Below are 72,089 nucleotides of genomic sequence, written 5' to 3'. Positions count from 1 at the left end.
ACATACTTGAAGATGGAGAGCTACTTTTTACCTCACATGAATCTCGCTGCATCTTTTTCAAGGCATCGTCCTTTGCTTGCAGTTGTTGTAGCAAACTTTGTTTTTCCTCTTTCTCTTCATGTAGACGCATCCTCAATTCATTTTTCTCTATTTGAAGATTATGTTTGTTTTGCTTCAGTTCTTCCATGGCCTCTTCTGTGGTTTTCAACTGATGTTGTAATCGCTCCTTTTCTTTTGTCTCTTTTGGCAGAGTTTCATACATGATTTCCACCTTCTTAGAAATGTTGAGAATGGTCTCGTGCATTACTCTTTCATCCTCTGTCATTGTTCACACTGCAATTCACATCAACACAAAGACCGCTCTGATACCACTTGATCCAGGTCTGGGTGTGAAGAAGGACCCTTCCAAGACCTTTTAATTTTGTGATGTGTTAAAATTGCTTTTAAAAGAAAATTAATGAATACATCTGCATGCTATAAAGAAGAGGAACATATCAATCATCAACACATGAAAACAAAAGATGTTGATAACGGAGTTCATCCAGGAGGTACTACGTCTCTGGGCCCTGGTGTCAAGATGGTGTAGGCCACTGCATTAAGTGCTGTCAATAATGATGATGTACACAAGAGATGATGTCTCGATCATACAAGGAAAATCACCCTCATGCACGGGTGGCTCTAAGAGATGTTCCACAACTAGAACTCTCAATCAAAAGACTCTTATCAGTATGATACAAAAACATGCATGGTGCGCATCCCACCAACATGGAATAAAAGGGATATCAAAGCAAAACACGTGCATGATGACAACAAGAGTATCTCAGCAACATACAACAAGGGATCTCAAAACATAACATGAGGAGTTATGATAGCAAGTACATCACATAGAAGATTCTGCAAAAATCAAGCAAGGAATCATGACAACATATAATAAACAATATCCTGCATCAACATCAATCAAGGATCTATGCAACATAATGCAGAAAGAAGAAATATATGAACACAACATATACCTCACAACCAAGGGCCATCCGAAGAAGTGGATGTCACACTGCTGAAGTTGCTCGAACCATCGATCTCAAGGCATCGATGAAAGAAGATAGCTTCTCACACAAGAATGTGGACATCTGACACATAGCTGTCAATAAAAAACTGAAGCTTGCTGACACATCGATTGCAAGAAGAAGAATTGATCAAACAAGAATCGATCACAGAGAATAATCGATCAAAAGAAACAGAACCGATCATAAAGAGAAGAATCGATCATAAAAGAATAATTGCTCTAGACTTCTCGCTCTGTAGCTCTATGGCTATCTAGCCCTATAGCACTCTGGCTTATCACTGCAGCTCTACGAACTTTCATAATTTCAAGCTTTGTGACTCTATGGCTATCTGCACTCTGGATTGATAAGCCCTGTGGCACTATGGGGTTCAAGCGTTGCTCTGGCTTCTCTGCTTAATTCACAACACAGTCTAGCTATCTCTGAATAGCCTGGCCCTCTCATTTTGCGACTATTCTTCGGGTTCAACCTCTTCATTTTCTCTCCAGCATTTCAAGCTCTCGCACACACTCTAGCATGCAGACTCTTGGGCTCTCTCTGGCACGCCAGCTCTCACGCACTGTCTCTCTGGCCCTCCTCCTCGGCTCTCTGCACCCAGCATGTTTTATAACACATCCGGGGACAAGGCCACTTAGAAATTAGAGTCTTTTTGTTCAGAATAGAATCCATTTGCATATAAGCATCGGTGGTGCAACAAAATCCTCCAACATGGCCTTTTTTCTGTTAAAACACAAATACACAAAAATACTAAAAACATTGGAAATTCTGACCAAAATCATAAAAGACTGGACTTCGAAATATTTTAAATTGGCCCTACAAACCCTATTGGGTATGCTTTAGTCTCTTATCGCATCGCATAACGGATTTGGCCGAAACCAAAAATATATGGGAATACACTAAAAAGTATGAATTCCTGGATCTCAAATTTTATCAAATCAGATCTATTATTCCATCGGGTCCACGTTATATCGTAAGTCGGAATAGAGGATTGCCGATCACTGACGTCGATCATTCCGATCGCTGATATCAGTGATCACTAATCACATTCACTATACCTAGGGGTCCTGGTCCTCGGCCTTTGGGTTTCGTCGACCCAATCCACCGATGTTGACATTCCATCGCTGATTTACAAGTGCCGATATCGCTGATTTAACTTCTCTAACCCCATATATTTGCAATCACTAATCCGGGGTCTTAAAGTCCACCTTTACATGACTCTCAATGTGATTTGCCTTATAAAGGTTTTAACTCCGTTTATGAGAAAAACCTCCTTTTTTCAAAGGAACCAAGGCAACTCTGTTCACGATAACTTCACCATCCAAACTCGGATTGATGAACTGTTCACACCTCCACGATCAAGAAGACGAGATCTACGATATGGTCCTAGTTCGACATCATTCTGAGCACTTTGATTATTGAGCATTCATAAACCCTCTTATCTTGTGTGTCTTTCTAGAGCCATCTGGATCAGTTGAAGACACCATCTTTTCTTTATAGAAACTTTCTTCCAACTAAAGTCATCATAGATACATTTTATAAATAATGCTTTATTGGTGGTCTCGAGGAATAAATCACTGCATAGGTCTTAATGGCTCAAGATACCACTTGTGTTGAATCCACATAATGAATTTGGTAAAAGAAATAAGCTATCAATGCTCAAGTAAGAAAAAAATCATTTATATCCTATCCCCATCCGACTAATCCCTCTCCTCTCCCTCCTCTTGTCATATCCACAAATTAACTTGGTTGGACCCTCAAGTTATGTTGGTTCACAACAACTTGGATATTCAAGAGATAATTAGTCGAAGGATAAAGTAAAAACAGACAATCAATCAAATGTTGACTAGTAGAACAATCGCCTACATAGTTAATTGAGTGGTCAAATGAATATACTAGATTGTTAATTATACTTAGGTAGTCAATTAGTCTATGAGAATTGAGTTGAGTATAACAGTTGACTAGCTAATGAGACAATGTGGATTTAAAAAAAATAGTTGAAAGTAATGACACTTGTTCGTAGACCAAATGTTCCATAATTCCAACAAGTTTCTTAGATTTGAAAACTATAAATAAATAAACATATGAGAAGAATATCACATAGTGAAAAAAATGTGATTGTTATTCATATCATACATTATCATGTTCTGGTCATAATTCTCTATGCTTACATGTTGTAATAATGTCTTTAAACACCACTCATTATCTTGGAGGATAATAAATATTCAATTTATTTCTTTATATTTCTTCTATTCTTTGTTCTCAAGTTCCCTCACTCCCCAACATGGTATCAAAGATACTGGCTTTTCGCTAGCCCTATTGTTTCCAAATCAATTTGAATTAGATATTTCGATAATTGAATCTAGGTTGATTTGTCGACTAGAACATGATCTACAATAGATTAGTTCTTTTATAAATTTGAAGGTGTCTTCAATATTGATGCTATCATTTTATATGGATATACGTATGTTTTCTAAGCCCTAGATATGGAAGCCATACTAAATAGAAAAGGACTCTACCAATATGAAAAGATCATTATTTGAGATTAGAAGGATGACTGAATTGTTAACTTGGAAGTTCAGTGACAAATTCCAAACATGGACTAGATTCCTCTTTCAGAGAGGTCAAAATTTGACTATTGAAGTGCTCAATTTGGACAAAGGAATGCATATTTTTGAATAAAATCCCACATGTGCACTAAGGGATAGGTCGACCATAATAGGAAAATGGACACACTTGTAAGCCTATAAATACAAGTGAGATCAAGGTCATTTGGACCTCACCAAGCATATTCTTCTTCTCTTCTTCATTAATTGGTTCACATAGGTCTGAGGCTGGGTCACGTAGATTGGTCTGTATAGGTCCAAAATTGCAAGGTTTGAAGCTCACATGTGTCTTTAGGGTTTTCGTTTACAACCACAGGATTGACACAAGAAAATTTTAGTTACAACCATAGACATGTAGGCTCATCCATCCGGTTGGAATATACCAACCACACACATATCTCTTCCTCCATGGAGTTGGGATCTAATGTTACAATTTGACATTTGACAGCAGTTGACAACGGGTAGGAAAAAATTGTCCCTCATAAATATTGATGTTGGAAACATATTTCTCAATGTTGTTGGGTTAATTTTGATGAATGATTTTGTATTACCTCGCTGACCTCTCTACTGAACATTTTATGACAATCTAATAGAAGAATAATTTGAAAGGGCTTTCCCCATAGTGGGTTTTTCCCTAGTCATTGACCAGAAATCTGGTGTCTCTTGTTGATGTGTTGATTTTCTCCTTTGTCATTATATTTACTGTTCTATATTCAATTACTATTGATGATTAGAAATATTAATTATTGTTGAAATATTACTAATTGAAGAATTGAATTGGGCTAAAGTAATTGAATCAACATAGAGTAGTGTGAAATTTAACATAGTATCGAAGCTAAGGTGAAGGACAAGCCCAAAAGGAGACAAGAATTGAAGAAATCATATTTGGAAAATTGAAGGAGCCTATCTAGTCAAGTCAATATGTTTTCTTGTTTCTTCAACTAAATTGAGAATTCATGTGACTCATCTATGTTTTTCACTTGGAATATCACATTGGAGATCATAGATAATAACAATGTTGTTTTGGAATACATTCGAGGAAAGGAACTTGAGCCTCCAGAGAATGATTTCACTATTTCAAAGAAAAAGTACAAGAAAGGCGAGTTAAAAGAATATAAAATTATAGTTGACGGTTTACAAGATAATTTACTTGCTTTTGTTGGGAATTTGAAGAATTCTAAGGACATGTATGATAAGCTAGCTAACATGTATGAAGTCAACAATTAGAATGAAATCCTCTCCTTGAAATACCAATAAAGGAGAATCTGTGCAATCCTACATTATGAGGATATCACATCTTAAATATCAATTGCAAATAGTTATGAAAACTGTGTCTAGCAGGGAATTAGTGATTGTAACCCTTAGAGGTCTCCCTCCTATTTAGGAAACCTTCATTATTTCTGTGAGAAACAACAATAGTTTCCCTTCATTTGATGAAATTGTTGGAAGGATCAATAAAGAATAATCAAGGATGATATTAAGAGGCAGGATACAAAAGCATGACAAAGGAGAGCCTGCTTCATTTGTCACTGATAAGAAGAAGAATAAAGGAAAATGAGGTCCATAAAATTCAAGGAAGTCTCCTCCTAAAAATTCAAAAAGAAGGAATGAAAGAGAATAATTGCACATTGAATGCTACAATTGTCACAAGAAAGGTCACTATGCTCATGATTTCCCTAAGAAGAACAATTTTCCACTCTACAACACTAGAAGAAATAATAACAAGTTCAATGAAAAAATACGAAGAGATGACTGAAGTAATTATCATAATGGAAGAGATGAAACAAGATGTAAATATTCTCCAAGCGATCATGAAGAAGATCATCATCCTCAAAAGAAGTCAAGATATTCTAGGTATGAAAGTAATGTTGCTAATTGATCTGAATATATCCTTATTTATTCTCTCATTAGCTCCTCTCATTTGGATTTGTGGGATAGTTGGTTGGTTGATAGTGGGGTCACTCATCATTTCTCTGGTTATAAGGAAGTTCTCTCTAATATGGTAGAGAGGGACTCAAATTTAAAAATTATTCTTGGAGACAACTCCAATCATCTCGTTAAAGGTTTTGGCCTGTAAAATTTCATTTTGATTATGGAGAATATATTTTGCTCCATGATGTAATGTATGTGGCGAGGTTGAAGAATAATTTGGTATCAATATCTTCTTTGGAAGGAAAAGGGATGAGGGTTGCGTTCATCAAGGGAAATGTTCTTACTTGGCCTGTTGGATCCTTTATGAGAGCTGAAATCACATTGGGATTGAGATTTGAAGAACTCTATAGAGCATTTGGTAGACCTCTTTTAGCATTGGTCCATGATACTAATAATCTAAGTGAGTTATGGCACCAAATATTGGCCCATCTTCATTACTATGCTATCCTGAAATTGAAGAAATTGGTCTCTGGAATTCTTGATGTTCAAGCCCATCATGATGGAGTAAGCCCAAGTTGTGATAGTGGAAATAAGACAAGGGGACCATTCCCCTCTAGCAAGAATAAGATGAACAACATCATCCAACTCATTCATTCTAACATATGTGGATCGATGCCTATACATTATATTGGTGACCATATGTACTACATCACATTCATTGATTCCTTCTCAAGAAAGACATGGACATATTATTTGAAGCATAATTATGACGCCTTCGAAATGTTAATGGGGTTAAAATCTTTGGTCATAGATCAAATAGGGAAGAAAATTAAGATCTTCGAGTTTAAAAAAAGTCTAGAGTACATTTCAAATGAATTCATTGATTTTTTCAAGAAGGAAGGTATGAAGAAAGAGGCGGTTGTTCCATATAATTTCGAACAAAATGGAGTGGCTAAAACCAAGAACAGGTCTATTGTAGAAGCCACTTATGCCATGCTCCATGATCAAAATTTGTCAAAGTTACTTTTGGGAGAAGCAACGAATGTTATCGTATATGTAAAATAGTGTGCCTAATCAAGCATTGGACAACAAGACCCATGAAAAAGTATTCACAAGTGTCAATCTCGATTTTCTCCATCCCCATATCATTGGTTTCCCCAGATATTTCCATGTGTTGAAGGAAAAAGAAACAAGCAGGAATCCACAGGAAGAAAATGTATGTTTGTTGGATATTGTGAAGGTTATAAATCATTTATAATATATATTCCTAGTCAAAGGAAGATTGAAATTAGAGGGGATGTAATGTTTGACAAAGATGATTCCCTTGGGAAAGAAAGGGACCTTCTTCTACCTCCTCCTCCTAAGGAGAAGAATCATGATATAGATACTTTAGATGGTCCTTATGTGCCTGAATTCAAGTGAGAAATTGTTGATGATCCCTTTGAGCCCATGGACCCTTTATATTCTCCTCCATGTGATCCTCCTGCCAAGAAGAGTCCACTTTGGATTCATGACACATTACAGTATGATGAGAGATGTGTTCTCGTTAGAAGATTATTTATAGAAATCAAGAAGCCATCCAGATACTAGGTATATGTTGCATCTATGAGCGTTATGATTCAAGTCAAACCTCCCACCTTTGAATAAGTCGTGAAAGAATTTTTTTTTAAGGATGCTATGGCCAAATAATATGAATCAATTATGAAGAATGACATATGGTATGTTGTGCCGAGACCTAAGGGGAAATATGTGGTGAATTCAAAATGGGTATTCAAGATCAAATATGGAGTTGATGGAAGCATTGGGAAATATAAGGCAAGGTTTGTGGCTCAAGGATTCTCCCAGAAAGAGGGAGAATATTATGACGATATATTTGTACCTATGGCTCGATATACAACCATTTTTTTGATAATTTATCTTGTTACAAGTCAAATATGGAATCTTCATCAAATGGATGTGAAGACAACATTCCTTCATGGCATGTTACAGGAAGAAGTATACGTTGAGTAGCCACAGGGATTCGAAGTATAGGACTGAAAGACACACGTTTGTAGGTTGAAGAGGGAATTGTATGGTTTGAAGAAAGCCCCCAGAGCATGCTACACATTCATAGACAGTTACTTGGTGAAATTAGGACTCACAATAAGTAATGTCGATCCCAACCTCTACTTCAAGGTAGTGCAAGGTATGCCATTGATTTTTGTTTTATATGTTGACAATATTTTCTTAAGAAGTAGTGATCCCCTGATGATAAAGTATAGGAGGAAGTTAGCCTTTGAATTTGAGATGAAGGCCTTGGACTCATGCACTACTTTCTAGGTCTCAAGGTGTGGCAAATGCCTGGTAATATTTTCCTTTCACAAGGAAATTATGTCGTGAAACTGTTAGAGATATTTGGAATGAAATAATGTAAGTCCCTACCCACACCAATGGAAATGAATTTCAAGAGGCTACATAGAGAAGTTGCAGGACTTGATTTGGCGAATCCATCTAAATATAGACAGTTGATTAGGGAACTAATGTTCCTAGTGAATATTCATTCAAACATATTCTATGCAATGAACCCGTTGATTCAATTCATAATCAAGCCTCTCCATTCACATTGGGTTGCTGCCAAACACATTTTGAGATATTTTCATGGGATAATCACCCTTGGTTTGAGATATTCTGCTGGAGATGTTTGACTTCATGGATACACCGATGATGACTACGCAAGAAATTTTGTTAATAGGAAGATTGCATCTGGATTTTTTTCTAGCCTTGGATTTTCCATGATATTTTGGTTGAGCAAGAAGCAGTAGTCCATAGCTATGAGTATCATTGAGGTAGAGTACATTGTCACTAACATGGCTAGATGTGAATCTGTTTGGTTGGGGAGGCTCTTTGGAGAGCTATTTGAGTAGGTTATAAACACTGCAATGATATATTGTGACAGAAAGAGTGGTATCTAATTAACATAGAATGTTTGGATATTTGGGTTGCCTAGATAATTAGTGGGAGCAAGTGTGATGGCATTTATTTCAATAGCCATGGGGGAGATGTGTTGGACAGTAGGAATTATCTGATTGTTGGCAAGTGTGTTGGCACTAATGTCAACTAGAATAGAAAGGATGTTCACTACGGTAGCTATGATGGAAACAAGGCTAACATTTATGTGCATGGTGTGTCAATCTCAGGGGGAGTCCCATGGCTGCTTCAATATTTTGTAGAGAATCATCATAATAGTAGGCTTATTGTAAAATCTATAATACTAGGACTATGATGGTTGGGGGTCCCATGATTTGAAGGAATTTTTGCCTCAAGAGATCAACTCAAATGCTCATGGAAGTCACATAGTTGGATAGTTCTTAGAAACAACTTTCCAATAACATGTTAATGTTTGCAAATGGCCTCCTGGATCAAAAATTATTGATAGTCTAAGTGAGGATATCCACAGTCAAAGTTGCAGTTCCTAGAAACCGAAAACTTTATTTCAAAAGTGATAAGGGATAATATGGAGCCAGGCTAGAGGGAAAAAATCCCTTAAGGTCAGAAGCCTGGAAACCCAAAAGCTTAGAAATTATTGTCGCTATGACCAAAACCCTTCAAAATTTATGTTACACTTGAATTTTTGAGCCTACTGTTCATCTTGCGATCATTCATTCCATATTCACTTCTTGGTCAGGGGATGCTTTTAGGATCCCTTCTTGGATTGGAATTGTCAAGGTCACTTGCTCATAGATGCTAATCCCATAACAAGTGGATGAGAGCATTATTTTACACAACCTTGAATGAGCATAGCACGGTCCATCAAGATTATGCCTCTGTGATGTCCAATCCAGGTCGAAAGTCAGTGCACACTAACATTGACAGTTTCTCACATCTAGTTGAATTTGTACTTCCATTTTGGTGACTTTTGCAAACTATAACTTCCGCTCACCTTCGTTTTTTCAAGTGTCTTTTTCATGTTTTCGGTTGTCTCTTTCACTTTATTTCACTATAATTAGTTTCATTTTCATGTAATATTTTCTCTTGCATGTGTTACTTTCATTGTCGTTCACATATCACAAGTGTCATTCACATTGTAACAAACATCGTATTTTCACATGTTGAATGTTGCACGATGTACATAAGATTGTTTTGGTGGTTTCAAGAGGTTATAATTGTGAAATTGAGTTTATCTTAGCATGTAGACATCTGTCACACTCATGTCCAAATTTTTAAGCATTGTCTTACAAGTGTTTTCATTGTCATCGCAAAGTGTTCTTTTAGTGTCGAACTTGTCGTAAGTTTTTGCAAAGGTTTTCACACTAAGGGAAGTATGCTTTCATGTTTTTTGGATAATTTATTTTATTTCTTAAAGTTTCAAGTATGCCATCCTAGTCAAGTCCTATCACTATTCACACCAGTGTCACTGATCCCACACTTGGCCAACTTTTTAAAAATTACCAACAACTTAGCCTCATCCAACCTTCCTAAATTGCCCATTGTGCAATCCTAGCTGTTAGCCCCCTAATTTTCTCTCTTTTTGCCATTTTACCCTTCCTAAATCATAACCATTTACCACTATTTTACCTCTCTTATACACCCTCATCTTGCACCAGTAAAAGAATGGTGACATATTTCGTATAAACTTTATTTTTCATATTTTTAACTTAACTTAGCATTAATTAATCATCTATTACATGATTTCTTACTTTTAATCACTCTTTATAACTTATCGATATCTCCAATGTTTATTTGGTAGTTATATTACTTACCATGACCGCTGATCCTAGTGCAGGATTGGATCTTGTAGCATTTCCAGCACAACAAATCCTTGCAGCAGATCCGAACCTCCTTGATCATCGCCTCATTTTGAGCAACGTCAATCATGACAGCAAGATCGATCCAAAGGCAGCCGAAATCGAATCGCCCCATTTTTTGTAGCTTCAACGATGACAACAAGATTGATCCAAAGGAAACTAAGATCAAAACTGTGAAGAATGAAAGCTGGAGATTGGCTAGGGCTAGTTTTGTTAATTGTCTAAGTTTAAAGGCTGAGAAGCTAAATTCTATGGTTGGTTATGTAATCGGTTGAAAGATCTATTTTGGCCCTTGGCCAAAGATCTATATAATGTAGAATGTAAATAGGACTAAGGGGTTTTTTTGATAGAACAGAAACACAGCCAGAGAGGCGGTAACAGGTTGCTGTATTTTGTTATCGCCCGAATTTAGGTTGGACGATGTATTAACGCATGTACTTGCCTCAGTGAATTAATAAAAAGGGAGCTCTACCTCATGTTTTACAAATTGCATTTCTGTATTTGAGTTGATGAATTGATTAAAGTACTAAGCAATGTTTTTATTTAAAGGGGAAATGTGCTGGTTGGCTAGGGCCCAACCAACCTAGCACGTTTACCCCATTTTATTTTTCCTATAAGTGTTGTTTATATTATCAAGTGTGATTTAATTTTAAGCACATGCATTCTTGTCTGAGTGGAAGAGGATCCATTGTGTGAAGTAGATAAATTTCCTTTCCTACACTTGATTTCAAATTGGTTTCCTTCGCCTGGTCCAAGCAGGAGAAATAAACCTGCACCAGTGCACGTTGGTGTGACATTTCCTTTTCGGCACTTGATTTCATATTGGTTTCCTCCACCTAGTCCAAGAAGGAGAAATAAACCTGCACTAGTGCACGTTGGTGTGATATTCCCCTTTTCTGCAATTCTGTTTGGTTGGTTTTCCCCCACCTGGTCCAAGCAGGAGAAATGATCCTACACCAGTGCACATTGGTGTGATGCAAGAAGCCTTCTTAGTCTACTTCTCGCAATCTTCTTTCTTTCATTAAATGCTTATGATAGGATAAATGTATATGGATTGTTTCTTTATTCCTGCATTCTGTCAAGATTAGAAACATTCATTTTTATGTGTGCAATTTGATAGCACTTGCAATAACTAAACATTCATTTTAAGAATTAAATGCTAAGTGTAAGAAGCTCTGATCTGGTGCAAGAACTATTTTCTTGCCACAGGATCCGAGTGCTTTGAACTTGGAAAAGTTCAAGCCCTTGTAGGAAGTAAAAAGCCTTTAGTAAAGACACAATTTATACCTTCTGCATAAATCTCTATTCCTGCACTAATGCAAGTAGATTGTGATATTACAGGAGAGATTAGTGTAAGAAGGAAATCTATAAAAGAGCAAGTTTAAGGGCCCATCTGATGAGACTGCTAAGTGTCTCTGCTAAAGAAAAACACACACTTAGTAGTTAAACAATAATTAGCTAGAGTGATTTCCATTTATCTTTAATTCCCTCTTGTAAATGCATTCTTTCTTGTCCCAGTCTTAGATTATTTTGATGGTTCAAGTTGCCTTTCTCTCCTTTTAATTTGATTCTGCACTCTTTCATTTAAATAAAGTAGGGATTTATATTAGAAATATTCATACCATCTCTAGCATTGCCTGTGCTTCATCTCTAAGTTTACAGATACCCTGAGTTGAAAAATTAAGTGTTGAGGAGTTTGCTTAAGTGTAATTCCTGCACCCAACATTTTGGCGCTGTTGCCGGGAAGGCAATTTTATTTGGTAAGAATTTTCTGATTATACAATAGAGGTAAATTTTCCTTTATTTTTGCAGTATTGTTTGAAAAAGCTTCTTTGAAGGAATTTTATTGGCGATAATTGATTTCTGACAACATTTTCTATTAGAATTTGTTTGTTATGTTTCTTTCCTTTTTTGAAATGAATGCCTAGAAAAGGTAAGGGTTTGAAGCCCACTAAGGGCCGAAATAATTCCGAAAACAATTCTCATACTGGGTCTCCTTCTATGAGCAGGAAGCCCAATCCAATTCAAACCCGTCACACAGGAATATTCCACCTGGATTCTAGTGACAATAGCTCAGGTGTGGTTCAGCCTGTTGAGGGCAGTTCAAGTAAAAGGGAAACAATGGCGGACCATAAAGATCATGTGGAAGGGACTGGTGAAAATTAGGTAAGTAGCGAACAATCCACTTTTGTGTTTCCAATTGTGGATCCTGATACTGTGGCACAAATGAAGAATATTCCACCATCATATATTCCTCATTTCCATGGTGAAGTTCATGAAGATCTTGACTCTTTCCTATTCAAGTTTGATATTCTGTGTAGAAGTTATGATTATTCAACTGATGCTCAGAAGTTAAGATTATTTCCTGTTACTCTCAAGGACTTAGCTCTACGCTGGTTTATGGGGTTAGGAGGAAACACTATAGCCTCTTGGGATCAAATGAAGAGATTGTTTTTGTCTAAATGTCAAGAATATTTCAAAACTCGGGACATGCAGGATGAGATTTTTACAATCATACAGGATGATGATGAAACTCTCGAAGATTACCTAGAAATATTTCTGTATATTTTACAAAGGTCGAAACTTAAGCTTGATCCTAGTACTATTAGAACCTTGTTCTTAAGAGCAATTATTAATAATGATAGAAATAATTTAAATATGTTAGGACAAGGTGATATTTCTCAGCAAACTTTTAAACAAATTTGTGAATTATGCAGTAAATTTTCAAGAAATCTGTATAGATCTGGTAGAGGAACTCGAAATAGAAATAGAAAAAATGAATCTATTGATGTTATGATTATTGGACTAGAAAATAAAATGGAAAATATGAAAATTGACATAATGAATATCGTTACCAAATATTTAGACTCTTTCAAATTTCAGCAAAACTCATGAAGGAACAAGTGTCATTATGTACTTTCTGTGGTAAATGTAGAGACAAACATCCTCCTAAAGAGTGTCCTCTTAATTTGAAAGAAACTAATAAGTATGTTATTTGTGCAGAAAACCATGTCACAGAAAAATGTCCCTCTATACCAGGACTTAAAGCTGTATTTACAAGGGGACAACCTAAAGCTGAATACTTGTATGCTATGGGAGCAAGAAGGAATTGGCCTTAGGCAAGTGCAGGTGTGGCTCCTGAATTTTCTCCACACTATTTTGGTTATAATTCACATGCATATTCTTATCTTAACACTAATCAGCAGTGGCAGTATGCAAATCAATATCAACATGGGCAACCTTCTCAACCATGGAAACAAGGTTGGAGAGGACAAACTCATTCTCCATATTCCTACCAACCACCCATGTAGTCATATCCATCTACGCATACACCTTATTCAGTGCCTCAACTTCCGAGTCAGTCTACTCCACCGTTGCCTTTACCTCCACCTTTTCGACCTCCTTAGTTGCCTGCTCAACCTATTCCAAATCCTAACAATAATAAAGTAGTGCAAATGATCTATGTAACAAACCCACCTTTACCATTCGAGTACCATTCTATTCTAGTTAGGGTTCATGATATTCAATTAAGATCGGGAAGGACTGTAACATCAGAAAATTAGAAGCAACCTAGAGTGATTGTTGAAGAGAAAGGAGAGGAGGAAACTCTTAACCATTCTGTGAAAGCTATCACTAAACAACCCTTACCCTCTGAACCCTTGCTATCTTCTTCCAACTAGCTGCCCTTCCTAGAGAGGTTAGTAATGGAAAGAAGTGAGCCTATTTCTGACACTAGCTTGGCATCAGAGCTTCAGAATCTTTTCATTAAGATACCTTTGCTTCAAGCCATCAAAGAGATCCCCATTTGTACCAAGATTATTAAGGAACTCTATCTCAAGAAACCCGGGAGGAAGAGATTGGAATCCCAAACCATTCAATTTGTTGTTAGGGCAGCAGAGTTAATGACGGGATGTGTGTCTATGGAGAAATATATTGATCTCAGAAACCCTGTTGTCTTAGTTTAGATTGGTAATGTCCTTGTCTCTAATGTTCTTATAGACCTGGGGGCAGCCATTAATGTCATGACTAAGCAAACCATGGATCAACTTCGGTTATCTCATCTTCGCCCTACTCCCACTGTGCTTGAATTAGAAGATAGATCTAAAATTAAGCCAGAAGGAGTATTGGATGATGTGATCATCTCATTAGATTCTTGGGAATATCTTGTTGATTTCATTGTGCTTCAGCCATAGAACCAAATAGGAGGACATCCCTTGATCTTGGGTTGACCATGGCTTGCTACGACTGATGCATATATTGGATGTCGTTCCGGTGATATGTATATTTCACATGGAGATTCTAGGAAGAAAGCTACCTTATACCCCCCTGCCAGATCAATTTAGGACCTTCAAGATAATTTATGGTTAGATCAAAGTAGAGATGAGGAGACTCAGCCCATTTCCCTTATCCATCATTATACTGGGTCTTCACAAGAAGATGAGATTCAAGATTTCTTGAATAATCTAGGCACTATGCCTAATTTTGAGCCGTTGAGCTAGATTTTCAGCCTAGATTTTCAAGATAATCATGATTCTCGTTCTTCTTTACCACTACATTTTACCACTCCCTTGAGTACTCCTGAGCTTGATACTACTCTTGTTGAGATTAGCCCTGCTAAATCCTTACATATTAGTTCAGATTTGTACTCATCTCAACAAGAGTGGCTTGTGAATTTGTTGCAAAACCATCTTAGTGCCTTTGCTTGGGGCTATGAAGATATGAAGGGTATTCCTCCTGAAACTTGTACACATCATATCTATATTCAAGAAGGAACCTGACCTCTCCGATAACCCCAAAGGTGAATGAATCCTATTCTAAGAGATATTGTGAAGGAAGAAGTACAGAAACTCTTGGATGCCGGTTTTATCTATCCTATTTTCGACAGTTAGTGGGCCTCTCCATTAGTGCTAGTACCTAAGAAAGATGGAAGATGGTGTATTTGTATTTATTATCAAGAATTAAACAAGGCCACTCTCAAATATTATTTCCCTCTCCCTTTCATTGACCAGGTGCTTGATAACCTTGCAGGAAAGAAATATTTTTCCTTTTTGGATGGCTTCAGTGGTTATAACCAGATAAAAATTGCACCCGAAGATCAAGATAAAACTAATTTTACATCTCCATGGGGAAAATTTGTTTATAAAGTGCTTCCCTTTGGTTTATGTAATTCCCTAGCTACCTTTCAAAGGGCAGTCTTGGCCATTTTTGCTGATCTAGAATTTGTAGAAATTTATATGGATGACTTTTCTGTGTTTGGTGATTCTTTTCAGGAAGCTCTCAAAAATCTGGAGAAAGTACTTTTTCGTTGTCAGGAAGCCCATCTCGCTTTGAGTGACAAGAAATGTAGATTAATATGCAAAGTGGGAGTGGCACTTTGCCATTTGATTTCTAGTAAGGGTATCCAGGTTGATCCAGCAAAGATTGAAATCATTCTGCATCTTCCTGCACCCAAAACTCAAAGGGAAGTAAGAGGTTTTTTAGGACATGTTGGTTACTATAGAAGATTCATTGAATTTTTTTCTAAGATAGCTGCCCCACTTTTCCGACTTCTATCTAAGGATAGTGAATTTTCTTGGACCATAGCATGCCAATAGTATTTTGAAACATTGAAGGAAAAGTTAGTACATGCACCAATTTTGAGAGGTCCTAATTGGTCCCTGCCTTTTCACATTTCCTCTGATGCTTCAGATTTGGCTATTGGCATAGCTTTAGGACAAGAGGAAAATAAGCAATCCTATGCTATTTATTATATTAGTAAGAATTTGTCTTCCGCTAAATTAAATTATACAGTTACAGAGAAAGAGTTTTTAGCTGTAATTTTTGCAATTAATAAGTTCAGGCACTATATTACAGGATATGAAGTATTTGTACATACTGATCATTCCGCGATTAAATATTTGATGAACAAGCCATTGACTAGTAGTAGAGTGACTAGGTGGTTACTATTGTTGCAGGAATTTAATATTACTATTGTTGATAGACCAAGAAAATCTAATGTTGTAGCAGATTTTCTTTCTAGATTAGATAATCCTGGTGAAGCAACTCCTGTTAATGATGATTTTCCGGATGAACATATTTTTGCTATGTCAACAGATTCTCCATGGTTTGCTGACATTGCTAATTACTTGGTTACTGGGAAAACACCACCCCACTTGTCTGCTCGTGAAAAGCAGAATATTATTCAGAAAAGTGTTGCATACTCCTGGATTCAAGGAGATCTCTTTTACACTGGTCTAGATTTGATTATCCGTAGGTGTGTAAGAGAGGAGGAAGTGTTTGACATATTGAAATCTGCTCATGATGAACCTTGTGGAGGCCACTTTGCTAATAAGCAGACTGCATATAAAATATTGAGTGCTAGTTACTTTTGGCCTTCCTTGTTTAAGGATGCCAAATAGTATGTTAGGCGATCTGATAGTTGTCAACAAATGGGCCAGCCTAATCAAACCAATCAAATGCCTTTATGCCCCCAAGTTATGATTGAGCCGCTTGAGAAATGGGCTATTGATTTTATAGGGCCAATAAATCCAACGTCATTAAGTAGAAAGCATATCTTGGTTTGTACAGATTTTGTTACGAAATGGGTAGATGCTAAAGTTGTTTCCTTTGCTACAGAAAAAGTTGTTGTTGATTTTCTTTTTACTGAAATATTTACTAGATTTGGTGTGCCTAGAGAAATTGTTTCTGACAATGGTCTACAGTTTATTTCTAATCTGGTACAGGGTGCGATGGAGCAATATAAGATCCGACACAGGAAATCTACGCCGTATCACCCACAAGAAAATGGTCAGGTGGAATCCAAAAACAACGTTATTGAGTCCATTCTTACAAAGACAGTAAATATGCATTGGAAAGACTGGGCTGGAAGATTACCAGAAGCTTTGTGGGCATACAGAACCACTTGGATAAATAGCACGGGACATACACCTATACGAGCTGGTATATGGCAAACAGGTTCTATTACCAATTGAATTCTAGATCAAAACATTCAGAACTATAGTTCAATTAGGACTATATCTCTTTGAGGCACAACAACAGTGTCTTCTCCAATTAAATGAGTTAGATGAATTTCGTAGGGATTTTGTTCAGCAGAACATACTAATTCAGCAGCAACGCAAAGGTGGCATGACAAGTCTATTAAGAAAAAGAAATTCCAACCAGATGATTGGGTGCTCCTTTATGATTCTAGATTTAAAATTTTTAAAGGGAAATTCTATACACGTTGGATGGGACCTTATGAAGTGATCCGAGTATTCGAAAATGGAGCAGTAGAAGTTAAAACTATTGATGTATAGAATTCAATATTCTTGGTAAATGTACACATATTAAAGAAGTATTTTTAGCCACTTACCAGGAAAGATTTTACACAACAAGTCCAATAGCAATTCGGGATGGTAGTGGTGAATGGTAATACCAACCTTTTGAAAACACGAATTCTTCTTCTTCTTAAAAAAAAATAAAAAATAATAATAATAAAAAAAGAAAAGTAAAGAAAAAACATTTTCCTGTAATTATGAAAATCAGTTCGCTGACATGATTGCAGAAGGATCAACCTGAAAATCGGCTTGTTGGCAGGAAGATCAAAAATTTCTAATAAAAAGAAAATGTTGCTTGATCTTTAGATATGCTATCAACCACCAAGTAAAAGCAGGTTCAGCAGAACCAACCTTTATACAATTGGGGTAATTAGCATGGATATTTTTATTCAAGTAACGCTTAATTTTCGCTGCAGTTATTTTTTCTTGCACCAGTGTAGGCAGACCTTCCAGAAAATTTTCTGCCTTTCTTCATATTCCACTTTCATAATATTGCCTCAGTCTTCTTCTTCAATCCCAGAAAGATTAACCTTCCCATATTTTTCTGAATTTACCCTTTTTGTTTTGAAAAAAATCCCACTTTACCCTTGCATTTTTTTCCCTATCCCACTTTTGTTTATCCTCTCTTGTGGTACTATTCTTGGAATCCCTGTAACAAAATTCCTTCCCATTTTGAAATTTCCCTTTTCCCACTTCTTTTTTCCCTCATGAATTCATTACAGGATCTCTCGTACAAAGAGCAAAAGGATATGCTCTAAAGCATCAAGAAAGGGCGAAGAAAATTTCCAGTATAAGTTGAAGAAGCCATGTTGGAAGTCCAACCCATATTTTATTTAAATTTTCTATTTTTTTTATATTATACTTGCACTAGTAGCATGTTGTCCTATATGATAATGCAAGTAGAATGGAACTAGCGGAATAGCATAATTTAAGCAGTGCAAGTAGACCGGTGCAAGCATGCACCCTGTTAGAAACATAGTACAATTTGTTCTTTTCATAGTATACGTCATGGGAAAGTGGTCATCATGAAAATTTATAAGAAGTCCTTTCACTTAATCGATGAGTACTTGTGTTATCATATTAACTAGGAGAAAATTATTTAAAGTACAAGGTGTTTTTAAGTTAAGAATCATGATCATTTTTTAATGAATGCTAAGTTTTTTGAATTATGAAGGAATGTGGAAGTGTTTAATCATTGCTTGGACATAATTTCCCCTTTCTGCCATAATCCTAGATGTCCTTCACTCATAATGATTACCTCACCTAGTCGTTAAAACGTCGCCGCAAGTACCAATCTGACCTGATTTCAAAGATGTCGTGCATCCACGGCTATTTTAGTGGAATGAATGGGTGATAAGATGGAAAGGATGGTGGAAAGTTGGATCCATATCTATAAGAACCAATTTTCCGGTGTTGCATGCAAATTCTCTAACTGTTCATAGCTGTTAAGCAGTGATGCCACCTGTTTGAAGCGAACCCTCGTCTCTCAATAGGGTAGAACAGACTGCTGAGTATCGCAATAGTCTTGCACTATTGCGAGACTCAGGCTTTTTTCAGTTCTTGCAAAATTTTGATGGGCACGACAGAGAAGTGGCCTTACAGTTTACCAAAAGTTTCAAAAACGGCCGAGTAAAAACTGAACCTCTAAAATTTGAAGTTACATAAGAGTTTGTAGCAGTAGTGACAGATTTGGAAAATACTGGTGAGCAGTCGTTTAAAAATAAGAAACTAGAAAGGAAGGGACGACATCGTTTCGTTGTCGACAAGAAGATGCAGGTAGATTGTAAGGAAGGAGTTTCTTGCAATGCCCTGCTGGGACAGCAGCAGGACCTCCTTTTCATCCTACAGAAATTTGTAACCTGTGAGGGAAGGTACTCTCGCACTTTTGTGTACCATTTTAGGATGTTACAGTATTTCGAGGCTACTCGGCACATCCGATGGAGGATGAATTTCCCCTATTTTTTGTTTAAGAGCTTGGAAAAAAATGGCCAAAGGTGTGTGGGACGAATGGGCAGACCAGGTCGACAAGAAGTTATATCACAATGGCTTGATAAATATTTTGGTATAGAAACAATTAGAAGTTAAGGGCATGACCTAGGAGGTGCTGCTAAAATAGCTACATAAAAATACAACTACTGGAAAGGAGATAGAGGACCTCGCCAGCACAAGCAAGGGTCCGAGTAAGAATGAAAAAGGGAGTCCTTCTTGCACCAATGCAAAAAGGAAATGACTTGAAAAATCAAAAGAAGAAAGGGCCCCATCTCCACATAAGAAAATAGCTAGTGCACCTGTTGAAGAGACTCCTTCTGCGGCACTAGTATAGGCACAAACCCTCGAAGAAGACAACCTGTCAGTCCTTGCAGGTGTAGTAAAATTTGTAGAGGTCGAAGATGACACTCTGTTGGCATATTTCATTAAAAAGCCCTAGAAAAAGAATAAAGAATCTGATGCAGGCAAAGAACCACAGTCCCCACAGGATGTTGAATCCCCTCCTGCACAAGTACAAGAAGAAGAACCAATGCAAGAATAAGAAGAAGAAGAAAAATAAGAAGAACCTAAAGACGAAGAAGCAGAAGAAGAAGTAGAAGAAGAACAAACAGAAGAAGAAGAAGCAGAAGAAGAAGAATTTCTTGATGTAACCATGAGGGATACTGAGGTCCCTGAGGAAGACATAGCCCCTATTGAGACAGAAAAAGAAAAATATTTGGTAACTCCTACTGCTCGGGTAGTTGAACTAGAGCTTCAAGTGCAGAACTTAGAACAACTCATAGCTAAAGCACAGGAGGATAAAGAACAGAGTAAAGAAGAATTAACTGTGGAGATCTAGAAAAAGAAAAGAGAAGTTAAAGTCTGGAAGTACCAAGCTACTCAATGTTTCAAGAAACTTAGAAAGGTGACAAAGAAACTAAAGGACATCAGAAAGAAGAAGTCTGAAACATTGCAGGCTGATGTCAGTATGCCAAAGCAGGATTGAGTTGGAACACTCAACGTTTTGAATTTTTTTTGCAAAGGTAAAGAGTTGTGTGAGGACGAACAACTGTTTAGGGATGGGAGGATGTTAGCCCCCTAATTTGCTCTCTTTTTGCCATTTTCCCCTTCCTAAATCATAACCATTTACCGATGTTTTACCTCTCTTATACACTCTCATCTTGCACCAGTACAAGCACGGTGACATATTTCGTATAAACTTTATTTTTCATATTTTAAACTTAACTTAGAATTAATTAATCATCTATTACATGATTTCTTACTTTTAATCACTATTTGTAACTTATCAATATCTCCAATGTTTATTTTGTAGTTATAGTACTTACTGTGACCACTAATCCTACTATGGAATCGAATCTTCCACCGTTTCCAGCACAACAAATCCTTGTAGCAGATCCAAACCTCCTTGATCACCGCCTCATTTTGAGAAGCTTAAACCACGACAGAAAGATCGATCCAAAGGAAGCTGAGATCAAATCACCCCATTTTGAGCAGCTTCAACCACGACATCAAGATCAATCCAAAGGTAATCGAGATCAAAACTGTGAAGAACAAAAGCTGGAGATTGGCTAGGGCCAGTTTTGTTAACTGTCTAAGTTTAAAGGCTGAGAAGCTAAATTTTGTGGTTGGTTATGTAATCGGTTGAAAGATCTATTTTGGCCCTTGGCCAAAGATCTATATAATGTAGAATGTAAATAGGACTAAGGGAGTTTTCTGATAGAACAGAGACACAGACAGAGAGGCGGTAACAGGTTGTTGTATTTTGTTATCGCCCGAATCTCGGCTGGACGATGTATTAACGCATGTACTTGCCTCAGTGAATTAATAAAAATGGATCTCTAGCTCATGTTTTACAAATTGCATTTCTATATTTGAGCTGATGAATTGATTAAAGTACTAAGCAACATTTTTATTTAAAGGGGAAACGTGCTAGTTGGCTAGGGCCTAGCTAACCCAGCACATTTACCCCATTTTCCTTTTCCTGTAATTGTTGTTTATATTATCAAGTGTGATTTAATTTTAAGCACATGTATTCCTGTCTGAGTGGAAGCATATATGTTGTTTGAAGTAGATAAATTTCCTTTCCTGCACTTGATTTCATATTGATTTCCTCCGCCTAGTCCAAGCAGGAGAAATAAAATTGCACCAGTGGATGTTGGTGTGACATTTCCTTTCCTGCACTTGATTTCAGATTGGTTTCCTTCACCTGGTCCAAGCAGGAGAAATAAGCCTGCACCAGTGCACGTTGGTGTGATATTCCCCTTTTCTGCAATTCTATTTGGTTGGTTTTCCCTCGCCTAGTCCAAGCAGGAGAAATGATCATGCACCATTGCACGTTGATATGATGTAACAAGCCTTCTTAGTCTACTTCTTGCAATCTTCTTTCTTTCATTAAATGCTTATGAAAGGATAAATGTATATGGATTGTTTCTTTATTCCTGCATTCTTCCAAGATTAGAAACATTCATTTTTATGTGTGCAATTTGATAGCACTTGCAATAACTAAACATTCATTTTAAGAATTAAATGCTAAGTGTAATGAGCTCTGATCTGGTGTAAGAACTAGTTTCTTGCCACGAGATCTGAGTGCTTTGAACCTAGAAAAATTCAAGCCCTTGCAGGAAGTAAAAATCCTTTAGTAAAGACACCATTTATACGTTCTACGTAAATCACTATTCTTGCACTAGTGCAAGCAGACTGCGATAGTACAGAACGGATTAGTGCAAAAAGGAAATCTATAAAAGGGCAGGTTTAAGGGCCCAGCTGATGAGACTGTTAAGTGTCTCTACTAAGGAAAAACACATAATCAATAGCTAAACAATAATTAGCTAGAGTGGTTGCCCTTTATCTTTAATTCACTCTTGAAAATGCATTCTTTCTTGTCCCAGTCTTAGATTATTTTGATGGTTCAAGTTGCCTTTGTCTCTTTTTAATTTGATTCTGCAATCTTTCCTTTAAAGAAAGTAGGGATTTATATTAGAAATATTCATACCATCTCTCGCATTTCCTGTGTTTCATTTCTAAGTTTACAGATCCCCCAGGTTGACAAATTAAGTGTTGAGGACTTTGCTTAAGTGTAATTCCTACACCCAACACCAACCCTTAAGCTACAACATTTCCTCTTAAAACTAAGAAATGGGTTGTTCCTCTCTCCAAGGATTGAACACTATGCAGTTCTAGTGCTCATGCCCAGACCTTGGCCTCCAGAATTGCATAATCCATCCATCCAGCCTGGCCCCAACTGCACATTGTGTAGTCTTTGAGCTCAAGCCCCAATCCTGAGCTCTTGGACTACACAAGTGTGTAATCACCAGGTCTAATTTGCCTCCTTGAACTGTGAATTTGACCGAAACAGTGCAAAACCCTACAATCTGACTCACTAAGCCTCAAAACTGTGCAATATGCCTGCATAGTCCAAAATGAGATGTGCATTGCGTAGTCTCAAGGCTCAATCCTCAACCCCGAGCTCTTGAACTGCGCAATTGCACAATCACCTGGGCTCCTCTACCTTTCGAAACTATGCAATGGGTAAAATCAGTGTTCAAGCCCTTAGCCTGGATCTTTGAGCTCCCCAATTGCACAATAGTTTTGCTTAGTCCAAGCTTGAACTATGCATTTCATAGTCTCAAGGCTCAAGCCTGATCCTTGACAGCCTAAACTGCGCAATTATGCATTCACTAAGCCTCTCCCTCAGCCTGCCACCCAGTTCTAGCTTAGGTAGTGGATCATCATGCAACATCTTAGATAGGGGTTTATCAGATTGATTTCTTCTTTTCATGAGTGGATTACAGATGCATGAAATCTATCATGAAATTGAAATATGATGAAGAAGGAGATGGATAAGGAGGACATGTTAGAAGACACCTAAGGAGCTGAAGAGATAAGATGGTCATTAGAAAAGAAGATGAAGGAACACTGGATTACAATAGAAGACCAAAGATCAAGATTGCATGAAGACTCCATATGATTCATAACCATTTGGAGGGTAGATATGAGGAACAAAGCATATCTCTCATGAAGATGAAACATTGGATACATCTCTTACAGAAGATAGAAAGAAAGAAGTAGAAAGAATGAAAGCTTGGTGTTGCCACATCATCATGCATTCCATGTTATCAATGTCGTGTCATGTCCAGTCACGAGTCATCATATGCCACATCATTATTGTGGATTATGTAATTATCTATTCAAAATGAATTGTAAAGTCGAAGTCCAAAGGACACATTTAGAATATGAAGAGTCATGTAAAATTTGAAAAGTCATAGGAAGTCAAACAGTCATGAGGGTATTCAAAGAGTCACAAGGAAGGTGAACCATCACCTCATTGGTTATACATACACCCTCATTGTATGAGTAAATGACTTTTGACCTTAGCCCCTCCCGCAAGGCATTAGAGAGACAAATTAGTTTTTTTGAGGAGCAAGGAGTGGCTCCAATGCTCCACTACTAGAGGTAGTGGTGTTCATTGCATATATGTGTATTGGAAATTTTTCTTGATATCAGAAGCCTTATGGCCAACACGTTCTTCATGCATGGATCATGTATATTTGTCAAATTATTCTGTGAATGTTTGTAATTCCTATTTTCTTTCATCTATGCTAAAGTAGTTGAACTATTTCATTTATTTTGGTACTTATCATATTGAGAACGTGTTGTAGTGGTTATTATCATTGTCACATCCTCGTGGACTATTCTACTGGATATTAGACAAATATTCCTTTTTTTATTGGCTGTAATGATCGTCGCATATTTGTGGACTATCCCACTTGATGTTGAAAATTTTATTATTATTTCTATGTGTCTCTACTAGGGTGGTACTATTACCTATCTATTAGAGGTTCACTTCTCTTCCCCTTCAATTGTAAAATAAATTTGACACACATACAATCGAGTACTCACCAGGCACACCCCCTTGCTTTTAGAAGGCAAATTTACACTCCTCTCTCTTGCTAATAGTTAGAGCCAAGAAAAATCTGTAAGGATACATGCAAACCGGGACAATACTATCGATGGGGCTCTTATTAAAAATGTTGTGAGGTCTAATTGAGACTTCAAAATGAGGATACCCCTTGGTTGACTGATCTGTTATGCAAACTTGAAGGTGATCGAAAAATTGCAAGTAAATTTTTTATGTATTTTAGGAAATTGATCACTTTGTAAAACACATAAAATAATGGTTTTTAAAACTTAGTTAGCATAAAATAGATAAATAAAACCATATCAAAAACACATGACAACAAAAATGATAAAGGAGTTCACCCCTCTCCTGGGCTACATTTACTGGTCCAACTTCCAATGTTGGGCCTCTTTCATTAAGTGCTCAAATTTATGTTTACATGTATTTAAAATGCTTAGAATGTAAAAATTATGTCTTCAATGGCTTTAGAATAGTAAAAAACCCCTAACTGGTTGGGTCTTGTTGGGCTCAATTTGGCCAAAAACTAAAGAAGTTATGCGCCCTAAAAGTTTTCCTTACTAACTTCTCTACAAACTGGACTGAACTACTAATGGTTCCATGAATTTTGCCTTTGTAGGGTGCACCAAGTGAAAATTTTTCCCTGCATCAACGAGATTCATGCCAAATTGGGTGAAAAATTTCGCTTCGTTTGAATGACCAATAAGTCTTGTAGCGGAAAACGGGGCCACATGGGGCCATGTGCTCGGGGGCTGGGGCTATCCAACTGGCCCCGTCGGCATAGACCCTAGGCACATTATTAAGTGGTTCCATGTGCTACCATAAAACCCAGGATTATCCCCAAAACTTCATGCTCATTGTTAAACACCCCACGTTGTTGGCATGTGGTTGCATGGTCGCCATGTGATCCATGGATGCTCCCCAAGCTCCACCTCCTCAACCGTTCCGTGCTCCAGGGTACTGTTGTGGTCCGATGGCTATTAACTTTTGGTGCTGAAACCTTAGGCTAGGGCTAAGACCGAACCCTCGGCTCCTGAAACCTATTTTCATGTGGGTGGTGAGTTGATCGGCGGCCAAGGCTTAGCCTCGACCCTGTCCCCCAACAACAATATGCGTAAAGTTTATATACATGTTGGTCACTATACATAACAAGTAACACCATGCATCCTAGTAGTATGGTGCTGCAATGTTGGTTCAAAGGTCTTTTCTTTGACTCTCCTGGGGGCAGTTTAGCCATAAAAAAAAAATTATTTGACCATTGGGAGGCCACGTGGCTGCCCACCATTGGCCCATGCGGCTCCCGCTCATTCGGCCAACAAACCACTAATTCAACCAATAAAAACATAGCAAATTTAAATCAATATAATGAGGTCAAGTGGAAGCCTGCCATTGGCCCAAGAAACACAGTCAACCTATCCAGTCACCCTACCCTGTCAGCATACAAATTTCCCAATCAGTAGTCCTGCATCCAACTTGCAAATGTTTTTATATGTTTGGGATAACGATCAGAACGCAATATCAGTTTTGATCGATTCAAGTTGCATTGGATTCAAGTCATCAATATCTATGATCTAGTGTAGGTTTCAAGAACTTTTGAAAACTTTTAAGTTTTCACACTTTACTAATCCCTTGGATCACTCCTCCCAACCAGAACCTTTTGGACCTCCAAAAGACTATTTTCAGTCAACAAACATATGAGGGTACAATTCCCTCACCCTTCCATTTTCAATCCATTTAGATTTGCTCAGTTTGTACCTTTGAGCCTCATATGAAGGTGCTTCATGTTCCCTCTTCTTGAATTTCTTATTTTTCTATCAAGGATAAGATCTTACTGCAATTCTTCAAGATTTTTAGGAGGGAAGATTTCTATTGAAAGAATCTGAACTTTCTCTCCCGAATCTTCAATTAAAGGAGGCTTATCCAATTTCAAGTTCTTTTCACCTTGAAGCTTTCTTTGCTGATACAGAGCCTTACTTCATCTCCAACCTGAAAATTATGGTAAAAAAAATGCTTATCATGTCTAGCCTTGTATTTGGCTTGAATCTTCACCAAATGTGATCGCCATCACTGTGCACCATCCTTCCTTAAAGCCAAAACATTAGGAGACCTAGAAGAATATTTATTAGAACTAATGTTCCCTTTTTCAAGTAGCTCTTGCATCTACTTCTTGATTCCTGCATTCTCTAACACTGGCATCTTGTTCATACCAATGTTCAAAAGTGAAGCATCCTGCTGCAATTGAACTTCTTGTTATTTTCCTCTTTCAAGAGGAAACACATTAGATTCCTGAAGCATCTTATCACATGTGTTAACAACTTCAACTAAAACAGACCTTAATATTGCATCACATTCTTGGAAGGCTTCAGATTCATCAAAATATTTATGTTTAATCATCAAAAATGCAAAATTATGACTAGCATTAATGAACCTCTTCATTTGTCCAACATTCACAAGAGACAAATTCAAGTTCTTTCGATGTGATCTAAGAATAAACTCAATCCCATTTTTAAACAAATGGTACCTGTTATGTTAAGTCCCTATAATACTAGTGATTCCCCCATTACTATTGTCATTGTATACCTTATTGTTATTGTTGTGCCCCTATTGTCCCCATATTGTTATTATTGTGCCCCATAGAAGCCCACTATTGTTATTTTTGTGCCCTTATATTATTATTGTTAGGTCGACTTTGGTTATATTGTGACCACTTAGACTCCTATATATAGAAAGGAGGTTTTGTCATTTGTATCATCCAAGAATTGTTCATTTGTGTAATGTAAAGGAGGTTTCCCCCTCGAAGAGGCTGAATTCTAAGGCATTTATCTCTATTTTCTATCTTTTTGTGAGCTGGTTTCATAACATTTGGTATCAGAGCTTTGGATTCTAGGGTTTCACTGCTCCAAACAGGTCATCATGGAATTTTCACTATAACGTTTTCGTTACGAAGTTTCAGAAGCTAAAAAAATAACCATTCGAGAAGAAATTGGTTTGAATCTTGAGTTTGAATTTCATATCTTGTCTCGCAATATTTTCAGAGCTATGATCTAAGGAAGTTAGGGTTTTTGCAAGCTCCATAATTTCATCTCAAACAAGCCATCGTGGAAGGTTCACTATATTTTTTTTTCTACAAAGTTTCAGACTTTGAAATTAAAACCCATTTGAGCCGCAATCATGGTGAAGCTCGGGTCCGAATTTCTGATCTTGTCTCACTATATTTTCGGAGATATAATCTGAGGAAGTTATGGTTTTTGTAGACTCTGGAGTTACATTCTGAACAGGTGACCTTGGGAAAATAGTCATAACTTTCTCTCTAAGCATTAGATTGAAATTTCGTAAGAAGCTACAGAAAGAGGACAGACTATAATTTTTTGTTTCTTGTTTTTAGATCTGAAGGTCGCAATAGTTACACGTGGCACTTCATACAAGTTTGCTCTACCAAACAAGTATATAAGTAGGTCATCTTGGGAGGTGGGCCATAACTCTTTCTTGGGAATCCAATTTCAATTAGACTGGTGGCATTATAAAGAGGGCATAGAGGGATAATGTAGGTCGCAATTTCATACCTTGGAGATATGAAATTACAGAGTTATAGTCATTCAATATCGAGCTCCTACAAAGTGAAAAAAGATGTGTAGTTTTTTTTAAATTTTTGCATGTTTGGTTTGAAAAATTAGTTTGAAGGAATTCAAAGGGCATAGTGAAGCATTATTATCAGTAATTGATGCCCTGAAGAAAGAAAATGGAAACACCTAGTAAACAAAATGAAAGCTCTAGCATGACTCATGAAGGAAAGGAAGAAATGCAACATGATATATTAAACCTATGAGAACAAGTGCAACAAATTTCACTCACACAAAAGTGACAGAAGCTAAGATGGATGGTTTAAATAATGACATAGAAGCTAAGATGTGTGGTGTGGAAGCTAAGATGGATGGTTTAAAGAAAGGCATAGAAGCTAAGATGGATGGTTTAAAGAAAAGTGCAGAAGCTAAGATGAATGACATGGAAAATATGGATGGCATGGAAGCTAAGATAGATGGCATGGAAGCTAAGATGGATGGCATGGAAGCTGATATGGATGATTTAAAGAAAGGCGTGGAAGCTAAGATGGATGGCATGGAAGCTAAGATGGATGATTTAAAGAAAGGCGTGGAAGCTAAGATGGAAGATTTGACAAAAATTATACAAGAAATGCTTACTAGTTACGAAACAGTAGTAAAGGGAACTCATGATGAGAACAAAATAATTTTTAATCATGATTTCATAGACTCTAACATTGGATCAAAGAACCACCATGTTCCAAATATCGATATAAGGAAGTTTGATGGCAGGGATCCTGCAACATGGATACTACAGATGGAGCAGTTTTTCGATCTCCATAATGTCCAAAACACACAAAAGGTATGCATTGCAACTTTATATTTGGAACCAAATCAGTTTGTATGGTATCGATGGCTTTGCTCTTGTAAACAAATTGTCACTTGGGCTATTTTTATGGATGAAATGATAGCACATTATGAGGAAAAAGAAACACTTTTTTTAGCCAATTGATAAATCTCAAACAAAAGGGTTCAATGATGGAGCACATTGATGACTTCCAAAAATTGAATATAAGGGTAAAAGATATTCCTGAGGAGCATAGGAGTGATGTGTTCATAGGGACTTTAAAGGATAACATCCAACATGAGGTCTGCCTTTGGGAACCTGATTCATTGGAGAAGGCGTTCAGGTTGGAAAGAAAAATGGAAAGAAAAATTATGGCAACAAGGAAGCCTACCACTCACAATCATCAAGATGGAAATGCTTTTTCCCCTAGCCATCCACAACCTACAAGGTTGACACCACAACAATTGGAAGAAAAAAGCGAAAAAGGGCTTTGTTATAGTTATGATAGAAAATACACTAAAGGTCATAAGTGTGTTGAGAAGAAATTATTTTACATAGATTGTGAAGAGGAGGAATAAAAGGAACAAGAAACATCAAAAGAAGAGGATATACACCAGGAACAAACCCTAGAGAAGGAAGAAATGAATCATACCATATCTTGTAATGCATTGGTTGGAATTACCACTCCTCAAACTATCAAGATCAAAGGGCATATCAAGAAGAAAAAGGTAACAATGTTGATTTATTAGGGAAGTATCCATAATTTTATTCATTGTAAGAAAGCCAATGAATTGAATTTCTTCCTATATCCAGCACCAGAGTTTCAAGTGATGGTTGCAAGTGGAGGAACCATACCTTTCTCAGGAAAGTGCCATAATATGAAGCTATCCATGGGAGAATATGTATTGAATAGCCTAATGATTTCCATTCGAATGGGTGGTACTGATGTTGTACTAGGAGTCCAATGTCTACAATCCTTGGGTGCAATAGATTTTAATTTTCAAGAACTTTTCATGAAATTTTAGTTAGAAGGAAAGGAAGTTGAATTAAGGGGTATTGCAGGGAAACTGGGAAGGATAATCATCTCTAACAGAATGAAAAAGCTTCTAAAGAGAGAACAACAAGGCATACTTTCACAATTATGTTCACTAGAGGTTCCCACATCGAAATCATCTATTTTTCTAGATCTCCAAAAAGTCTTCGACAATCATTCCAAGGTATTTGAGACTCCAAAAGGCCTCCCACCTATTCGTGATCATGATCATGCTATTCATTTGATTCCAGGAAGTGTTCCTCCAAACATTAGGCCTTACAGATATCCCTATGCCCAAAAGAGTGAAATTGAACGTATGGTTGCAGAAATGATAGAGGCTATTATAATTCAACCTAGTCAAATTTCTTTCTCTTCTCCAGTAGTATTGGTTCACAAGAAGGATGGATCATGGTGCATATGTCCAGATTATAGGGAGCTCAAAAAGCTCACTATTAAAGATAAATTTTCCATTCCTATCATTGACGAATTATTGGATGAATTACATGGATCAATTTACTTCACCAAGTTGGATCTTTGTTCAGGATATCATCAAGTCAGAATGAAGATTGAAGACATTCCAAAAACAACATTTAGAACTCATGAGGGTCATTATGAATTTTTGGTCATGCCTTTTGGCCTACCAATCCACCTTCTACATTTCAAGGTTTGATGAATACCATTTTCAAACCCTTAGAAAATTTGTGTTAGTATTTTTTGATGATATACTAATCTACAGCAAGTCTTGGAAGGATCATGTTCAACATGTTGATAGGGTGCTCAAGCTATTGGATGAGAAACAATTATATGCAAAAAGCTCCAAATGTTTCTTTGGAGTACAAGAGGTGGAATATCTGGGTCATATTGTATCTCCTGAAGGTGTTAATGTAGACGCTAGAAAAATTAAAACCATTAAGGAATGAAAAATCCCCACATACGTAAAGCATCTACGAGGATTTCTTGGGTTGACATGGTATTATCGAAAGTTTGTTAAGAATTATGGGAAAATAGCAGAACCTCAAACAACATTATTGAAGAAAGATGCATTTTCATGGACTCTAGAAGCAACAAAGGCCTTTGAAAATATTAAAGAGACAATGTGCCAAGCACCAGTCTTAGCTACACCGGACTTCACAAAAACCTTTATTGTGGAATGTGATGCCTCAGGAAATGGAATTGGTGTTGTTTTAATGCAAGAAGAAATACCTATTGCTTTCGAAAGTTGTCCCATCAAAGGAAAGTGTTTACACAAAGCTATTTATGAGAAGGAAATGTTGGCAATACTACATGCACTTAAGAAATGGCGACCATACCTAATGGGAAGGCACTTCAAGGTAAAAGCAGATCATGATAGTCTTAAATACTTTTTAGAACAAATATTATCTCCAAAAGAGAAGCAAAAATGGGTCACAAAGATGTTGGGTTATGACTTTGAAATCATCTACAAAAAGGGGAAACAAAATGTTGTGGCAGATGCACTCTCAAGAAAGGATGATGATGTGGAAGCATTTCTTTGCGCCATTTCTATTATCCAACCAGATTGGATAAATGAAGCAAGGGATGAATGGAAGAATGACAAAGAATGACAAAGAAGTGTGGGCACTCATTCAAAATTTACAACAAGATCCCAGTACATCTGATACATTTAGCTGGAATAATTATTCGTTATGGTACAAAGATCAATTATACCTATGTAAGAATTCCCAACTCAAACAGAAGATTCTTAGGGAATTGCACAACTCTCCCTTAGGAGGGCATTCTGGGCTTCTAAAAGCTTACCACAGGGTTAAGAAGGATTTTTTTTGTGATGATCTTAAATCGGATATTCAAAAGTTTGTGGCAGAGTGTTTGGTTTGCCAACAAAACAAAGTTGAAACAATTAAGACCCTAGGTCTATTACAACCTTTATCCATTCCAAGCCAACATTGGGAGGAGGTTTTAATGGATTTTATCACAGGTTTACCCAAGTCCAAAGGAAAGAGTGTTATCATGGTGGTAGTGGAAAAAATTACCAAGTATTCACACTTTTGTGCATTATCTCATCCATTTAGAGCAAGTACAGTTTCTACTGCATTTATGGAAACAATTCAAAAGCTACATGGAAACCCAAAGATTGTTGTAAGTGACAAAGATCCCATTTTCACTGGAATATTTTGGACAAAATTATTTTCTTGTCTTGGTACTCAGTTAGCTTATAGCTCATCTTATCATCCTCAATCTGATGGGAAAACTGAGATAGTAAACAAATGTATGGAAGGATATCTTTGTTGCTTTGTATCTGATAAAAAAACACAATGGGTCAAATGGTTGCCTTTGGCTGAATGGTGGTATAACACTTCCTTCCATACTGCAACAAAAATGACCCCATTTATGGCACTTTATGGATATCATCCACCATCCATCACATCATATTTAAGAGAAAATTCTAAGTTTCAAGCAGTCTAATACCACATCGAGCATCAACAACAAGTTCTCCAAGTATTAAATGATAACCTCACCTTGGTGCATAATAGAACGAAACAACAGGCAGATCAACATCACTGTGAAATAATTTTGATGTAGGTGATTGGGTATTCCTACGTCTACAACCATATAAACAAATGTCCCTCAAGCAAGCTAAGAAGGATAATAAATTATAACAGAAGTATTATGGTTCGTACAAGGTGTTGCAAAAGATAGGTACTATGGCATACAAATTGGAGCTTCCTGCAGCTTCCCGAGTGCACCCAGTTTTCCATGTGTCATGATTAAAGAAGGTTATAGATGACAATATCCCAGTTCAAACAATATTGCCATAACTTGATCAGGAAGGAAAAATCATATTGGAACCTAAACCAGTCAAGGAAAGAAGAACTCGACAACTATGAAATTGATCAATTTCAGAGTATCTCATCAAGTGGAAGAACTTACACGTTGAATATTGCAAATGGGAGGTTGAGAATTTTATGCAGAAGCATCCAGAACTACTCAAGCATTGAGGACAACACTTTTTTGAAGGAGAGGGGCATGTTAAGTCCCTATAATTCTAGTGATTCCCCCATTACTATTGTCATTGTATACCTTATTGTTATTGTTGTGCCCCTATTGTCCCCAATTGTTATTATTGTGCCCCATAGAAGCCCACTATTGTTATTTTTGTGCCCTTATATTATTATTGTTAGGTTTGTTTTGGTTATATTGTCACCCCTTAGACTCTATATATAGAAAGGAGGTTTTGTCATTTGTATCATCCAAGAATTGTTCATTTGTGTAATGTAAAGGAGGCTGCTCCCTCAAAGAGGCTAAATTCTAAGGCATTTATCTCTATTTTCTATCTTTTTGTGAGCTGGTTTCATAACATGTTATCATGGCAGTGAAAGATGTCTTTCCTATCATAAAAGTATGGGCTTCACAAAATATTCCTGCATACGTCAAGTGGTACTACATCAAGTTCTACCTCATCAATAAATTTTGTAGTGATGGCAAATTTAAGTATGCATTTCCTTGTCACTTGCAATTTGGCATTGTCACATACCCAACCCAAAGGATAAGGTTTAGGATTAGGAATGGTTTCCAAATTTAGCTTCTTGGAAATGTCTTCTGAAATAAGGTTTGCTTTTGATCAACTATCAAACAAAGTATCATTCGGGGTGTTTTGAGGTCTAAAATGGGCCTCCTAAGGAAATTATAAAATAATAGCCAAAATAATAAAATAAGATTAGAGTACATCATCAAATTTTAGAGGGAAAAAAGAAAAAAATATTTTTTCAACTCGTATTTTCAACTTATCTCCATATGGGTTTACTCAAATTTCGAGAGAAAATTCTCCTTGGATGCATAATTTGATTCCTAATCCAAGGAGTACCCATGTTGCATACTTTTGATGGACCATGCTAAAAGAAAAATTAAAATTACATGAAAACGTGATTGCAATCAAATTTTTTCATGTATTTCTCATTTTTCGTGTAGCAGGGTCCATCAAAAGTATGAAACATGGGTACTCCTTGGATGAGAAACTAAAATTTGCATCCAACGAGTACTCCTGCTCGAAATTTGAGTAAAACCTTAAGGAGATAAGTTGAAAATACAAGTTGAAAAAGTATTATTATTTTATTATTTTTATTTTTTTACTCCAAAAATGGTGAATCATTCCCCATTATTTAAATCATCATCTTCAATCCTATTGGTCCTTATAAAGTTTATTTTGATTTTACATTTTTCTTAGGAGGCCCATTTTAGACTTAAAAATTCCCCTAATGCTACTTCGTTACGTTTTGTGATGACTCTAATATGGAAAATCTTTATCCATTCTCTTTCATTTTGAGTTTCAATGGGCTTTCTAGAAGAACTACTACTTGCAATTGAATCCTTACCTTTAAATCCCATAGATATCATTTTTGTTTCATCTCTGGAATCAGATTGTAGATCTTGTTGTGTAGTTGCAGCAGTCTTTTCTTCCTCCTGGTTATTAAGCATTTTAGGTCTCATCTCATGATGAAGTTTCCAAAAATGGTCTTCATCATGGAATTCTTTTGAAGAGTATTTACGTGTGAGTTTTTCTCCCTCTTTCTTGACTAAAGAATTCTTTTTATCCTTGCCTTTGAACTTCCCTTTTCCTTTGTCTCTAGACTTCAATGACTTATCACTAGTTTCTTGAGAAATATTCTTCCCTCTTGCTTCTAAATGAGTTTCTTGTACACAAACTTCATCCTGTTTTGGTGGGTTAAATATGAGAATAGTGTATCTCAAATAACTACGTAAACCTTCAATTTATTTGAGTAAAGTGTCTTGAGAGGATAAATATATGCCCAAAAGAAAAGCTCTTTTCCTAAATTCTTGAGTATAGTTTTGGACATATTGACCCTTAGCTTGCCTAAAGTTTTTCCAATCCATTATATATTTTTTTATGTATGCTAATGGATAAAGTTGTCATCTTATTGCAACAACAAAATAATTCCAAGAATATAAAACCTTACCATGTTTATTCTTGTCCTCTTGAGTTTTAGCCTCCCACCAAATAAGTGGTTCACTTTCCAACCTAAGAGAAGCAAGCTAAATTTTTGTCTCATCATCCTTGATTCTTTGTATCTTGTAATACACTTCAATATGATGAACCCAATTATCTAATTTCTCAGCATTTACCTCTCCATCATACATAGGAAATTCAAAATTTATGTCAAGCTTTAACAAAGGAGTTTTACCATGTCCCTTTGGAGAATTTGGAGGTGTTTGTGAAAGGGTAGAAGAAGTAGAAGAAGATGAGGATGAAGATGAGGATGAGGATGGAGGTGAAGGTGGTGGCTTGTCACCATTTCCTCCATTCCATTTTGGAGGTTTGTATCCTTTTCCTCCATCTCCTTTTGGAGGTTTTGAGCTCTCTCCTTGAAACCTTGAGTTCCTCTCCTCATAAAGAAATTTTACCATTTTAGACATTTCAAAGAAATATTTTCTGAAAGTTCTCTCATCTTCAGACATCCCTTCAAGACCTTCTTCATGTGCCATGACTAGTGAAGCTTGAGGTATGAATGTTCTCTTTGAAACAATTTGAGATCTTGGCTCCACTAGTTCTCCTTCTCCTCTTTTAATCTTCAACCACTTAAGCACCAGAACAAACTTGCAAACAAAATAAAACCTTCAAAATAACCTTGAGCTTTGATACAAAATTGATATGTTATGCAAACTTAAAGACGATGGAAAAATTGCAAGTAACATTTTATGTATTTTAGGCAATGCATCACTTTGAAACACATAAAATAATGGGTTTTAAAAGTTAGTTAAAAAGGTAAAATAGAGAAAAAATACCATATCATAAATACATGACGTAAAAAATGATAAAGGAGTTCACCCCTCTCCTCGACTACATCTCGTGGTCCAACTTCCAATGTTGGACCTCTTTCATTAAGTACTCAAATTTATGTTTACATGGATTTATAGTGCTCAAAATATAAAAATTATGTCTCCAATGGCTTCACAACAGTCAAAAACCCCAATATGGGCTCTTGTTGTGCTCAATTAGGCCAAACAATGAAGAATTTATGCTCCCTAAAAGTTTTCCTTGCTAACTGCTCTACAAACTAGACTAAAATGCTAATGGTTCTAAGAATTCCACCTTTCCAGGGCACGCTGAGAAAAAATTTCACCTGGAGCCACGATATTCGTGCCGAATTTGGTGCAAAATGTCACTCCATTTAAATGACCAATAAGGCCTGTAGTAGAAAACCTGGCCCACATGAGGCCATGATCCTGAGGATTGGGGATTATCGCTCACCCCCGTCAGCATAGCCCCTAGGCATGTTGGCAAGTGGTTTCATGCACTTCCATAAAACCTGGGGTTATCCCCAAAACTTCATGCCCATTTTAAACACCCCGCGTTGTTGGCATGTGGTTACATGGTTTCCATGTGATCTGGGGTTGGGCCCCAAGTTCCACCCTATCAACTGTTCCGTGCTCTAGGGTATTGCTGCGGTTGAGTGACTATTAAATTTAGGTGCTAAAACCTTGGTCTGGGGCTAAGCCCAAGCCCTCGTCTCCTGCTGCCTACGATCCCTTATGTGGCAAGGTGATCGGGGGCCAGGGCTTAGCCCATCCTCGTCCCCCAACAACAATACGTGTAAAGTTTAAATACAAGTTGGCCACTATACATAACAAGTAACACCATGCACCCTAGTGGTAAGTTGTTGAAATGCTAGTTTGAAGGTCTTGTGTTTGACTCTCTCAGAGGCATTTTGGCCATAACAAAAAAAAAATTTGACCGTTGGGAGGCCACGTGGCTACCCACCATTGTCCCACATGGCTCCCACTCATTGGGCTAACGAACCACCAGTTCAACCAATCAAAACTTAGCATATTCGAACCAATACGATGAGGTCAAGTGGCATCCTTCCATTGGCACAAGAAACATAGTTAACCTTTCCAGTCACCCTACCCAGTGAGCATACAGACTACCCAAACAATAGTCCCGCATCCAACCAGCAAATTGTTTTACCTGTTTGGGAAAATGATCAGAACATGATATCGGGAGCATACGATATCGGTTTTGAGAAATTCAAGTTGCGTTGGATTTAGGTCGTTGAGATCTACACGCTGATATAGGTTTTGAGCACCTTTTAACACTTTTAATATTTAGCACTTTACTGATCCCCTAGATCAGTGATGGATTTCCAACACCATCAATAATGGCACTAGAAGCAGGGTCAGATGACAATTTATGCCCGTTGAGTTTGTTTTGAATGTCTTATTTAAAATGGATCTTCCTCAAATCTTACTCTTGAGGTTTTTCTCCAATTTATGCATTTGTTAATTTTGAATCCCTGATGAGCCTCTCTAGCACTTGTCTCAGTTAAAGTTTGATGGTGAGGATGGAAATCCATAGCCAAGCACACTTTTTATTTTCTCAATTTTTGTGAATCTTACAAAATTGACTATGAAGAGTTTTATTTTGTGCTTTTCTTCCTCACCCTTGAAGGTCGTGTTAATTGATAGTGCCATACCTTGCCACTCACTTCCATCCATTCTTTTCATCACTTTCTCTGGGAACTTCATCTAGCCTTTGATAGGTATGATTACCGAGATGTTTGTAAAAGAATCAATCACTTAAGAATGAATCCTAATGAATCAGTTGAGCATTTTTTTGATCGATTCCTTCACCTTTGTTATGAATTTCCTGAAGGAGATAAGGATCGAGATTTCTTAAGTCAAGAGTTTGAGTGCTTAGTTATTATCTCTTCTCATGGAGAATCCAAACCACTTAATTTTTCTTCATCCCCAACTGTTGTAAACAAAGCGACACCCCTAATTTTAGAGGAGGAACCTGTTATTCCTTTTGTTCACTGTCCTCCTCCTTTTTTAGTTCCCATGGGGGTGCCTCCTTGTGATGATCGTAAAGTTGGGAAATAGGCATATCAAATCCATAATCCATCTTCTCACCCTCCTACTTTTCATGACTCAAATCCAATAAATGAAATCCCCAAATGGCTCTTGAAGCCTATGGTGAAAACAAAATTTTCTATTCCTTAAGATGGTATTAACACTCATAACTCTAGTCTTGAATCTTATTCAGATTTCTGTCATCCTCTATAATCTACATGTCATGACTCTTTGTACCATGATCCACTTGATAAATATTCTCCATTAACTAGCTTTCCACACTCTCCTAATTTTAAAGTTGTTGGCCCAGATTGCGATTGGGTTCAAGATAGTCACATTACCCAGGTAGAGGAGCAGGAAGGTAAATATTCATTCAATATTTATTATCTTTTTAAAAATCCTCCTTGTGAATATGGTGTCTCCTCATTCTTGGCTGACATTGAATCTATTAATCTCAGTAATAAATCAAATATAAGCAGTTTGTCTACATCCATAGTATTGGGTAACAAACATTCTGATGATGATAATTTTGTTGATGTATGGGATGATGAATGCCCAAGTGCACTAGTTGATCTTTCAGATTCTCATGAAAAATTTTATTTGAAATATTTAGATCTGGATTATGTTTTGGTCGAAGAAAATTCTCTTATCAAAGCTTCCACTTTGTCCTACTATCCCTTGTGCTCTCTTGTTTACGTTTCATCTACATGTGATGAAGATACTATATGCTCTTGAAGTTCTTCATCGTATGAGATCAATTCTCAATTGACACAAGGTAGTGAGGTTGTCCATTATCAAAGATAGAATAATTAGATCATTAAGTATCCTTTATGTCCCGTATCATCTCTTTTGTATCATGAAGACAACTCTTCAAATCAACTTTCTGATGAAAATTATCCATATCTAGATTTTCAATTAGAAGAATCTTTCAACTTGAGTAATCTAGTTGTCTACGTTGTAAAATATGATAAAATCATTGAAAGAGATGGATACCATCTAGTTAATAGTGATCTCATCCAAATCAGTGAAATAATATATCCTCACACCATGCATGATCTGGTTCAATCTTCAGAATGTGATTTTACAATCCTTGAAAGTTTTGGGACTTTCCAGAGAGTTGAGGCACTTCAACTTTCGTTGATGGTTATGTCAGGATCTCACAACTCTAGTAAGACCCCCGAATTGAGTCAAGTCTATTTTTCTTCACAAAATCATTTTCTTTGCATGGTTTCACTCGATGTAATTTATTTCTTGAAATATATTTGGCATTGCGGAAATGATCTTTTGAACCTTCAAGATTTTATTTCTGATCAGATTCAAGATGATTCATATTCATGCAAATCTCTTATATCAAACTTGGGCTTGAAATGTGTATCTCTCATAGAATCATGGAACTGCGAAGTCAATTATTCTAAATATCATCTTTGGTCAAAGGAGTCATACTTGTAACAATATTTTGAAAAAAATCAACTCCTTATCCTTCTTGTGAATATTTTGATGCTAATCTTTTCCTTCATCGCACTTGAAATCCTCTTGAGTGTTAGTAAATGCATGGATTTTTTTGTGAATCCAATTCTTCTTCACTTGTTTTACCCTAACTAGTTTCATATGTTTTGTATACTAGCATTCATTTTTACTTATTTTAACAATTATGATGCTAGTGTAGTGTTTAACCCGTCACAGAAAATGGGTTGTTACACTCATCATGTGAGGAATATGATTCCACTATGTATAACATTTACAAAACTATTAAAATTGATTTATCTTTGGTAATTGCAAACTGGGAATTTGATACTTTAATCAACCCACCTAATCATGATTCTATTTCTGATGGCAGTCATTCAACTTACTATTTTCACATCAACACATGCAATGAAATTCGTTTGACATCCTTTGGTTTTTATGGTCTAACATCTCACTATCTGGGTACTTGTCAATCAATTGAGGCATTTCCAAAGTCACAGATGGTTATGTGAACTCCTCCCTATCTTGACACACCTGTTGAATATGATCATATCTATTTCTCCTCACAAGGTTCGCATCGTAATCATGTGCCTTTAATTGAAAAATTATCTTTTCAAATATTCCATGGTTTGCAAGAGGGTTTTCACGAATTTTATGATCCAATCATTGAATGGTTGGAGAAATGCTACTTGGCAAGCTCTGTCAGAAATAACAAGTTTGATCTTTCCAGAGGCTTGCTAAGGGCTTCAGTGTATTTGAATACACATTCACAAGAATATTTCAAGGTTTTTTGAATGATGGTTTTCATAAAGAAGGTAAGAAAATAAACTACTTAGAAGTAGTGGCTATGGCCCATCTCTCTACTAATAAGTAAGACCTTCAATTTTTTTTCAAGTTATTCAAGTTCTTATCTATTTTGTTGCACATTTATTTATATCATTTTTAATTGCTTATATCTTTGTGAATGCAGGTCAGAAGAAGTTACGGTGGCTTCATTGGAAATTTCATTATACATGACCTCGAACTTCTAGCTACTTAGGTTAGGAGTAGGTCTAGTTGCATTTTATTTTACTTATGAATTCATCCTGCATTCATTTCTTGTATTTTGTTTTTTGTTTTCTAGTTTTGGTTTCACATCATGTTTTACTTTAGCCACTTTCTGTCTTGTTATCTAGTTTTGTTTATTTGTTGTGTGTTTTCTTTTCTTTCATTTTATGAGACCTTGCATGAATATTATTTGTTGTATCAAAAGGGAATGTGGCATAATAGAAAAGGACTTTATGACACTGCAACATTTGGCTAACTCTCACTCCTTCTTCCTTGTCTTGGTTACATATTTTGGTCGATCATGTTCCAACAAAAAATACGATCCATGCCTTAGGAGAGCCTTGTGTCCAACCATGATCTCCATGTCTATTCTCATAACCCCATGCCTACACCTGGGTCTTTATGTTTCAACATTTTCAAGATGATCCAATCAAGTAGAGAAGGACAAGGGGAAAATATAAACGATCAAACCAATATCAAATGTCCTATATATGATTCTTTGAAGGGAAAACCTCTTCTACTCTCAATATGTTAGGATCTCTCTTCTGCCCATGATATAAATAAGGGTCGATGCATATTCATATATAAAATAAATAAATAAATGTGAAATAAGAGAAAGGATTCTTGCACATAGAGGTGAAGCAAGAAACTCCATCGGGGTACTGTCTAGGCCTGCTGGCACTGGAGCAATGTTTGTGTCCCTTAAGTGACTCCGTTAGGGTACTTTCCAGGCCTACCGACAACGAAGCAACACTAGGGATGAAGAAACTACACTTTGAAAATCTAAAGCTCGCAAACTTCATTACCCTATCCTGATTCGAAACACTGTGTGATCGTTGATCTCATGTTTTTGTTTAACTGAGTAAAGGAATGAAGGGGACTATGTTTATGAATGACGTAAGTGGGGAATCAGTGGGAATTTGAACTATGAATCAATCATTCTTGAAGAACTATAGCTTCTGAAATAATTGACCAAGCCAGTGAAGTTGGAGTTCTACCAGTGTGTTTTCAAGTGTTTTCGCTGCAACAAACACCCTCCAAAATTTTTCCTACACCTTAATTTTGGTTCCTACTATGGATCTTGCAATTGGTTGTTCCATATTCACTTCTTGGTCAGTTGATGTTTTTGGGCTACCTTCTTGGATTGCAAGTGTCAAATTCACTTGATCACACATACTCAACCTGTAACAAGTGCATGAGTGTATTCTTTTATGCAATTTTGGATGAGAATAGAAAATTTCATACAGATTGTGCCTATGAAATGTCCAATCTAGGTCGATAGTCAGTGCACACTGACAACGACAATTTCTCACTTTTCGCTGCATTTGTACTTCTATTTCGGTGAGTTTTGAAAACTGTCGCTTCTGTGCACCTTTGTTTTTAAAGTGTCATTTTCATATTTTCAGCTATCTCTTTCAATTTGTTTCACTCTAATTAGTGTCTTTTTCATGTTATCTTTTCTCTAGCATATGCTACTTTCACTCTCATTCACATATCACAAGTGTTTTCTGCACAGTAGCAATCATCGTCTTTTCAGATTTTGAGTGTTGCATGATACACATAAGATTGTTTTGGTATTTTCAAGAGGAAATATTTGTGCAAATGAGTTTATATTACCATGTAGACATCTGTTGCACTTATTCTAAAGTTTTAATAACTGTCACACAAGTTTCATCATTGTCATCAAAAAGTGTATTTTTAGTGTCGCACTTGTCGTAAGTTGTTGCAAAGCTTGTCACACTAAGGGAAGTATGTGTTCATGTGTTTCAGATTATCTATGTTGTGTCATAAAGTTTATAAGTGTGTGATCACAGTCAATTCCTATCACTATTCACATCAGTTTCCCTCATCCCACACTTAGTTAAATTTCTTAAAATTCCCAACAACTTTGCCTCATTCGGCCTTCCTTAATTGCGCATTGTGTAGTACCGACCCTCAAGCTAAAAGATTGACTCTTGACATTGTGCAATGCATAGTTCGTTTCTCCTAGGATTGAGCACTACAAAGTTCTAGTTCTCAAGCCTAGACCGTGGCCCCTAAAATTGTGGAATCCATCCCTCCAGCTTGAGCCCAACTGCGCATTGCATAGTCTCTGAGCTCAAGACCAAACCCTAAGCTATTTAACTACGAAAATATTCAATGACCAAGTCTTCTCTGCCCCCTATAACCACGTATTTGAATGAAACAATTTAAAACCTTGCAGTCCAACTCATTGAGCCTCAAATATGCACAATCTGCCTACACAATCCAGCCGAAACTGCACATTATGCAGTCTTAAGGCTCAAGCCTCAACCCTAAGCTCTTGAACTATGAAATTGTGCAATCACCTAAGCTCCTCTACCTTCTATAATTTCATAATGGGTAAAATCAGTGTTCAAGCCCTTAGCCTAGCTCCTTGAGCTCCCCAATTGCGCAATCTTTTTCCTCAATCCAAGCTTGAACTACGCATTGCATAATCTCAAGTCTCAAGCCTGACCCTTGACTTCCTGAGCTACACAATTGTGCAGTCACTGAGCCTCTCCCTCAGCCTACCACCTGGTTCTGACTTAGTTTGCCAATAATCATGCAACATCTTAGATAGGGTTTTATCAGACTGATGTAAACTTGTCATGAGTGATTTGTATATGCAATAACCCTATCATGCTATGGAAATATGACGAAGAAGGAGATGGAGAAGGAGGACATGTTAGAATAAATCTAAGGAGCTGAAGAGATAAGATTATCATAAAATAAGAAGATGAAGCAACATTAGATTACAACATAAGTACCAAAGATCAGTACTGCATGAGGACTCCATCTGATTCATATCCCTTTGGAGGGTAGATATTAAGAACAAATCATATCTCTCATGAAGATGAAACATTGGATACATCTCTTATTGAATACAGAAAGAAAGAAGCAACAAGAAGGATATCTTGGCACTACCACATCATTATGCAGTCCATGTTATTAGTGCCATGTCATGTCTGGTCACGAGTCATCATATGCCACATCATTATTGTGGACTATATAATTATTTATTTAAAATGTATTGTAAAGTAGAAGTCCAAAGGACACATTCAAAATATGAAGAGTCACGTAAAATTCAAAAAGTCGTAGGAAGTCAAATAATCATGAGGGTAGTCAAAGAGTCACGCGGAAGGTGAAGCATCACCTCATTGGTTATATATATATATACCCCCATTGTATGAGTAAATGAATTTTCACTTTGGTTCCTCCCGCAAGGAATTAGAGAGAAAAACTAGTTCTTTTAGGAGTATCGAGTGGCTCCAATGCTCCACTACTAGAGCTAGTGGTGTTTGTTGTATCAAAATACTTATGGCAAACAAATTCTTTATGCATGGATTATGGATATTTGTAAGACTATTATGTGAATGTTTGTAATTCATGTCGGTTATTTTGGTACTTATCATATTGAGAGTGTGTTGTAATCATTATTATTGTTGTCACATACTCGTGGACTATTCCACTAGATATTAGATAGATCTTCCTAGATCTTCCTTTTTGTATTGCTTGTAATGATTGTCGCATCTCTTTGGACTCTTACACTTGATGTTGAATGGATTCTTCCTTTTTCTTTGTGTCTCTACTAGGTTGGTAATATTACCTCTCTCTTAGAGGCTCAGTTCTCCTCCACTTCCATAGTAAAAGAACTTGGACACACATACGACCGAACACTCACCATTCACATCCCCTTGCTTTTCAAAGGAACATTTTCACTCCTCTCGCTTAATGATAGTTAGGGACAAGGAAAATATGTAGGAATACATGGCATCTATACCAATACTTCGGATGGGGAATTCACATTGGGGAGACCCCTTGGTTGATAGATTCCCAACATTGTCAACAAAAATCGATTGATAGGTTATACGAGATAACATGGGGCCATACTAGCAAGAACAATAATTGATAGATTGTCAATCAACAAAACCCGTAACAAATATTTTCTAGAGGGTATTAAAGCCCGAGAGAAATATTAATAGAGAGTTGAGCATTACCTATGGTGCCAAAAAGTGCAGGTCTTCATTGCAGAGAAGACGATAGATGGAATGTAGGCCATACCTAGAAGAGTTTCGAATTAAGAATTAATAATAAGTTACGAGCATGCGAGCCTATCGGTTTGTGGTTTATATAGGAATAAATGGATATGGACTAATGCGTCAACATGAGGTTATACTATAGCAGTGAACTAGGGGCATGAAAAGTTATAAGGGGAATTAAGTCTCTGTAGGCCAAAAAAAATCTTAGAGCCTAGAGGCCTAGCTGGAGGTGACCGCACCTATTTCAATGGTAGAAAATAGGTAACAACATGAAAAGGAAGATGATATTGCATTATCAGTGGGTCACCGAAGTGAGCTAGGTCAAAAGACCACAAGCCCATAAGGTGTAGGTAATTATTTTTAAAGAGGTTATGGGAATGTGGGCATCTAGGCTCCAACTCAATATATATGTATGTATGTATATATATATATATATATATATATATATATATATATATATATATATGTACATACATACATGTGAGTTGGGCATAGTGAATGTCTAAGTGGTAGTTTCATGTATCTTGGTGACAAAGGGCCTCCGGGATATTAATAGAGAAAAATAACTGTGAAAAAGTGCTTAAAGGTATTTAGTAAAAACACAAAGAAAAAGGAACCATGATGGGAAGGCATTGTGGTGATGCTACATGTCATCCCGACATGCTTTTGATTGGTCAATGCATAAAACAGGTGGAACCACCTTGACATGTAATCCCAGAGGAGAAAGCTAAAGGATAAGGTTAATCCCATGACAAGTTTTTGAGCTACTATGTGATCGAGGATGAGGAGGTTTAATGCATTACATTTAAGCCCTTAGGGCTATATTAAAGGCACTCAGGATATGTGTTATTGCGAATGAGGGCCTTTTGGCCAAAAGAAATAAAAAGGGAGAGAGAGCGTTATGGGCTAAAGCACTTAGCACCAATGGAGCATGGATGAGTCAACAACTGGTTAACATTTTAGCACTTCTATGAAGGGCCATGATTACATAGATTAATTAATGGGAATGTCATAAGAAGAAGCAAGTTTCCTATAATATTACTTGCATACCTCATATCATTAAATGGAAAATATGCCTAAGTGCAGGAGTTATGATCATAGTCCAAGAGAGCCATGCCTTAAGTAAAATTTGTGCTCCATGAAAAATTAAAAAGGAATGGAAAGCCATGCTATGTGCATAGACAAAATTCATGAGTGGTACTCCTTTAGTGTGTAGGTTGAATGAGATTTAATCCTCAATACATAGAATGATCAAGTGTCCATCCTCATGTTTAATGCAGTTGTATCAACCAAGAAAATTGATGCTACAATATGATGGAGAACCATGCAAGAGTATGCTCTTAGATAGTGTGGATGGAAGAGTGATGGTTGATAGGGATTGTATTGATCACTCTATTGTAGTGAAAAAAAACTAAGGATTTCAATTGAGCAAAGTGGGGCATCCAACATTGTTGAGTGAGCTGAGTGGAGATTTTTGTGGATTAAGCACTGCTAAGAAGAGGCCAACTATGCCTATATTGTTGTGAAGTGTCGAGAGTGCCTATGCAGAGGAAATAGGCTGAGAGCTGAGAGCATGTTGATAAGAGAAAAGGTCTAAGAACAATGAGAATGTGTGCTATTGCAGAGTAAGAGGAAATCAGAGATTTGCGTGGGCTAAGAAAAGTGAAGGCTGCAGAGGATAACAAAGCATAATATCACACAGAGTAAGAGCCAGTTGAGTGGTCCAAGTTGATGAATAAAGATCTAAAATCAGGAAGAGTGGTTTCCATATAAAAATAATATTAGTTCCTTATTAAGTGTGGGTTGGAGCCTACATATAGGGAGTTGGTTATTCCATCTCTGTGGGTATTTAAAGAAAGATTGGGGTTTGGTTCCCCCTACAAGTTGGTGCTTGCATAAATCTAAGGAGCTTCAAGTTGGTTCTTTTAATAAATCCATGAATTTGGTGCTTGTGGTAAGCTAATTAGGTGAAATTTTCACTTGGTAAGCTAATTAGGTGCTTCTGGTTCTTCTTGCCCATGAAGATGGGTGAAGTGTTCACCTGAAATTTCAGGTTCTTCAAACAAAATAAGTAGGTCTCCAAAACTTCTCAACGACATTATTTTATTGACTATGGAAATATACATGCCATAAATCTAATAAGGCGTCTACAAAAGAAGGGAGTTTGTGCTTCCTACTATTGGGTGCTATCAAACAATCAAACTAAGTTGGTGCTTGCTATGAGTGGTGGCTCACAAACAAACAATGACGTAATAGAGTAGGTTCTTTTATTTACATCAAATAACAAACAAGCATTGGTGTTTCTCCTTCCAGAACGGTTTCCACATTAAAACTTTGTGTCACATGTGTTTGTTGCTCATGATGTGTGTGCTTGTGTTGATTCATATGTTTGCAACTATGATTTGTTAATGGTTGTTCTCTTAGAGAATGATAAGTTTGAAAGTTGAATTAAAATTAACATACAAGTTTACATTAGCCTTAATACTAATTCACACCTCACTCTCAGTATTAACATTGTTTCCAACAATTGGTATTAGATCCAATTTCCTTCAAAAAAACATAACCGCTTGAAAAGTGATCTAAAGAAAATAATGGCTAATAAAACTTGGCTTATTTCAAAAGGAATTCCATTTTTGAATGGATTATACTGTGAGCTATGGAGGATTAGAATGGAATCCTATTTTATGGCAATCAGTGAAGATATTTGGTTGTCTCCGATAAATGGAGAGAGGAATAAGTTCAATGCACAAGCCATGGAGATTATCATGAAAGGGCTATCAAAGACATATGCTAATAGAGTAAGGAATTGGGAGACAAAAAATGAAATTCTAAATAGATTGCAATGTCTATATGAAGGAGAAATATACATAACAACAAAGGAGGTTGATGAACCTTGTTGCTAATGTAGTGAACCTAAATCTATGATGGATTTTAATAATGAGAAGAAGAGAAGGAAGAAGAAGAAGAAGGAATCTCAAAAGAAATATGCCCAAAATATTTAAAATCCTTATTCAAGTGAGAAAGTTGTTTCTCATCATTCTTGAGAGGATGATGAAGAATCAGATCAGAGGCCATGATGCTTAGAAGGTATGTCATTTCATTGTAATAAGTGTAAAAAAATAGCTCATATATATTGTAGTTGTTCATTTGAAGTTTCTAAATAAAGGAATATAAGTGCATCTAGCAGTGATGTAAGTAGACCTACATTAGTAGAAAAAGAAAATGAGGGATCCATTGAAGAAGAAGAGGGATCCCAAGTGTGCTAATCCATAGGAGAAAATAAGAGTACCACTAGTAGTGATGAAGAGGGGATACTCCTCAGACCTGTGGAAGATTCCATAGGCACAGAAAGGAATTTAGATCTCTTTGGTAACTCATATAGAACATATCAAAATGAGTAAAATGATCTAGATGAAAGGATCTATGTTAGGATGAAGCCGATCTCTACTATACAAGGGATAAATAATTTATCACAAGAAAATTATATCAAGAAAAGGGAGCAGTTGCATGAATATGAGCTTGAGAATGAGAAGTTGAGAAAAATAGTTGCAGATTTAAATGATCAACAAGAAGAGGCTAGAAGACTGAATGGGAAGTTAAAAAATCATTTGAATGAGAAGGAATATCATTGTTAGAGATTATAATTTGAAGTAGTCTCATTGATACATGAACTAGAAAAGAAAAATAAAGAGTTGTCTCAATCTTAGAAGCTTGAGAAGAGCAGAAAGGCCTTGGATGAGATGCTTGTCAAGAGAATATTCCCTCTCATTAAGGATAGTTTTGGTCACAACAACAATAAGGAAAATAAGTTGTTGGATTGCAACATCAACGAGGAAAGCAACATCAACAAGAAAATAAAAGGAAGAAACAACAAGGAGAGCAACAAAAGAAGGCTAAGAAAAAACAAAGAAGAGTACAAGACAACAATGCAAATTGTCCTGGAAGGAACATGAAGAACCAATAGCTTTACTTTCCCCTCAAGGACAAATCCCTCAAGGAAAAGGCATCTTCAATCCTCAAAATCCTTTTCATGGTTATTTATTTTCTTATAATAATTTTGGGCATAAATCCATAGGCTATGGATGACATACTAGAAAATAAAATGTGTTGGGTAGCAGCAACACAAGAATACAAAAAGTGTTTAGAAGAAGGAATGTTGGTTGTGAGGGAATTTATTATAGCAATTCTTCTAAGTATAGAAATTCTTTTGTCCCACTACTATATCATGTCGATCACTACAACTATGGAAACATTGGGCACAAGGAAAAAGGTTTTAGATATTAGAAAAAGCATCTTGCTTCTCATCATACACATGAAAATGGAGTAGCTCAATCCTTGAGAATGAGAATAGATGATGGATAAAATGATCACAAATATGTCTTCAACACTCCATGTCAAAGGAGAAAGTTGAAAAGAGGATAAAAAAAATCAAAATAATATCCTCTTACCCCCGTAGTAGACTCCTCTGTAAGCTAGAAATGAAACAAGAAGACGCAGAGAAATAAAGAAGAACAAAGGAATGAGTGCCCTCTAGCCATGCACAAACAAGAAAATTCCTAAAAAAGGGAAAATGAGAATCTAGAAGGAAATACTCCTACCAGGACTTGGCCATTGAAGGTTTGGAATAAGGAGGAGGACAATTTGCTCAAGTGGAGTAGATCCCCTATTTCCCTTCAATGAAGGAAGATAATGGCCTCACGGGAGGCCAAATAAGTCATATGCGGGCATAATAAAGTTTATATAGAGTGATGCATCTGAACAAAGGAGGTATGATTGAGTCCCAATGTTGATTACAAGAATAAATTGGTTTATTTTCAAGTATATCAACATTGCAAGAAATAGGAAAGATAAGCTAGAATTGTTTCAAGGGGATTCCACAACATTCTATGTTGTGAGAAAAAATGAGCTGAAATAGAAGTGTTGAATGAAGAGACCCATAGTTGAGTTAGGTCCACATGATCACTCCCCACACAAAATCAAGGAAATAGATGCAGGACATCAGAGAGAATTTGGTCATGGGGAGCTTCTTTAGTGAGTGTTACTAGGCAACCATTTTTAGCCTCAGGAAGAAATATTGCATAGGAAATGTAAGGTTTGCATCTTGGGTGAAGTACCCTTATTTCATTTAAGATTGTGAGTTTGATTATGCCTAGAAATTTTGTGTTCATGAAAAAAATTGGTATAAAATTTTCATGTACCTTATATTTCAATTGGTATCGTTATGTCAATTGGTGGTGGTATCGTTATGTCAATTGGTGGTCTAGGTTCATATGGAGTAACCTTTTTGTGTAAATGGGAATTTCTTTTTTAGAAGGAGCTATAGGAGTTTTGCTCATACTTTGTCCAATGCGTATCAACCTTTGGTGAAATTGGTATCATTTAAGAAACAAACCTTATTTGAAGTAGCATGATCTTAAGGGGAGGAGTGTTAACTATTAAGATGCTCAAGTGAAGTGATCACAGTCTCAACAATAGTAACAACAATGAAGAGCAAGCCAAAATGCATCACTAATGATTGGTATTTTCATCTACAACAATACGATGAGAAATATTAATTGGAATCAGTTTCTTCTAATTGATACAAAATATGCATTGGCAAAAAGAGTACTCAACCAACAACCAAAAGGTGATGATAACTAGACAGGAATTTAAATAAGAGGAAATATTTTTTCAGGGTGAGCTTATCACAAATGTCCCATTTATAGAGCAACAAAACTATGAGAAATGTTAAAGGAATTGTTTTTTTCGTGTTTATTCGTGCAAATGTCCTTATTTATGATGTTTGTAGTTGGGTTTAAATGAAAAAATTCAAGTACCATAGTAAGGATATCAACCCTTGAAGGGAAGTATGCAAATAAGAATGCACATTATCAACTAGACCCACTGTCATTGATAGTTGGTGTTTTCAAGGGGGAAAATAAGAAACTTGTAGCCCTTTTCCATTGATGTCAAACTTGGGAGAGAGAGGCTTATTGGAGAAGTTGTGATGGCCCATGTAGAGGAGATAATCCATTGGTGGTTCATGCAAGGAGAAGTGTGGAAGCAACATGAGGATTGGCAATGAATGTGGAGAAGTGATGAGGTATTTCCATAAATTCCAAAGGGGAAGATTGTTGGAAATATTTGGCATCATCAAGATGGATAATGGCCTCAATTGTGTTGGTTTGATGTTAACAACCATAGGGGATATGTGTTGGATAGTTGGAATTGTTTGACTATTGGAAAGTGTGTTGTAATTGATGTCATCTAGACTAGAAAGGATGTCCACTAGGCTAGTTGTGATGATAGTTGTGCTAGAATTGATGTGCATGGAGTGACAAGCTCAGGGGGATTCCCATGGGTGTTGTAGTATTTTGTAGAGAATCATCATAATAGAAGGATTATTTTAAAAGTTATAATACTATGACTATGACATTTGGGAGTCCCATGTTTTGAAGGAATTTTTGCCTCAAGAGATCAACTCAAATTCTCATGGAAGTGGCATAGTTGGATAGTTCTTTCAAAGATATTTCCAATGGTATGTCTAATACTGCAAATGGCCTCCTATATTGAAAGTTATTGATAGTCAAATTTAATATCTCCTCTATTAAAGTTGTAGTTCCTTGAATCCCGGAAACCCAAAATGTCATTAATAAGTGAGAAGGTAAATTATGGATGTGGGCTAGTGGGAATAATGTTCAAAGGGTCAGAATCCAAGAAGTCCAGAACTTTATTTAAAAATTGATAAGGAAGAATATGGATTTAGGCTATCGAGAACAACGCTTGTAAGGTTAGAGGCCAGAGGCCTGAAACTCTATTAACAATTTATATAGGATACCATGGAGTCAGTCTAGCAGGAACAACAGTTGATGGATCTTCAATTGATAGAACATGTAACAAAGATTTCCTGGAGGATTTGAAAGTCCAGAAGAAATTTTAGTAGAGAGTCAGGCATTTCTAGTGAGGCTGATAGGCGAAGGTCTTCACTACAGAGAGGTTGATAGGTGGAAAGTGGGACATACTCTGCAGAGTTTAGAATTAAGAATTATTAAGAAGCTACATGCATGTTGGTCTCCAAGTTCATGGTTTATGCATGAATAAAGGGCCATGGACTAAAGCACTGGCATGAGTTTATACTAAAACAAAGAACCAGGGGAACCAAAGGTTATCAGGGGAATTAAGCCCCCACAAGAGAACAAAGAAGCTTAGTGCTTAGGGGCCTAGCTAGAGGTCACAAAACTTGGTACAATTATGTAAAATATGTAACAATGCGCAAGGAAGGGGAGCAGGCATTTTTAGTGGGGTACACAAGTGGGCCAATATGGAAGCCTGCAAACTCGTAAGGTGTATGTAACTATTTTTAAAAAATTTATGAGCATGTGGGCCAGTTGAGTGGGCCAAGTTAATGAAGAGAAAGATGAAATTAGGATTTGTGTCTGCCATATATAGAGAGAATTAGTTCCTTATTAAGTGTGGATTGGAGCCAACACAGAGTGAGTTGGTGCTTCCATCTCTGTGGGTATCTAATGAAAGCTTTGGGGATGGTACCCCTTGCAAGTTGGTGCTTGCAACAAATCCATGAAGTTTGTGCTTCTCGAAAGCTGATTAGGTGTCTACAAAAGAACGAAGTTGGCGTTTCTTGCTAGTGGGTGCTAGCAAATAGTCAAAGGGAGTTGGTGCTTCCTACGAATAAAAAATTAAAAACAAAAATTGATGTAATAGAGTAGGGGATCTTATTTACATCAAATAACAAACACAATTTGGTATTTTTTCTCCTAGAAGGCTTTCCATGTTAAACCTTTGTGTCACATGTGTTTTCTGCTCATCTCGTGTATCATTTTTTGGATTCATATGACTAATACTATGATTTGTTAATAATTTCTCACTTAGAGAATTCCAAGTTTGAATGTTAAATGAAAACTGGCACAACATTTTAACTTATCCTTAATACTGGTTCACCCTCCCTGAGTATTAACATTGTTTCTAACAAGAATATCATATTCCATGACAAGTCTAAGCACATACGTATCCAATATCATTACATTCGAGACATGGTGCAAATATGAGTCGTTAGACTCCAACATATATCGACAGATGAGTAGATTACAATTATTCTCACCAAGGCTTTGCTGAAAGGGAATTTATTGGTCTTCAAAGAAAAACTTGGACTAATGGATGTCACCCCTCTAGATAAAGGGCATCACTGATCGAGAACACTGAGACGACCCTTCACCCCTCTCTAAACTCCTAGGGTGAAGAATTGAGATGGAGGGATCCTAGAGTTGAGGGATATTTAGACAATAAGGTATCAACACTATCTGTTACCCATAGGGTGGAATATGTTTCTCCCCTAACTTCATTTATGCAGAGTATACCCCAGTTGGAATCATACCTACAAGCCATGATTGTTGGGATTATCACTCCCCATCTGACCAATGGGTTGAGAGAGAGCTTGGTGGTATGTGATCCTTACCTTTGGTAAGTCGGGTATCTCACCCAAGATAATTATGATGCAGGTGTTCTTCCACATAACTTTTGAGGGTAACTGTCGGGAAGATAATGTAGCAATAGGATGGATGAGATATTGTATTGATTAAAATAGGGTGGAATATATTTGCTCCCTATGCTATGAATCCTATTGCTTTGACATTTGGTGGAAGATGTTTTCTCCCCTATGATATGACATGAGGTGAGAGTGTGCCATAGGACCTTCCTCATTGTCCTAAGAGGCTTCTAGCTAATGCTCCCTAATGATTCTTATTATTTAGATTCGAGAATGTTTTAGTAGATAGAGATTAGCAAAGATGGAACATGACATGACAACATGATACATATGATTATCACATGATGCAATGAAATTTCTCCCTAGCTAAGAGGGAGTGTTAATTTGGAAGCTCACTTACAAATTCCAACCATGGGAATAGATTCCTCTTTTCAATAGGACCAATTTTTACTACTGAAGTGCTCAATCTGGACTAGTGAAAGTATAATTTTGAAGAAAATCCCACATGTGCACTAAAGGGCAGGTTGGCCCAAATGGGAAAATGTACACCCTTGGAAGCCTATAAATACAAGTGACCGGAATCTCATTTGGAAATCATAAAGAATATTTTTATTCTCTTCTTTTTTGATTGGTTTGCACAAGTCTGAGGCTGGGTCACGGAGATTAGTTTGTACAAGGCTGAAATTGCAGCGTCCAAATATCACATGTGTGTTTAGGGTTTTGGTTTCCAACTGCAGGATTTGTTTGTGATATTTTATCACTCCTAAAGAAACTAAACCACAATCATTAATGATCAAACAGGGTAAGTCTTTTTCATTTCAGAGTCACCTGTACTATCTATGCCAATACATAGAAGCCAGGTAAAACATAAAAGATGTTTTTGAACATGCTTGCAGGAATTAAAGCACTCTTGTAGAATGGAAATACAAGCTTGCAGGAATTAAAAGGAACACTATAGAAATGAAACACACTCGGAAAGGAAAGATTCCACACTTCATAAAAACTTCAGAATAAAGATAGGCATACCATATACTATCAGATAAGGATATAAAAACAACTAAATAACATGAAATTGATTCACCTGTGTAAAAACACACCATAAATATGAAAGGAGAAGTGTATATATCCCAAAATTAAATGTTTTCAATAGTAATAAGAAATACACACTAACACATGAAAAAAATATATCCTATTAACATTGCGATCCCTTCTAAAGAGGAGGGCCCTTCCTCCCTAGCAGGGTGCAGGAGTAAAATGAAAACGCTTAAGAATTCAACACATAAATTTCCATAACATCACCAGATATATGTTTGTATTAAAATAATTGAAGAGTACAATATCAAAATTTTGGTATTATCTTCGTTTTGTCCCCCTTCTCATGAGACTAAGATCTTTTATATATTCTTTACAAAGTCCCAAAATTAGGAAATTGATTCAGTGATGAGAATTTGATATTCTCATGCCGATTAAGCTAACATAAATAATAGAAAGATAGAAATTGTTACAAACTACTTTTAATAAAGATTTTTTATGGTTACACCACTCTTGTTTAGACATAATTGTAACTTCTCGAATCTTCTAAACTTTCCTCATTGAATTAGTGTATATGACCCTTAACAACTATCTTTGAAAATGGCAGCTACGATCTTCACAATCTGTAGTGTAACAATAGCTTCGTGGTGTAACAACTGAAAATTTCACACCCAAGGTGTAACAACAACCCACACTCTATAACACAAAGTAATAAAAAAAAATTTCTCCCATGGCTATCAGTAGTTATAGCAACACCTAAAAGAAAAAAAATTCAAAAGAACTCTTCCAAATATACCGTCATTTGTCATCCCAAAGAAAACATTGTTTGATTCACTACTTAGCAGGAAATAAGATAATAATATGTTAAATAAAAAGGTTGTTTCTTTATCATAGGGAGTGACAGTGTACTAGGGAAATTGCAGGTTCAATGAGGGAAAATGGCCTAAAATGGGGAAAGGGATGCCTGAAATATCCTCAAATATTACACCCAACAGGCTTGACATAGGAAAATTTTTGTTACAACCAGAGGCACACAGGCTCATCCGTGCGGTTGGAAGCTCTCAACCACAAACATACCTCTTCCTCCATGTGGTTGGGATCTAGGGTTACAATTTGACATTTGACCGTAGTTGCCGCAAGAAGGAAAAGTTGTCTCTGATAAATATTGATGCTGGGAACATATTTTTGAATGTTGTTGGGTTAAATTTTTTGGATGATTTGGTATTGGCTAATTGTACTCTCTGTTGCATTTTATGACAATATAATAGAAGAATAATTTGAAAATTTTTCCCAATAGTGGGGTCTTCCTTGGCCATTGACCAAATATTTGGTTTCTCTTGTTGATGTGTTAATTCTCTACCTTTTCATTGCATTTACTATTATATATTCAATTACTATTGATGATTAGAAAACTTAATTATTGTTGAAATATTACTAGTTGAAAAAATGAATTTAGCTAAAGTAATTGAATCAACAAAGAGAAGTGTGAAAATTAACACATATGAAGTTTGTCACTGATGGAAATAAGCACAAGGATGCCAGTGTCATTATGACTTATATCGTTCAGAGAATTCATTTTAATACAACTGGGGTACGATTTTCTCATAAGTTTTGGAAGAAGTTGAAGTTTATTTTTGAAAAAAATCGATAAAAGTTACATCACGTAATTAGAGAAGGAGTTGAAATCCCTTGATTTCCATTCTGTTAAAAGGATGTAGGGCCTATCTAGCTTGTATTAAAGAGTTATAGTTGAAACTAGGTGAATGTGAAAATAACTTTGCAAAGAAAGATAGATAACTCATTGAACCGTTCATCACGAATTTGTGAACACCTTATGATGTATTATGTTCCTTATTTCTCACTAATAGGAGATTGCACAAGGAAGATGGTAAATACTAAACCTTTGACGCCTTTTTTGATTTGTTGATTAAGGACCAACAAAGGTTACTTAATGATAGGAAAATCCATATTAAACACTAGACTCAATTTCTTAAAGGAAAGGGAAAGTTGAATCAGAAAGAGACATGAAGCAAACTAGAATGCCCCAACTAGAATGATAAAGGGAAAAATGGGGCAGATATCGAATAGGTAAAATTGAGAGAAGATAACATGTCACTACTATGGAAAGTTTGTACATGTATGAAAAACCTATTGGAAGAAGCATGATGATGTAGAGGAAAATATTAAGTAGCTTGAAAGAAACATCTCAATTGAGGGACTAACCAATTGGTTGTCTAAAAAAATTTCCTTCTCAGTTGAGACTCAAGCATTGCATAATCAAGCCATGCCTAACACGTGGGTGGTTAATTCTAGATGCACTCATCATAAGGTGTTGTTTTGGGAAACCCCCACCCCTTATTTATTTGTCTTAAAACTTAGGTGATTATTGTATAGATAAATGGGGACCCTTAAAACATTAAAAACATAAGAATAAAAGTTTAAATCTAAAGATTTTATTAGGAATAAATTTGATTTTCTTAATAAAACCTCATTAAATCTTGAATGACCAAAGAGGGCCACTTTAAAGGAAAATCTGACATTATCGCATATCGCAAAGTCTTAAGAGTATAACAGTTCATATACTCAGTCAAGACTTGCAATTGCAATAAAGGATAGCCCCCAGGGATCCCAAACATATTCTTTCTTTATAAAAGCTTAAAAGGATTAATGAGAATTCCTTACGGCGGAAGAACCCCACATCGTAATTCATGTATCCGAAAGGCCTTCCCTCTTGTGAAACACGATAATCATCGGACCAGAAAAAATATTAAACCATACCATTAAAATACAATCGCATCTGATGTATCGCAAGAATGCTAATAAGATCTGCCCGTAACATTCCAAATGGTTCCGATTGCGATAAAGTTATTCATGAAAGGAAAGCGACAAAGGAAATTATAAAGCTTAAACGAAATCTCTTCTTAAATATAAACCTAAGGGCCTGCTACACTACCATGTCATTTATCACAATCACTAAAAATATTTTCGTAATACCTATTCTTTGTTGTCACGAAATCACTGATTGCAATATTGCAATAATGAGATTATCACAATCGCAAATCTCCCATGCTTAACATGTTGATATGGTGACATTAGTATCATATATCGATGAAACACTTAAAGAATGAAATTGTTTCACCATCCGAAGAGATCTTGCGATGTGATATTTTAATGAATAATAAATAAACCACGTGGAGCCATGATTTTAGTTAATTAATGGGTTCTAACGGTATTAATGGTTTTAGGGCCCAAGGATATTTGGTGACCCATGTAGATTGATTTTCATTGAAACCTCCCTTTCCATCATTTCAAAAGATTTACGTGTTTGCATGCTTTTATGTTTAACTCCTATTTTCTCTTCATTTTCTCCATATTCTTTGTATTGCAGGATTTCTCCCAAAAGAGAATTGTGCAGCAAGATGACTAACTCTAATAAGGGAAAGAAGTTTGGTGAAGCCACTCAATCCTCTACATCTGATGTAACTGAAATTCCTCCATTATTTTTAGACACAACATGCACTATTGATAGCGGGACTTCCTCTTGGGAAGCTATGTACAATCTGCTGGAAAACAAGGGTCAAAGAATAATTGAAACAAAAGCAACATTAGATGCTACCACTTCTTCTGAAGCTTCTTACTTTGAAGCTGCAAGTTCTTTCCTACATAGAATTTTTATTGGACCAAAGATTTGATCATACAATGATATGGTAAAATGGATTATAGACAACATCAACATTTTAGACCGCGCATTCCAGACTTCAAGAGAAGAGGTTAATATTGGTTCCTTCAAAACAAAAGTCCTGAAGAGAATGTATCATATACCAGACCCGTAGAAGGTATACGATAAAGCCTTCCTTGAGCATTTTTTGAAGGAGAATGATGAACCATTAGACGCAATTTGGAAATTAAGGTCCAGTTCAAACAAATTCAAACAAGAGAAATCAAGTATGTATCCTATAACATCTCTTTTTGTTCCCTACTCTTGTGTCGCAAATATGATGTGTAGATTAATTGGGCATGCCGATACAACCAAGTTTTATGTTGAGTGGGTTCCCATAATAGATGCAGCAATGAACTCTTTTGTAATGGATTGAGGTACCATTTTGTCTAACAAACTTTCTATGCAAATTTGGGAATATAGGCAAAAGCGATTTTTCACCACTAGAATAGTCCCACAATTTTTCATGAGTGCCTACATTATGGATGCAATCTGTTTCACCACTTGTTTTCCAATGTTGGGATGGAAATGGAATATTCAAGACCCTACCACCATTCACATATATAGCAAAATTTTGTGAGAATCAAATTACCAAACCCATTTCTACAAAATCTGCCAAGGAATCATGTTACCCGTCCACCAAGCGTTTTTTGACAAGAAAGCCCTAAGGTTATCCGATGAGGCCAAGATTGATATTTTTCCAGTAGGTAGATGGTTTGGGGAAGAGTTGTTTACTTATTTCTAGGTTTTTGGAAGCATAGAACCCCCTCATGTCCTCCCTTGGTATGTACCTGATAAGCTTCTTTCTGAGGAGATTGCTTATCAGACTGTAGAGGATGGAATAACCAAAACCTTGAAAGAGTTCCAAAAATCCCTTTGGCCTTCTTTTCCCCTCCAATGTGGTGTCTATGCATTGCATGATTTCAAGCATGTTGCACTTGAAATCGAACACATTTTAAGTTTGAAGCTCGTTACCATTCCTAGCAGGCAGTATGACCCCAATAAGGTCGCGCCAAACTTCACTACTTCAATTAAAATAAGGAAATTCATCCATGAGGAGGATGATTTTGATGATCTATTTGAGTTAGCCAAGCTATTTTCACAAGTCCAGCATCTGGCTACTCTGAGACTCAATCCACCAGATTTGGCCTGTTTCCACTAGTATAGGAGGAAAAGGTTACTAAAGGTCCCTGTGGACCTATTAGAAATACCTAAGCCAAATACTCAAAAGGAACAAACCCCAAGGCATAGCTCAGAAAAAGGCTCAGAACACGATTTTAAGCATGATTCAGAAAAATTCTCATAATACGATTCTGAGCACGATTCAAAGAAGGTATGAGAACACGATTATGAGCATGATTCAGAAGAAAAATCAGAATAGGGTTCTCAATAGACTTCAGAGAGGAGATCGGCCCAGAATTTAGAAAAATACTGATAACATGACTCGAACCATGATTCAGAGCATGATTCACAGAAAAGCCTACAAAAAAGTCTTGAAAATGACACTGAGAGGAAATCCAAAAAGGCATCAATAAAGAAACGAGTGGAAGATGTTTCCACTAAAGTACACATAGAGGAGACCCCCTTGAAAAAACAACTAGATGAGGCATGGTAACAGTTTGATCGACAACTCAGAGGACAACAAGGGGAGGAAAATGTTGAAACAGAGAAAATACTTAACACACCCCAGAATACCATACAAAGCTCACTTACTGATAGAGATACTGACAAATTTGTTGCCACAAAAGAGATTGAAATCATCCCAGACTTCCCCTCAATAGAAATTGCTCCCAAGGTAGAGGAAATTCTTCCTCTTGATGTCTTTTACAGTCCAAAAAATTGGGCTGTGGTGAAACAAAAGAGGAAGAAAATGAAAATAGAACAATCCTCAATACTAAGTCATGAGAATGAGCCAATGGATGTGGTTTGGAAAGATACCCTTATGGATCCTTTAGATAACTTGACCAAAATATCACAATTTGTAGTTTCTTATGCATCTACCACTATTGATAAAGCAGTGGAGGTCAAACAACTGATAAGGGAAAAAGATGAGAGGATACAACAATTGGAACAACAGTTGTTTGTAGAAAAGAAAAATGTAAATCATCAAATGGAAGCACAAATGGCACAACTACAATAGAGATTTTATCAGTTAAAGCTCGAGTATCAAGAAAAGACAAGTGCCAAATATGCCCAAATACAACAACTATAATTTTCTGTGGAACAACTAAAAGAAAATCCTAAAGTTGAGGATTTTGTGAAAGAAGCACTGGAACTAAATTCTTTTTTGTCGAAGCAACAAGAAACATTTTGTCAGAGGCTATCAGTCATCAATTCGATGTGCAATGCAAGCGATTCAATAACGAATCGAGTATCAAATATGAGGGTCACTTTCAATGAGATTGATTAGAAAATTTCAAGATACATTTCATGGCAGGATACCCCAGAAGGAAGGATAAAAGATCTCCCCAAGATAGAGGAATCTCACAAAGGTATCCTCTTCACTAATCGGGATATTCAGCTAAAACAAGTAGAAAGGGTAGTGACAAGAGAAACTGACACTGCAAACAACATCATTGAGACCATAAATGACAATTTACACAATACCAATCTAATACAGGAATGCCCACTTGGGAGTCTTCGCAATATCAGAGACTTAGAAGAAAAATGGCAAGAAAATTCTACAGCAAAAGAATAAGTGATCAATCAGCTTACAAAACTAGACTAGGAAGTGTATTGGAGGTATATAGTAAAGCCACATAGTCAGTGGCTAGTACTATGCTTCCTAGCTGACTCAGTCAAGCACATGCTTCCTTACCTTTCAGATGTAGTGTACACTAGCCAGATGCACACAAGCATGAAACAACCTCCTGAACTCAAACCAATGATGGATATATATCAGTTCAGACAACAAATGAAAGAGTAGATATCGTTTCATGTTGGAACTAGTCATTCCAATCATTTTTCTTTTATGTAATTCCATCACTTATTTTAAGGAGAGTTGTTTAAACCTCCTCATAACTTCATGCAATGCCTATTTTTGTACTTATGTTTTATTATTTAAACCCTTTCATGTCTTTTGAGAAAGGGTCCAAAATTTTATAAAGAAATTCTTTATTTTCTTACACTTTTTCTCTTTAAAGTTTCTCTTGGCAGAATCCTTGGATCAGAGTCCTGAAATTTTGTGAAGAATGCTTACAGAAGCTTGCAATTTTGTACTTTTGCAAACCATCTTAATAAGACAGACTGGAATGGAGCTACTTACTTTATGAGAAGACTTATATGCATCATGTACTTTTATCTTTGTGTATTTATTCGTTCATGAATTAACAACCATTTTATTATATTGTTTATCATATGTATCTTTTTCATATAGTATTGTATCCATTCACTTTTGAACATACTAGGACTATTATTTTTAATGCATTGATGAGAAAGCATTTAAACGATATTTGATGCGATATATGTTTATAAATTATTTTGATTAACTATTTAATCAAAATAATTACTTCAAAATATTTTTTATTTCTGATAGTATTTGGTTAATCTTCATTGTCAAGTACTAAATATCATCATTGTAGATCGCACAAGTATAAGTAAATTCCTGGGTAGTATATAGATATGTTATACCTATATATGTTTTTTAGTTGAAAAAACCACCCCATCTATCACTTAGTTTTAGAAATCAAACACAATATCCATCCTATCACACTTTGATTGGGAAACTGGTCCCATTATATCCAATCAGAGACACTAATCCAAACGGAAAAGGGATGCTATTCAAGTGCCCCACCAGGTGGTTTTTCCCCATGTTGTTGCAAATATTTTCTAGGCTTCAACATTTTTGTGCTAGAATGAGGGCCAAGACTATGAATGACAAAGAGAACTCAATCTAAATTAGCAAGCCATTCCAAGAGTCACTCCCCCTCAAGATCACCTCCATCATCTCGATCCTCATCTAAAACTCCTATTTGTAGATCAGAAGTTGAGCAGTCACTCCCAAAATATCTTAGTACGATTCCTCAAGTACCTTCTTCAGATTATAATCCTGAATCACCTGAGGTTTAGAATTTAATAAAGAAATTAGAGGAAATATGTATTTCAACATAAAATCATGTCCCATCTGAAACATCTGAAGGAAGTATCACTTTAGTTATATAGCCCACTCGAATTCTAACCCATTTGCAAAGTGAGAAGCTTGGAGTTCCTCCATTTGAATTCCCTCTTCCTTCTTTCTAAAATAAAATTACGAAGTCTAAGTCATAGACAAAAACTGGTGAGGTTTTATCAAATTCCCCACCGCAAACACCTTCATTCCCTCCATTCATTCCCACTTCTTCTTCTCAAAGTACTGGTGCTAGTTTGTCAAACCCTAGCACTCAACCTGCCTCTTCTTCCACTCAAACTCCATCAATATCCACTTCCCCTCAAACTCCAATAATGGCAAGACAACAACCACCACCACAAGTCAGACCATGGGCTAATCCTGGTGTTGTACAAATGCACCTCCCCTTCATGACCTACCTAAGCATCCTGAAATATGGCTACCAAAATTCAATCCTGATGATGGGTTCCTGTTGAGGAACATCTCCATAATTATATGTTAGCTATCAATCTTAATGGAGTAGCTGAAGAAGATTGTGTAGTAATATTATTTCCCTACACTCTCCAAGGATCAGCAGGTTCATGGTATTTTTCATTACCACCAAGATCTATTATTAACTGGGATATGTTTGAAGAGCAATTTCTAGCCAAATTTGGTGATGATTGTACAATCACATCTCTCATCAATGATCTTTCTAATTTAAAAGCTAAATCAGGTGAAAATATCAAAGACTTCAATTCCAGATTCAATAAACTGCTAAACAAAATCCTAGCTGCATCAAGCCCTGGTGTTGATGTCCAAATCGAGTGGTATATTTCCTCTCTTCCTTCCAATATAGAAATTTTTGTAGATAGAGCTAATAAGGCCACTTTGGTAGAAAACATGAAAGAAGCCCTATTTGTAGAAAAGAGAATAGTCGCTTTAGAAAAGAAAGCAGCACAGGAAGATAGAAAAATGAAAAAGGTATCATTTAAGGATGAACCAAAGAAGAAAACCCCTAAATATCCTTTTGATCTCGAAGGTCTGCAAAAATTCCTAAAAACCATGTCAAATGAAATGGTAGAGATTAAGAAACAAGTAGTTGAATCCTCTTCTAAAAAACCTTTTAGATCCTTCAAGAGGAATCAAACTTCTAATCCTCAGCCACCAAATACAATATCCAATGTTGAATCTGACTTAGAAGAAGAGGAAGAAGAAACTGCAATGACTGATGAAGAGACTGAAGATGAAGAATTGGTTGAAGTACATGGAATGTGGGATTTCATCCTCCTTGTTTCTGATAATGAAGAAGAGCAAGAAGCTCTACCTGTTAGCACTAGGAGTAAAGGCCCTACTGATTTAACACAATCAAATAAAAAGAAAAAGACCTCAACCCCTACTGCCAAGGAAAAGGTGGCCAGTAAAAAGTCTTCTCCCAAAACTCCTCAACCAACTCCATCCTCATCTAATCCTCCATCTTCATCTAAAACCTTGGTAGTTACAGATACCATGGAATATAACATAGTGGAGGACATGAAGAAAACCAGAGCCAATATCTCTCTTCATGAGCTCAGCAAGCTTAAACATCAACAAAAATTATTGCTGAAAGAATTGAATGCAATTCCTGCTTCTCCTCTTCCTATTGTTGTTGTATCCCAAGCTGCCAGAGGAATGGGTAAACCCCCTAATGATTCATCAAATAAGGTCAATCCTATTGATGTTATCTTAATTGGTGACAGATCCAATTCACATACTCCCCCTTTCCTCTTGACTTATGAAATCTTCAATAAAAATTTGCACAATTGCTTAATAGATTCAGGGGCCTCTTCAAACATAATGCTGAGAAAAATCTGTTCTAAATTAAATGTCTCACCCCAAAAGTATATTGTTCATATTGTGCAACTTGATAGGACAAAAGTTGAGGTCTTAGGAGAAATGAACTCAGTTACCATTAGACTCTCTTCTAATCCAAAAGTCTGTCAAGTGATTGACATATTAGTTGCTGATATACCCAAGTTCTATGGTTTAATTCTGAGTAGAGATTGGTTTGAAAAGCTCCACAGATATTTTTCAATAGATTGTTCTTTAGAATTGATCAAGAAAATAATTTCAAACACACAGTGACTGAATTTGAAGGTGAAAATGAACCAATAGCTTTCAACAATAATATCATTGGAAATTACTCCGCTGAGTCATTTTTAGGGAATTTCAATGCACAAAAGTCTCCTTTTTTGGACAACTCTATTACTTCCCAGGTTGAGAAATTTTCTCAAACAAATTCTTCTAGATGTAAAAATCTTGTAGATAAACCATTAGTTAAAACCTTTTTTGGACATTATATTTTGTTGGAGCTATATCCAATGATGGTGGAGGAGTCGGTTGTATATTAATCAGTCCATAAGTAGAAAAAATCATGTTAGCATGTAGGTTAGAATTTGAATGCACAAATAATATTGTTGAATATGAGACACTGATTCAAGGTTTGTATGTTAATGTCATTATGACTTACATCATTTAGAGAATTCATTTTCATAAAAGTGGGGTAAACTTTTCTCATGAGTTTTGGAAGAAGTTGAAGTTGATTTTTGAAAAAAATGATAAAGGTTACATCATGTAATTAGAGAAAGAGTTGATATCCGTTGATTTACATTCCTTTAAAAGAATGTAGGGACTATATAGCTTGTATTAAAGAACTATAGTTGAAACTAGGTGAATGGGAAAAGAACTTGGCAAAGAAAGATAGATAACTCATTCAACTATTCATCATGAAATTGTGAAAACCTTATGATGTATTATGTTCCTTATTTATCACTAATAGGATATTGCACAAGGAATATGGTAAATACTACACCTTTGATGCCTTTTTTGATTTGTTGCTTAAGGACCAACAAAGGTTACTTAATGATAGGAAAATCCATATTAAACACCAAGCTCACTTTCTTAAAGGAAAGGGAAATTTGAATCAGAAAGATACATGAAGAAAACTAGAATGGGGCAGATATTGACTAGGTAAACTTGAGAGAAGATAACATGTCACTACTATTGAAAGTTCATACATGTAGAAAAAACCTATTGGAAGAAGCATGATGATGTGGAGGAAAAGGTTAAGTAGCTTGAAAGAAACATCTCAATTGAGGGACTAACCAATTGGTTGTCTAAAATATTTACCTTCTCAGTTGAAACTCAAGCATTGCATAATCAAGCCATTCCTAACAAGTGGGTAGTTAATTCTAGATGCACTCGTCATAAGGAAAAGGACACTTGTCTATTTTGCTATTTAGATAACGTTTCTTAGTAATGTATTTATTTATAAAATATTTTTTATGTTTACTTTACTGGTAACAATGGCACACCTTGCTAACATGGAGGAATCATGAATGTCTATCATGTTCCTTGTTTTAGCATGAATCTATTGTATGTTTCCTGATTAACACAAATTGGTAAAATAATAAAATTTTAGCCAGATTGGTTCTTTTTTTATAGATCTAAGGAAAGTCAGGTTGATTGTAACTAAGGGATTATCAACTAAAAACATGGATTGTATAAGTTCCTTTACCTGTCCTAAACATAAGCTAAACCAATTGTTCTAATTAGATAGACTAGAGATCAGAGTAGCATCTAGTATGAAAAACTTAAACATATAAATTTTCAAAATCTAAGGATAACGACAACATGGAAAATGGGTTTTGGTATACCAAAGGTGCTTCCACCCAATGGAGTCTATATAAGATATTTTCTAGGAAGGCATCATCAAACACCTCTCAACTTTGGCAAAGCATGGTGTGCATAGAAACCACTAGAGCTTGTTCATAAGGACCTTTTATACATTAATAAGATTCCATTAGTAGGTGAGACTTATATTTTAACCTATGTTAATGCTTCCTAGAGATTTAATTGGGTTTAGTTCTTGAGAAATAAGATTCATGTCTTTCAAATATTTATTGAATTCAGGGAATTGGATGAAAATTTGTGTGAACACCCATTAAATGCCTAGGAAATATAGTATAATATGTGAATCAATAATATGAATAATACATTTCTCATTTAGATGTCTCGTAGAAAAGGTATACCCCCCATACTCAATTGAATGGTGTGGGATAATGTAAAAATTGAACCCTTGATGAGATTGATCAATGTCTCTTATCGGCCAAGGATTATCAACTAAGTTCTAGGATAATGCTATATATTGTGCCAACTGTTTCTTGAATCTTGTTCCGACTGGTGCTTTTAGTTTCGTGACTCCAATTGAGAGATGTTTTGGTAAGAATCCCTTAATTCATCCACTTTATATTTTTTAGATCTATTGCTTGGATTAATATTTTCGAAAATTGCAGAAAATAATTTGATGAAAAGGCTCATGCTTTCCTCATGATGTGATACTTTACAGATTCAAAATGATATCATCCATTCAATGATGTAAAATAAAAAATATTTTTCAAGAGAAAGTATTTTGGAATTGAGTTGTTGAATTCTTCTTTGGTACTATTTCACATTGATCTCTTTGATATATATGTAGACAATGGATCAATTATCCATCTTTGAATATCTTGACCACTTAGTTAGCCATTGTTCCTAAGTTAGATGACATTTATCATATCTAACTAAAACATTATTTTCTCCTAATAAAATTTGTGACGTAAATATCAGTTCATGTTGGCATTAATGTCAATAATAAAAATTTGATGTAATGTCTTGTATTCCTTGTAATGAGTTTAATGGATTATCTTGCATGGTTGTGATAGTGCCTAGGTCTAGATGATGATGTCCTGAAGCTAAGTTGCAAGTATAAGATGATTATGGTTGAGGTTTCCAATTTTACAAAGTATGTCATAGTCTTGTCACAATATGCCAGCGCATTGTCATGAGCTTGTTGTATTATGACAATGGAAATGCCACAATATTTCCCTTTCCTACTCATAACACTACCTATAGGTTGCGAAAAGAAAAACCTCATGAGAATTAGATGGTAATCTCCCATGGTATTCATTTTACTAATCCAATGCATGTTCGACCTCATCAAAATACCATGGTTAAGTTTGAAAAAATATCACATTCAATGAAGATAATAGTGGATCAATTCAAGGAGTAAAATTCATTGTCCCAAACGAGATCAACAATTTGTCAACAAGATTTTTTGGCTCTCCATTTCTTTCTTCAATTATTGTTTAATCACTCCAACAAAATTATAGGGGAAAGCTTTGTAAATGAGGTTTTGGTTCTATTTTTGAGTGAGTGATATTGTAATGCGTTGTGAGCTAATAGCGCGAGGATAATTTTGCTCAATAACTGTAGCAACTTCCTAAAGAAGGTAAAATATATAATAAAGACTATTGTGCATGTTACAAATATTATTTTTATGCAGGGGTAAAATTTTTTTAGGTGTAGAATATGTTGAATAATTATTTCCATCATATTTAATGATGAGGCATTTCAAGAGGCAACCAAAGGGGATTTTATAGAATTTATAATTATTTCATATATTTTGTTTCTTGTATTAGTCCAGTGAAATAATTTTTTTGTATTTGCATATAAATTTCCAGAATTATAATTGTTGAGGTTATGGCGTAAAGAAAATGGAGGCTTGTTATATTGTTGTAGGGGTGGTGGCTCCTTGTTGGTTATGGCTAGCAGAATATATATATAGGAGTAGTGGCTCCTAGTTAGTTGGGGATAACTTATGAATGTAAATGAGAATATTGATTGAAATAAAAGAGAAGAAAAAGTAAAGAAGTACAATGATTTTCTTCCCCTAGAAGGTTTCCACCTAAAATTATGGCATTCTTGTGTTGTGATATCTGTGCCTTCATTGTTGCATATTTTGATTATTTTTTTAAGTTTTAAAGACAAAAAATTATTAAAGTTCTATGAAATATTAATTCACCCTCCTCCTCTCTGTATTTATTGATCCCAACAATTAGTATCAGGGATATCTCCTTTGAGTGTATCTTAATCGCTAGAAGGAGACATAAAGGGGATCATGGCTTCTCAAGATTCTAGAGTGCTTAATTTTGATGGAGAAAAGTATGGAGTATGGAAGCAAGGATGGAGACATATTTTATTTATTTGGGTGTTTATGTATGGGAAACTATTGTGTCAAGATATACAATTCCTGCTTCTCTTCCTACAAATATTTATGGAAAGAAAATCTATAGAAATAATGTGAAGGAAAAGAACACCATTTTGAGTGGACTTAGTGGTATTGAACTCATTAAAGTGATGCATTGCAATTAAACAAAGGATGCCTAGGATAAACTCCAAAATAGTTATGAAGGAAATGACAAAGTGAAGAAGTAAAAGCTTAAGAACTACAAAATGAGGTCTGAGAGCTTGAAGATGAGAGAGGAAGAAAGTATTGGTAAATACTTTCATAGAGTGGAGGAGGTCGCAAACTTGATTTAAGGTATAGATGAAAATATCAAATATGAAGTGATCATTTAAAAAATATTGAGATACATACAAATGAGGTTTAATGAAAAATAATTGTCCAATGAAGAAACGGAGGATTTGAGTGCCCACACTATGGAACAAATCATTTAGACCCTCACTACATATCAGATCCAAATTAGAGAAGAAATGTCAGAATATGAAGTGGCCTTCAAGGTATCCAGGAAAGCCAAGGACTTTCCAAGAAAGGAAAGGAAATTTTCAAGAAACCCATGGAACAACATGAATATTCCAACTATGAATCATACGAGGAATTGGCTCAGTTTTCTAGGAAGATGGAAAGGGGATTTGGAAAATATAAAGAAAAAATCCATTTAAATTGTTTTAATTATGGAAGGGTTGGAAATTCTGCATCAAAGTGTCCATACAAAAGAGGAGAAAATGAGGAAAAGCAAAAGGAAGTGAAGGGAATGAGTAAATAACGAAGATATTTAAAGGGTAAAAATCGAAATAAAGAGAGCTTCTACTCCAAAGAAGAGAGTGATTCCCTTCATTTGAGGAGGAGCATGATGAGTGTCTTCTCATGACCTTTGAAATCATGGATGAATCCGATTTTGAAGAAGGAGAGCTCATTAGTGAATTGGATGAGTTGAGAAAATACAACAAGAAGAACAAACTGTTGAAGAAGAAAATACTGAATATGAAAGAAGATGTCTCCCATCTAGTTAATGAAGTGTTAAAGGCACAACTTGAAGATATTGAAAATTTTAGAGAAGTCTTGATGCAATAATTGAAGGATAATAAAAGTAATTTGTTTGAGTTAGAATCAGAGAATGAATCTCTAAAACTGAAGTTGTGTGAGATTCAAAATCAAATAACTTATGAATAATATATTATTACTTTAAAAATGAAACTAGAGGAGGAAAAAGAGAAAGAAGGAAGTCCTCTCTATTCAACTAGGAGATTGGGAGAAAAAATATAAAAAAATTGAAGTGGAAGTTGTTTCCTTGAGATTAGATGTGAAGAAATAAGAAACTCAATCATATTTGAATCTAGAGTTTGTGAAGGGATTTGAAGTTCTAAAGGATATTCTCAATGCACAAATATCCATAGATATCTAAATCAACCTATGATATGAGACATGTCAAGAAGATACTAAATGTAAGCCATGCACTAGTTATTCAAATGCACTATGAAGAAAAAAAATCTAAGATAATACTTCATCCAACAACAAGAATAGTCAAAACAACACCAAGCCATTCAAATCAACATAAAATCCTTAAGGAAAACCTAAAAATCAGAAAAAAAAAAAAGAATCAAAGGCCCATCAAATAAACTCCTTCTAGTTGGCAATATAATGTCAGGTTTCCATTTTTTTTTTTCTATTTTTTTGCATGTCATAATTTTGCACACAAATTTATCAATTGTAGAATGAATGTGTTTGCAAAAAAGAATCCTAGATCGAGATTTGTTCTAAACTCCAAAAAATATTTCTCTCCACTAATGGGTGAAATGGATTTTTTCATATGTAATAATTTTTTCCATAAGGAAATTGATTATACATATAGTTTTACTAGTCCTCCTAAGCAACAGACTCATCAGAGATCCACTCACGAGAGAGTATAAAGAAATGGAAGAAAAAATAATAAAGATATAAAAAGTGTGGATTAACCTTGACATCTCAAGATCAATGTTAGAAATGGCTTGTCGAAAGTGAGTGCTCCAAGCACATGACATGTGATAAAATTAATTTCTTGTAGCCAAAAGAGTACAAGAAGGGAAACATTATCTTTGGGATGCTGCTCTAGCTCTAATCAAAGGAAAAGGAGTTGTAAGGTTGGATGGTAAAACCAAATCCACATATGTGTTGTATGTGTATGGATGGAAGATAAATGTTCTATGCAATTCAAATGTGTGACAATGGGTATGATGTAATTTTAAGATCTACAGACTATGATATTAGAAGTGCTAGATCTGGAAAATTGTCTAGAAAAGCAATCAGAATTGATAACAATGTTTATGTATTTGATGATTCTGGAGTAAAATGTTGTACAAGAAAATTAAATGAATCATGGTTGTGGAATAGAAGAATGGTTCATGAGAATTTTGACAAAATAGTTAAGATAAGAAAAACTGAAGTGATTAGAGGGTTATCAAGTTTGTCTAAACTAGACAACATCATCTGCAAATCAAGTTGTTTGGAAAGAAATCAAGGGGGATCTTCAAGAATAAATAATATTTGACTTACATACCCTTGGAGTTAGTGCATACCAATATTTTTGGGCCTACAAGAAAAAAAATTCCAAGAGGAGAATTATATTTCATCCTGTTCATTGATGATTTAACAAGAGCTACCTAGATCATATTGATGAAAGAAAAATCAAAATATTTGAGTAAGTTCAAAATATCCAAATCCAAAGTTGAGAATGAGAAGGATTTGAACATTAAGTGCCTTAGATCCAATAAAGGAGGTCAATATATGTCTACATTTGAATCATTTTTTTAAGTGTGTGGCATTAAAAGATAATTTTTAATTTCCAAAACACCTTAGCAAAATTGTGTGGCGGAGAGGAAAAGTTGGACAATTAAAGAGATGGCTTGAGCTATGATGTATGAAGATAATGTTGCACACACCTTTTTGGGAGAAAAATCTCAAGCAAAAACGCACTTGTCAAATATAATTTTACTTTGGCCAAACAATGACAAGATGCCTTACAAGCTATGGAAAAGGAGGCCTGCAAGAGTATATCGTCTCAAGGTTTTTGACAAAAAATGTTACATAAGAAGGAACCATGAAAATATTGGGAAATTTGATTCATGAGCTAATGAAGTAATTTTTCATGGTTACTCATTCAAAAGAAAAGGCTACAAGTGTTATAATAAAAGGGCCAAAAAATAAGTGGAGTGTATTGATGTCCAAGTGGATGATATTGTACCAAATTCTAAAGAGCCCAAAGAACCAATTGATAGAGGTTATGATTTCATAGAGTTTGAAGAACAAGAAGTATCAGAGGAGGAGAAAGAAGAAGAAGATCAAAACAACCCCTAAGTGAGGAAGGCTCCTCCGAGTCACATAAAAAAGAAGCATCCTAAGAGCCAAATAACTTGGAACAAGGAGCTAAAAGTAAAAACAAGGGGAATATTGATGATTGATTCAAACCAAGGACACTACATTTTTGTCCCAAGTGGAGACAAAGAATTTCAGCATGGCTAGTGAAAGTAAGAATTGGAACAAGGCAATGGATGCGGAGGTGGAACAAATTGAAAAGAAAAACACTTCTGATCTAGTACCCAGACAAAAAGACAAGAAAATAATTGGAACCAAATGGGTCTACAAGAATAAGTTCAACAAAGAAGGTCAAGTGGAAACAAACAAGGAAAGACTGATATGTAATGGGCATGCTCAAATAGAAGGTATTGATGTTGAATAAACCTTTGCACTAGTAGCTAGAATAGATGCTATTATAATTTTCTTGGAAATTCCATGTTATATAAATTTAAACATTTATAAAATGGATTTCAAGTCAAATTTATTAAATGGTGAATTAGAAGTGGATGTAGACATAGAACAACCAGAGGGATTTCATTTCTCTGATGATGAAAATCAAGTATGCAGGTCGACAAAGGCTCTTTATGGGTTGAAGCATGTTACAAGAACTTGGTATGAAAAGACGAAAAAGCACCTACAACAATAAGGCTTCAAAACAGGATCAATAAACAACAATATATACACTAAATTTGATAATGGTTATTTTCTAATTATTGTTGTGTATGCAGATGCCATCATTTTTGGAAGCAATTTGGAGGAAATACGCCCCAAGTTTTCTTAAGACATGCAAAAAGAGTTTGAAATGTCCATGTCAACTGGGTTGAAATTATACCTTGGGATAAAAGTTACACAAAAAATCAAATGTATATTCATATTTCAATCTGAGTACTTAAGAGAAAAGTTAAAGCAATTTGGTATGTAGGATTACAAATTGGTTAGCACACTTATGGTGATTGGTTGCAAATTCAACAAGGATGATGAATCTCCT

Source organism: Pinus tabuliformis, chromosome 1_1 (genome assembly GCF_031772625.1).
Source record: "Pinus tabuliformis cultivar Carrire ecotype Pingquan chromosome 1_1, CPIR1, whole genome shotgun sequence".
In the NCBI taxonomy this organism is placed as follows: Eukaryota; Viridiplantae; Streptophyta; class Pinopsida; order Pinales; family Pinaceae; genus Pinus; species Pinus tabuliformis.
Note: the sequence above shows the minus strand (reverse complement) of the source record.